Raw genomic sequence first — 72,089 nt, 5'->3', positions numbered from 1 at the left:
AAAGTAAATTTGGTAAAAGCAGTTTATGCAATCGATTTTAAAATTAAATTCTACACAGATGTTGATATAGTGTTGGTACACCTTTAAAACACTTATAGACATAAAAATATTACATGTTAATATTTGATGGTGTTCAACCTTGTATTACGTATACAGGATAAAGATTGTTCAATCAATTAAGTTTAGGTAAGATGTCGATCAAATGACGTACGCTGCAAATTTTGCATAATTTTATTGTCAATAATTGTTCTTCTATTTCGTGATAACCAACCAACTGTTTAATTAAATTAAAATATATTTTAATATTTTTAATAATGTATTTCCAATGATGTTTACGACCAATCAATGTTATAATTGATCGAACGAGCTCGAGGTGAATTCCCAACCGTAAATCTCACAATTAGTGAATCATGCTTACACCGATAAGCCAATTTATTTTAGTATGACTAATTAAAATAATGAAATTTAATTTGATATGGAATTAAAAAATATAAAATGATATTATTTAATACAAACTAAAAAAAGCACTTACTCGACTATAAAATATGTTAGTTTTTTTTTGTTGGGTAGAAAGTTAATTGTAGGTATCTACAATAAGCTAGTGCGTAACTATATCTTCCAATAAAACTAATCGAATCTTATCATACTATAAGCCACTGTAAGGTACATAAAATCTCAATGCACATTTATTTGTTGCAAGTTTTATTTTAACTAAATTAATTTACTTTCAATATATTGTTGAATCGTAGAAAAAAACCAGTAAATAATGTTTATATTGAAATATATACAAAATTGAAAACATGATGTACCTAATATTACGGTAATTCTATATTTATGTATTCGATTTTATTGAACGTGTGAATCATATTTATGTGTAAACATATACTAACTAAATTTTTTTATGTATTTTACTTTTATCTAACACAATAACGTACAAAATTGGCATTCTTAATTTTTTTTAATAAATATTGTATTAATGTTCAGTTTAAATTTCAAGCATTTAAAGTGTAATCTTAATTATTATTTTAATGTATATGAAGCTGACACTACGGAAGACTTTACAAAATATAAAAGCTACCTAATTATTATTGTGTTGTTGTTGAACCTCTTTAAAAATTTGTTATAAATGCAAGCATTGTTTTCTATTCATTTAAAATAATTCTTTACTATTAAACTGTATTGTTGAAAAAAAGCGTACCTAAGTTTTGGACGCTTATATATAAATATTATAAATATCTTAATAACGATATGTTGTTTAACGGTCTGTTGATTGTAATTAGTAAGTGATGAATTTCGTGATGTGTGCATTCCAGCCTGTATGGATAATACCGCGTAAATCACGTGGGAAGATTTATCGTTTAACGATACCAAGTTCCTATCTGGTCAACATTCAAACTATATTATTGTGCGTATATTATATTAAAGATTATATTCGTCACGTTTATAATTTCATATTTTTGTACTGTTTTAAACTCAGTGGTATGGCAAAAAAAGAATTTTTTTTTTTGAAGGATCTTAAACTTCCTTAAGTTTGGTATAAGTAATTTTTATATTATATTAGTAAAAAAAAAAAAAGTTGTCTCTCTTTTATATTTATCGTATAGTTTATTTATTAATAGTTGTTACAACAAGAAGTGTATAGGAACATTTTAAATATTGTGAAAATCAGGTGTTAGCAAATTTATGTATACATAATTTATAATATTTATATACATGAATATATTGCTATTAATATATATTTAAATATTTTGAAAATATCGAAAAATAATCTCTGTAAAAGTTTCAAATCTTCATGGCAAATTTTTTTGAATAACAAAAAAATAACTAAAATTGATATATTTTATTCTAATTTTCTATCAGAAATTTTAAAATAAACATGCACAAAAAACTCATACATCGTCGTAAAATCATTACAATCATTGATCCACTTAGGATCAAAAATTAATCACAAGCTAATGGGCGATTTCTTACTTAATTTCATTTTATTGTTATCACATATAACAAAATTATGCACTATATGTGTGTAGATTCAATTAGCTTTAAAATTTAAATAAAATTTAAAAATCAACTAACTTTTTATCATTATTTTTTTTTAGGAGGGGGAAAGATATTCCAGGATATTTACTATCATGTTTAGTAGAAATTATAAATGGAAAAGATTGAGTATAGCAATGAATTCGTAAATTATAATTATAATTTTCAATATTTTTTATACTTAACCAAACTACTAAACTTAAGTACCTCAAATACTAAGCACTTAAAAATAATATATAGGTTTATATGAGTTATTTATAATTAGGTCAATAAAATTAAATGTGCAATAATACTTAGAACACAGAACACAATTTTAAGTATTTCAATTGAGATCTATTAAAAATGTGTAGACACATTATTACATTCAATAATGTTAGAATCACGCATGTCGGTGTTCAAAAACTATTCTAAAAGATCGACCATACCTACTTTATAATTATACACAACCCTAGGTATTTGAGTTTATATTATTACTGGTAAGTGGTAACACCTACAGCAAGATAAAATTATACTTAAAATTGTATACCAAATTACATAATTGAAACAACATTAATTGTTTTTACAGATAATGCGTTTTGATTTCAAAATATTAACTTGTGTATATTATGTATTTACAGTGCAAATTGCTTCAAATATTAATATTTTGCAATACAATTCACGTAATAACAAGTTATTTTTCCTAGAATTTTAATCTGTTCGATTTATGGTTATATTTCAAGATTTATGATATAGTTACTGTAAGACATAAATATAAAATATAATATTTCATTCAATATTCTCCATCATAATTCATTAAATTTATATTATAATAGTCCATGAAAATTCATTATTGTATAATATTATGATATTTTCGTATTGATATCATTTTATAATATTTTATACTTTTATAGTATCAAACGATTTTTTATTTATTTATTTATTTTTTTTTTTTGATTGATTATTGAAGTTAATACTTTAAACAGATCATAAGTTTTGCTTTTCAAGTGTACTTATAAAATATACTTACTTTGGAAAATATTTAAAATATTTAAATATGTATCGGAATAATACTCGGTAAAAAACGTAAGTACTCGAGTACAAGTATATATGTTCAAAAATTATTTGAAAATAATTTTAAATATATTATATTTTTTTTTAAATCAAATTTTTTCCTATAATTTCAAACAAAGTTATATGGTATTTTTCTTATTATACATTCGTTTTGTCGAGAATTGTTTAGCTAAATATTTTCACAATAAGCTACCAATCATTCTTACCTTCTTATTACAAAGTTATTGTCCTTTTCCATTTCAAGAAATTCTCTAAGACACGTTTTAAATCGGAATCGATATCGTGAATTTTGAACGATTAAAATCATATAATAATTCATTGATTTTAAAATCAATGAATAAATATTGAAGTATCTAATAAATTTTAAATATATTTAAAATAAATATAACACCAGTCACTTGTTTTGTTAAAATTTTATTTTAAATACGCGTGAACATTTTAAAATGACAAAATGACAACCAATAAAGAAATAAGTAGGCCGTATCTCAGTATTTGTTGCAGTTTTTGGTTAACAGTAAAATATTATGTAAATAATAAGGTATACATATTATATTATATTATATAGATGCGAAGTAGCGAAGTGTTTACCAACCGCAGAGTACATAAATAACTAAAATGTCCATAATTGTTTTCTTTTTAACATTCTAATCGGAGTGAAGCGACGAACAAGATATCATTAAATTATAAAAAGACATTTTTTTTAACGTTCCACAACATAATGATGGTGTGCTTATAATGTTATTAACTGTGTACCTGCCGCCCGAATACTTAAACCATAAAATGGTGTGCCGGAAAATTTTTATAAAGTTAAAGTTGTTCACACATAATAATATGTGTTTTATTAGGAAAAACGCAATCGTGAAATTTTAAACACGTTAACCACAAGTCATAAAACTATTAAACAACATACATAAATATAAATTGAATAAAATATTTGAAATATTAAGTGTAGTTATAGCTCTATAATTATTATATTATAATATTTAATCGTCATATTATATATCGTTATATATTTGGACAATATTCGAGGATTATCACTGCAGGAGCTGTGATCTTAGAAAAAATAAAACTGGTTTTTAAGCTAGCCCTTTATATTGACGAATTATAATATTATCATATTTATTAAGAAATTATGTTGCAAAACATATTTTGAATGAAATTTATCGGTCGACTGGATCCGAATGTCGTGTTTCAATACGTAGAACAAGTTAAATATTAAATTACATGTTAATTATTTAAAACGTATTTATTTATATTTTATTTAATTTTAATCAAAACGAAACTAGATGCTTTATCTTCCGACACCATACAATAATATAGTATAAGCATGTTGCCTATTTCTTTTTTTCTTTTTTTTTTTTGTTCCCTATTCATAGTCGTTAATTGCAATCACGTTGAGAACTTCCTCTGATTACATTAGTATTTCTATCATCTAAAACCATAACGACTTTACGCCGTGGCCGAAACAAAAATTATTGTATTCTATTTGTGTATATCTATAGGTACTTAAAATCTCCCGTACATTAATTTTCCAACAAAAATATTGTATCAATATCTAAAGACCTTCAAGCAGTTGAACACATTAATATAATAATTGATTTTACGAATAATACTACGTACCGCATACAATACTATGCTAGTATATGCGAATACAATTAAATAATTGTATAACTTAGTTAATAGTTACGCAATTATATTATAAAATGTTTACATTCTACCTAGTAATTTGTTGTATCTACATTTATACAGTGGCTTGAGCATTATTTTTTTACGTAAGAATAAGACGTTAATCAATCATGATTTGATTATTTTTTGCTTAAAATTTTAAAATTATGAAAATTAGTATTACGTCTGGGTTATATGTTGCCTTTCTTATAGTAAAAAATAGCCACTGTAAGTATAGTAAATAAATAAAATATTATTTTAATTGTTTTGAAAGTTTTGTTTCGAGAACTCGGATTATTACCATCAGTATCTAATGTTTATTATATAATATGTATAGATATAATTTAAAAAATTAGAGTTTTTGAATTCCACCAAATTTAATAATTTTCCACGTGAACAATAAACATTAATTTGAATATTTAAATTTACAGAACATAATATGTCGTTTTAACGTTATTTTTCGCTGTGATTACTGATTTTACACCACAAATTAGTTTATTGTGTAAATTTTCAAAAAAATATTTTAAGCACATTTTAGTCAATTGTTTTTTTACAGTGTCTACTTGTCCTATCTGTGTAAAATTATGACCATCGAACAATAATTTTAGTTAATTATAAAATTGTTATTGGCATAGATGAATGATGGTCATTATCTTACATATTATTATAATATAAAAGTTAGTCATGTGACACTGTGACCTATACATACCACAAATAGATTCACAGAATATGCCCATCTGAACGTGATATAAATTTATATTTCAGGCCTGCTTAATCAAATCTAGAGTAATACGGCATCAAAATACACCCCCAATCCCATACGGAACAGCCATAAACAATGCATTATTATTAAGTATATCTGTATTTACCTAAACGTACACATATCAAGTTAAAAATATTTAAAAAAAAAAAAAAAACTGTAACTAATGACCTTTGCAGCCGATGAGATCAACAAAAAAATAATAAATATATTTTATTTACGTAACTTTCTTTTTTAATAATTCGTAAATGCATATAAAATAATATTTTAAGTTAACTGTATGTATAATAAAACATAGGATAATATTTTTAACAATTAATTTGTCTAGTAGATGATATTTTCAGTTTAATAAGATATATATATTTTTATTAAATTGTATCGAAATCAATAAATACTGTTAGGTTAATGTCTATAATCGCTAGATAATGGGCTAGTTAAATAATAGTAGCGCGCTGCACCTAATCAAGGAAAATATGCGCCTTGAAGGTAACTGAGGGCAGGTGTACCTAAACTTCTCGTTTCTTGCAAGCGTGTCAGTGGGCCAAATTATGCAGGTAGGTTAAACTGCTAGGAATTCGTATAATATCTGTGTATAAATCTTAATTTTTTCACACTTGTATAATGCATTTTAAAAATGTGTTATAATTATAACAACAATAATTATAATTATTGTTATAGTTACTATAACAATTAAAATCAAATAATGTTTATCATCTACAGTAAATACGTAGGCTTAGGGCGCATAGGTGAACATTTGGTTGAATTTCCAGGGTAACTAGAATAATCAAAATACAAAATATGACAGAAATAATACAATTTCTAAAATAAAGTATCAATTTTGAGGGTAATTAAAATGTCTGAGAAGTTGCACCTCTTAATTTCTGCTATTTTATTTTAAACATTCCCTTAAATTATATCAGTTAAATCTTTTCAGATATATTATGCACGTAATTATAAAAATAACTAATAAAACACAAATTATAATACATTGTCTTGAAAATTAACAAAAGTTCTTGGATCGATTTTTAAATTGTTAAAAATATATTTTATTATAACATAAATTATTCTAATGTTTTTAGTTGCTTATTCAAAAACTTTAACATTTTATACAGACAGTTTTCATAATTAAAAACTAAAAAAAAATGATTGTTATCATCAATTTAGATTACTTGACGGTATCTAATAATTAAAGCTGAAGGACAAAATTGTAATTCTTCAATGTTAGCTCAAATTACACAGTAGTTTTAAAGTAATGGTTATAATTATTTTATTATTGTTTTAAATATTTTTTTTTCTTAATTTCATTATTTTATAATTGTTATAAGAAAATAAATTATTAGATAGGTTTTATAAAATTAATCATGAATTAGTGTATAACCTACGCATTTGGATAAATTATAAGAGTACACCTATATAATAATTCAGAATATAAAACTACTTTTATAAATAACATAATACGTGTACTTATTTTATTTGGTTAACAAATTATTATACGAATACCTTGAGTAGAAACAAAACAAATAACAAGTTTAATTTATAGGACGTAGTTCATTCGCCACAATAACAAAGATGCAATATCAGAAGTCAGAACACATGCTTCCTTTTAATAATATTATACATTATAGTTTGAGCATCTTCAAACAATCGCACCCACATTTTCGTTAATATTGTCGTAGGCATATGTAGTTTTTTGGTCTCGTTGGTATTCATCAGGTATCTTCTAAAAACACAATTCGTCGACCAACGTGTTCAACTGTTTAAGCGTACTTTTACAACAAATTACTAACCTAACTGCGTGTTCTAAGTGCAGAAAGTGTAGTAACTTGTGAAAATAACCAAAAGAACCAACAACATCCTCGTAAAAAATAGGTTATAGTTTTTAATATGTTCATAATAACTTTAAATTAAATTGTAATTATTCAAAATTTGTTTAGGTGCTCAAAAAGTATTAAAAAATAGTTGGGGGGTTATAAAATAATTATACATCGCTCTTTATATTTCAACTGTAGTTTGGAATCAGTTTATCGTATATGACCAGAAAGACTAGTACAGCGATGGATTGAATATATAAGTGTCATGAACAAAGTGCGTAGATCACAGATTAATAATTATTTGTGTAGTGTACCATGAATCATATTTTTAGTTAAAAATATACTCTATACTATATTTTATTGTTTACGTCAAGAAAGTTTTTGTTTAAAGGATCTAGAACACTTTAATTATTTTTAATTCTGTTAACATGGTTTGATTAATATTTGATCGTTCGAGGTTTTTAATCAAACGTCGTACGTTTAATTGTTTTTTTTATATATTTTACACGTCTCTACTAGATTCCAATAACGCGTATTCGCTAATGTAATAAGGATCAATAATCTGCAATGTGCTCCTACATATATTATGATATTATAAATACGAATTACTAATAAATATTCGTTGGACGCGATGCCGTGTAAGAGATGGTACGGTAACATGGCCGTTATATTTCCCGCGAGGTTAATGCAGATTTTATGGACATCTTGACACACACTACATACAAAACGCTGTTGTCACTATGAACATTTTTTTTTCGATTTATGTTTTAGGTTAGCATACACATACATACACTAATGTATAGTAATATGTGTATAAATCTAATTAGAATACATCTGCATTCTTCATGTAAGTAACAAAAAAAAAACGCGTGAAACTATTGTTGTCTCGTTAAAAAATGCCATCATGCATATGACACGTTGAATACTATATTATACAAACACACGTCCGGGATATTACAATAGGTAGGTAAATGTGGAAGTGCCGTAGTAGTATAATTTGAGAACGGGTGTCTTCTCGTCATAAACATTAGACTGCAGATGGTGTAATAATAGCTTCTGCATTTATTGTTCTGCTAAGTTTTTTATTCGATATGCGTGATAGGAGGCATACAGTATTGAGTATAGTAGCATAATATAACTTTTCATTTGGAAATATTTTGCAAAAATAAAAAAAATTGTTGATTTTTTCATGCATTACTTAAAATGTATTATATGAAAGCGAAAATTTTAATTTTTAACCGTTTACTAAAAGTAATTTTTAGTAAAAAGTAAACTGAGAATTTATATTACAAATTATATTATATTATAGTTATTGTTTTATACATACACATTACACATATTATATAATTTATTATATTTGTTTATTTAAAAGTATTGAAATTTATAAAACAAGCTTAAGATTTATTAAGATTTCACTACACCGTCTACCATTAGGGATAAACTCCTTGTTTTGATTGACAAGAATATCTTAAAAATAACAATAATATAATATTAAATAATAATAATGTGATTACCTAATAATAAATAAACATTGTATAGCTTATTGTGTTCAAAGTAATTACACTTTATAGTATTGATGAAATTATCTTACACATTTAATTTATTGAGAAATAACCATATCTTCAATAACAACTTAAAAATTTAAAGGTTGGTTATTTTTTTAAGTTTTGATTTTTAGATAGCAATACATTTTCTATTCAAATCAAACAATATTATAATTACGGTTAATATTTATACTGTAGATGTGTATTTCGCAATAATTATTATCCTAGATAAATATTCAAATCAATTTTTTTTTCTTTGTCCTTTATAGATACAAAGACTACTGGACTGTTTTCATTTTTCAATAAAAGTAAAGTTATATAGTTGAGACTTATAGAATCAAAAAATACTGGATAGATTTTGACTATTCGAGATTTAAGATGATATATTTTATCTATTTATAATAATTATTATTATTATTTTTTTTTTTTGTAGCAGGTATGGCTTAACCAATATTAATAAAATACTGAAATCATTACCAAATATTATTAATTAATTATTCTTACAATCAGCTGTTTGTAATAAAAAAAAAAAGAAAGATACTTATTCATATCCGCTGCAAGTGAATTTATTATTTCGATCTTATTTATGTCCGGAAAACTCCAGATAACACAGTAGCTATAGCCTATAGTATAGATACTAAGTATTTACGTATCTATTACTCTACGTTTAAATCTGTTGTGGTGCTATGTCAATGTCATAGCTATTTCCATTTACAAATTTGTTTTAATTAGAACGATACCAAAAAATTATTACAGAATTTTAATGTTTTCCACTATCTTCTCGCGATAAAAATCCAACGCAAATATCATACTACAGCGTCGCCTACAGCTATTATTGATTCCGATATCAACACGTTTAGATACGTAATTTAGGTACCACGATTAGAAAACGGCACATTAGCTATTTATTATACCGCGCCGGTGTGTCGAACCCTACCATAGGTTCACCCAAAACACGTCAAGATCTGCGTGCACATCCGGCTTACAGTTTTATCCTCTAAAATTTTGATGTGAAATAAAAAAAAAATTCTCGAAAAAATAACGTCGTGGGTCATTGACGATTTCTCCGGCTATCACCGGACGCTGCAGCAGTTTCGCCGGCACGACTTCACGGCGGTTGCCGCGGAAATAAAGACATTTTATATTTTATTAACAAAATCGTTGTTGTCTATACGATTATAGTATTATATGTATTGTCAAATCGAAGTGTGTTCTCCGAACGAACGATTTGGGCGGCTGTGCTGCGTCGACCGTTGGACGCGATTGTGTCGATGCGCAGGGGGGGGAGGATGTCGTAATTTTGAACCCACGGTGTACCCACCTATGCAACTTAAGAGAAATATACGGCCGTAGTCATATAATTATAATTGCACACACTCGTTTGACGGACCGTGCACAGATTATAGGGTACTTTTAATCGGCGCGTGTATAACATGTGTGTCCGTCGAACGCCTTTGACGGACTCGCCGGATTCGCGCCGACCGCAGACAGACCTGCGCCGACCGACGACGCGTGCTGTTTGTAGCGTGGTAATCGTTGTAGGTATAATAATAATAAAATTATATTCGCGGGTTTTCATCTTTCGTAATAACTAATAAGCGGCGTCTGACGACGACGAAGACCACCTATCCTACCGCATTATAATAACGACGATAATAATTACAATAATATTATAATAACATAGGTACACGCGCCGTTATCGCGGTACACGTACAAAACCGAATTGCCGGCCAGAGCGTAATGACATATCACGTGTGCGGCGCTCCGCTCGGCGATTATCACGATTTTTTACTGTAGAAATCGTCTGCGCGAGATCATAATATATAAACACGCCGGCCCGGCGACGACTTGAGTTCTTAAAAATATCTGTTATTTACCTATTTTTTTTTTTTTTTTGCCGTTTGTCCGTGTAGAGAAGTCGTTACGTAAGCATGCGTCGGCACACGCGTATTTCATTCAAAGCTGATCTTTCACGCATACATCATTATAATATAATATTATATACTAGATTATAATACGCTCGGTTACCGCACTTTGACGATACGCGCATAGAAACAAAAAAAATATAAATAATTAAATAGTGTCTCTCGGCCGTTGCTCGATGAAGCTTTGTAATGTATTATTATTTCGCTGTTCCGTGGCACCGTAGAGATGGTAATATCGTTGTGTCGTACTCGGCCGATGAGAACGGAAAACACACCACTGTAGCGTGATCGAATCGGGTTTATTATTCCCTGTTGATGTGGTCAAATTAAATATTACCTAATACGACGCGTTATTGAAAAAAAAGAAGAGATTTTTCGTTTCTCGTCTGTTGCCGTGCACGTTAACCCTTGTTCTTACGTCGTCATTTTCACCGTTCGCCTCACCTCTGTTTTACATATCTAAAGTGATTTTAAGAACACTTAATTTTAATTCTTTTCTGTAGTCTATTGTGTAATGGGTTTTGTATACAACGAATGTACACATACAAGCATGCGTAGTACTTCTGCCTCAATATGGAAATGGTATACTAATAAACGCATGGTACAAACCTATGTAATATTAATTATTGTTGATTAATAATAATATGAAAGTTACAGTCATATATTATATTGCTTTGGGTTATAAACTGTGTGCAATATTTATTACATTCTACAGCGTGTGTGAATATTGTGTACCTATAACAAATTATAACTTATACGATGTTAAAAGAAAAAAAGCCGATATCATGAATATATATGTTTTTATAACATAGAATTCGTGTCTATAAAATGAAATACCAATAAAAAAAAAAAAAAAAATGTAATTAATCATAACCAAGTAAAATAGTACTTATTTACTATTTTTTCTGTGAAGTTAAAAATTTAAAAATTTTCTGGCATTTTCATTTTTTAACTATAAGTATTTTGAAGTTATTTACTGCCTAGACCAACAGTTTTCAAACTTTCTATGTAGGTAACTAGGCAACACCTATTTTGAAAATGTTCACGTACTACTTGACCTAAAAATCTTTTTTTATTTACTGCTTTTCAAAAATCAAAAAATATTTAATGACAATAATAATTATTATAGTTTTCTTTTATAAGCAAAACTTTTTTCACGTGTTATAGGTCAAGAACCGTTGCCTTTGAGACACGTTATTGTTTTAATTGAATCGCGTGAACAACTCAATAAAATAAAAATAAACACTACTCCATGGCAATAACACGTGACATAATAATAATATATTACATCACAATATGTTGTTTTTAGAACTTCGATAAGTAAAAGAATAGCTGTACCGGTCTTAAAAAAAAAAACCCGTTTATCTTGGAGATCCGACAATAAAAAAAAGATGCTCGAAAGACGTTGTTCCTCTACATTAACTGATCGACGATATTATCGTGCTATATCAACGCATTACATTTTAAACGGCACTACACATTATATCATAATATTATGTGATACATAACATTAGGTATATCATATTATTAACATAATGTTATTATCGCATTGATAGTACCTAAGTAGGGTACGTATAATATAGATAAGTGCAGCGTCTGACGTTACTGCGGAATAGCTTTTACGTCGTTGACGAGATCCAGGAAATATTGCGTTTACACTTACCCGAAGCTATGTCGTTCGTATAATAATAATATTATATTACACGCTCGTCTTGTGTTATGGTTGCGTGACATTCTTATTTGTACACGATTACCCGAACGGTGCGAAATTATGCGCTGGAAAATTATTTCACACGCGTTTGATAATGTTGCATGTTAACATAATATAATATTTTAGAGAAATAATAAAGATTCATTTTTTCCTCACCTCGATGATTCAGTAATGCACTGGTTGTAAACGTACACGAGTGCACTATTTTAAATATATTCTTAAAATCATGAAGTCATGCATACTCTAGGACCTAGAGTCTAGGTCCTAATTAGGAAATGGTTGTCCCGTTTGGTTTCAAGAACGGTGTGATAGTACATAATATTAACACTACACATGTCATATTATTGTTATAATTGTCTGCCCGAATATAGAATATTAGAATTATGATGGTCGTTTAGGCGGATCCTAACTTTTTTTTTAACTGAAAATGGATGTAATATTATACCCTTTGGGCGAGTTTTGTAATACCATTGAATAAATAAAATAGATCATTTGAGCAAGTATAATCAACTATAAGTTGTCGATTGGCTCAATATACATTATTGTATTGGCTTTCACGCGTTTTTAATACCTATAGCTACAACGGCTGTGTAATAGTAATTATTTGTGGCTGTCATGTTACAGGTATACCATGTTATAATTAATTTATTATAATATTTGAAAGCGTTGTACCATTATCAACAACTTTAAACAGTGATTGGCAATTGTTTTGAATTATGGGATCGCATTCAAAAATTAAACATGATTCGTGGACCATATCAGACAAAAATTAAAAATATTTAGTCTCATTTTAGACATTCATATTTATTTTGTAAAAATATTACAATTTAGTAATTATAAATAAGATTTGTTTATTTGATTTAGTGTATTTCAAATCGTATAGTTTTACAAATCAAACAAACTAACTTAAAAAAAAAAAAAAATATTCTTAAGCTAATAGTTTTAAGTCAGTTCAAAATAGAAGAAAAATATTGACAATTCAACATTATAATTTTCCGGTTCAAAGAGTACACTACTCTTCATAAAAGTTCGCCAAAATGTGAAGTGTTGACATTTTCGGACGAAGACAATATTCAACTGTTGTTATTTGTGTATCTAATAAAATTTAAAGTGCACACTTTTACTATTGTATAAACCGTATTTTTACTATAAATTTGGTATTTTAGTCGAGGATTAATGAACTTGCATTTTATCGTTAAAATGTGTAAACATTGCACACATATCGTATAATTGATGTATTTATGTGTATTTCTCAACTATGTCTTTTTAATGACATTTCGTAGATAACTCATACTACAACTGATATATGTGAGGCATACATTTATAATATAATATAGTCGATAATACGTTATTACGTAGATATATCTATATATAGTGTATAAACTGTGTTATGTTTTGAATGTGTTTTGCTCGATTATTAAAACGGACCGTATAATTTTCGTACTTAGATAAAAGCTATAATATATTATAATACGTATAACTGCTGTTAGTTCTTACCATATTGAAATAGAACAGTCACCGCAAAGTAAATTATACTCGAAACGTACTGTAATTTATCTGATTTCGAACGGTGTATATCATTTTACTATTTACCTTGAAAAAGATATATTTTAACACCGAAACTACAACGCGTGGATCAAAACTAATAGTTATTTCCTTGGGATACGTATTATGTTATATACTATCAAATTAAATATCACCTTTTAATGAGAAATAGATACGTACACAATTATATTTTGCTGTGAATATATTTTACAAATTGTAAAATGTACGTGTAAGATAGTATGATAATATATAGCTGCACAATATCGTGACGAATATTGTTATTTTTTACTTCTTTAAATCGTCAGTTTGAAGTAAACGTGAATTAATTGTATTTTTATTCGTTTTAAATAGATACGCGCGTTATTTTCAATGCGGACACTTGTTATTTCTACGAATCCCTAACCTAACCTAACCTAACCTAGTAACACGCACGTAAATGTGTTCTATGTATCTATATTATTATTTATGCTTTAACTGTGTTTTTTTTTAAGACCCCGTTCAAAAAAAAAAAAAATTAAAAATTACCATTAGATTTGATTGCGTTGATATTTAAATAAATTGTGTTTACAATTACACAATACTATTTTTATTGTGTTGTATCTCAGATTATCCAGACTTTAATTTTATTATATCCCCTCACCACTAATAAATTCTCACTATTTGCGTTGTTTCTTTGATAAAGTTTAGAAAATTATGGATTGTATAATCTATACTTCACTAGTTATGTATAAGTTCGAAATTTAACTAATTTAAATTTGTATAGTAATTATGATATAAGTATCATTGTGATTTAAATTTGGGTTGACTTCGTGTCCCAAAAAGTTTGGTGTAGATGCTAAACGAATGTATAGATTTTAACAGAATGTAGTTAATATTAATGCTCATATTATTACTATGAATGTTTAAATAATTTATTGTTGAGTTTCATTTATTTAATAAATTAGTACTATTGATACCATCAATATTGATTATCAATTACTAATTAACATTATATATTTATATGTATATTGTAATTACTATTGTTGATTACCTATAGTTTTAATTTCTATTTTTGAACAAGCGATAAATAACTACTTTAAATCTGAAACATTAAATGTTCTCTATAAAGCGTTTAAATTGGCTGAGTTTTAAATTTGAATATTTAAACCATTAGTTTATTTTTTTGTTTCATTATAAAATGGATTTTTGCCGTACTCCCGCGAGCTCAATAGGTTGTCGGTTAAAATCTTGATTCTGTTTTTGTACCCCATCAATTATTTAGTATTTATTTAATATTTTGGTTTTATGTTTGTTTTTACGAATATATACTTACGATGGATAATATACACAGTTGTAAATTATAAGCTATAATGAACACATGTTTGTTATTATACAAGTAATAATACTTCTCGATTTTGTAAAACGATGAATAAATGTATAATTAATATAAAATGTAAACAATAAAATTACCTATAGTAAGTATATACCTTCAAATGTTTTTTATATAAAAGACATAATATATTTAAAAATGTTATTTACTATTTGAGTAGATAGTCTGCTAAGTGCTGAGTGCATTTAACACAATTATTTTTTAACAAAAAAGAATTAACATATCTAGTTAATATTATGTACCTATAGGTTTTAACATACGACGTGCATAACAACAATCTTTTTATATTTTGGTTATCAAAATATTTTGTTCAACAAGTTAAATATTTTTCTTTTAACTTTAAAATTAATAATTATTGATATATTTTACTGTATTATTTTTTTTGGCAGTGGTTAAGCCTCCTCCCCGAAAACAAAGAAAACATACAAACGCATAACGAAAACAGTGTACATAACTTCAAGCTATATGTTTTAAAGCTACCTATGTTTGACGTTTATATTTCGGATGATAATCGTATTACAATAACAACGTGTCGTATTACCGGAAAAATTATTTTATTAATCGTATTGCCGTTGTACACAAGTTACCTGAGGCGCATATTATAAATTATACACACTGTGTGTAGTACACATACCGATACTTGGGGTCAAATGTCGTCAGTATCAGCAGCAGTAGAAATGTAATATAACTGCGCCTCTGCCCTTTTCCTCCTTCTCTCCAGAGGGAAAAGCCGCCATAGTCGTTTATAGTTTATACCCTCCGTATACACTAAGTAATTTCGATGAAATTTTTTTTTAGTTTTGGACCGTTTTGTGGTTGTCGCTAAAGTGTTTCCTCAGACCATACATAATTATACACGTTATACATACAATATTTCTCATATATTATATCTATATTATTGGTCACCGCTGTCACTCGCTCTCATACCTTATATTAGTACTGACAAAAAGTATAAACAACACGACGGTAATTCCCGTAAAAGTGATGATTTCGTTTTGGACGCCTCGGGGAGGTGGCACTAGCGGTTAAGCTGACCTTGTTTGAAAGAGATAGTGAACGTATTATATATATATTCTTTCATACACACACACGCGCGCGCGCGCTCACAATCATCATTGAATTCGAATTCTCTCTCTCGAGCATTTATTACTTATATAGCTACACACACACACACACATATGTGTATTTATATATAAACGTCAGATGATTTTAAAACGTGTGTGCCTACCTACCTAAATGCATACGACAGTGTTGCAGTAGAAGCGGTGACGACGAGGGGCAATTATTATCAATGGTAGGTAGGTAGGTAAGTAAAACCGGCTAGCATAATATCATTATGCGTACTGTATCGGTGAACAAGTAGGAGAAATTTTGAGCGACGAGTGACCTACAAACGAGTCATAGAACCGATGAACCGCCGCGACGACGATAATAATTTATTATTATTATATTATTACTATATTTTATACGTATACGCTGCATGTCGGAAAAACGTCTGCCCACGCACGTCTAAAATCCCAATAATTTTTTCGTTTGACATATTGTACATTTGTGCCTATATTTATTTCAGCGTACCGATTAATAATACAATTATTGTCATTCATTTCTATGTGCCATCACGGTTGTTCTTGTAGTCTTGTACACTGTCGCCTTGTTTTTAGCAATTGTTCTTAAAAGATCACCTTCAGCGAGGCGCTTTTGATCATTCGTACATTGAGTTATTAAAAAAAAAAATACCCTAAAATTGCACCAGCTACTTACACAAAAATGATTTTACAACATGACCAAACGGTGAACATAGATTTTCGATTCGTAAAAAAATAAAACAAGACACAGCGCGAATGTATGAGTGTGTTTAACAGTAAAGAGTTATGACATGTCAATATCAGTTGACGTTTTGAAACTATGATATAAAAACAATAATTTTTAAATATTGTAAACATACTATTATTTTGACTGTTGTGCTCACTAGTGTGCATAGCTATTATACCAATGTTCTGATAATAAATCGTCATACAATATTTTTGGCAATTGTGTGAGGGAATTAGTACCTACAAACAATAATTATTATAACATTTTTTAAACTACATATTATTTAAAAAACTATGGTAACACAACGTCTGACTTTAGTAGTCATACTACGACGTTATTATTATTGCTGAATAAAAAAAAAAATCATTAGTATAGTAACTATGATGTCTCTGTCTTTTGATGTTACTGTTAGAGTTAGGCTATCCAATTTTGTTTAATGTTTTCTTTCATTATACAATTTGAAATTTTAATGAATTACATTTGAACAACTGACCCATTTTTATCGAATAAATAACTAAATTTTGTTTTCCAATCACTGGTTATTGATTACCGCTTTATTGGTCATTATGTAACTATTACAGTATCTAAATATAATTATAATATATTTCTATGAAAAACTGCATAGATGAATATTTTAAAATGTAGACATTGAAAGGGAAAATATAAATTTAAAGTATATGTCATTTTATCAGTCAATCTAGATAAAATATTTTAAGTTATAATATTATCTGGAAAGCATTCAGAATTGATAAAGTTCAAATATTGACATTTTAGTCGTAAACCTGTTTGGTTTCTCTCGATTTCCATTAGCTATATTAAAGTAAATTAAAACAAAAATAATATTATATACCATTTAATTAATATATTTTATAATAATAATTATTGATAACCAATACTCTCCACACAGTAAGCAATTTTTTTGAAATATTTTATTATTCAAAAAGATAAAATATTTTAAATGTTTATCGTTGAAGGACTTTTTTTATGCTAGTGTACCACTTTAGTATTTGACTTAAAATATAATTTCATGTATTATTATTGTGTAAAACGTATTTAATTGAAAAAAATAAATAGGAAGTTTCTCGATGTACGGTAAGTTTCAAGTGTATCTCGTTATTGAGTAGGTCACTGTAATGAAAGTCTTAAATGTGTATTCAATTATAATTAATTAATAAATCGTATTGCATACGTAAAACGATTCTAAGCAATGACTGTTTGTCAACCTATATTTCTAAGAATTTTAATTACTATATATTTTAATGCTTATGAATTAATAACTTATTTTTCTATTTGCAGTACAGTAAGTTGAACTAATTTTTTTCAAAAACAAATAACAATCTTTACATTAAAAATAGTTAATGCATTATGATTTTACATGATATAATAACTATAACGTATTATATGTTATATGCCATTATATTGACATACCATAAAAAGTATGAGAATAGGTTCGTAGTATTTTTAGCACATATTTTAAAAATGTTAAAAAACTAAAAAAAAAATTACCTATTACCTAAATAATAATATACATGTTAACAAAAAGCTTAAATCAAAACTTTTATCCTTAAAAAATATTGTTTTTTTTTTAATTTAAAGAATTTTTTATTCAAAAACAATAATTGCATCACATATAAAACAAAAATACTTTAAAAAGACAAAAAATTGAATTAAAAATTAAAAACCTATCCTCTTTCTTAAAGGACCATCTAGATTTAATTACATCAGAAACCATCATTTAATTTAAAAATCTAAGCATATTTTGAGTTTTTTTAATAGAAGTAATGACAGATACGTAAAAAAAACCCCCAATATAAAATAAATATAAATTTATCGTTCGGATCAGTATCTAAATTACGCCATTTTTTTTTTTTTTTTATCGATATATATAAATATTTTAAACTTTTTATCTAAACTGTATCATCACGTATTATGGGTATGGTTTTTTAGCCATAAATTTAACTATTTTATAACGTAGTTAAATTTTATGTTTAACATTACGTTGCAGCGTCCGGTTGACTTTCCAACTCGCGTCACGCGTACATAGTTGTTGCAATATTATAAATACTCATATCTTACACTGAATATTAAACTATTTTAAGGTTCTTTCAATGTAGACCGTTGTACTGATTGTAGATCATAATAAAATAAACGGTTATACCGTAAATTATTTTAAAAAAATAAATAAATACACAGAAAAAATATGAAACATTTATTTGATTATTTTATGTTGGAGACCTGCAACCTGTCTTATTGTGTAATAATACGATAGCCGATAGGTAGGTATTACTTACAATCTTTTGGGATACAAATACAATAGTTTCAATAACTCGAAAATCTTGGTAACTCGATTTTTTTATTTTTGTCCTTTGTAGTTATATAAGTGTTGTATAACTCAAAAACACATTGGTCGAATGAAATTCGAGTTATCGAGATCGTTGTATTACACATTTAAAAATATATAATATGCATTATACGCGTACACACGCGATGTAACACAGGTATCAACTATACGTCTATACATCCGATGTACCTCCTTCTGTATCTTTAAATATATCTATTATATACCTTCAGTGTGAAGTATATACATATATCTACTCTACAAATATACAGAATAATAATAAAATGTATAACAATAGTTTGTAGGTGCGTATATTATGAGGAGGAGATTCGCGTAGACATCATCGTAAATCGTAACGTTATTGTAATAATAATATCGTAGACAATCGGATTATTTCGGAAAAAAAAATTAAAACACAATTTTTCCAAACGAGCGTGAAATCAACACGTGCAGTCGTGTAAAACAATAATAACGATTTAAACGCATTTATGTGGCGCATGCATTTCGTGACAGCCAACGGTGTGCGTTATTCATTTATAATAATATTATTATAACACAAGTAGTGATATAAGTAAGTATCTATTATAAATATATCATTATGCGCGATACGACAAACGCTACGTCCGGTCAGTCGAATCGTTTACTTACACTCCTATATCTAGAGTCCATTAAACTTCACGATTTGCGAATTAATTTCGAATGAAATCGAAATTTTTTTTTTTTCTAAACATGTTTCCGCCTTGGCACGTTTAGTGTTGCAAAATAAAAATATTCACTCATACGTATAATATTATTACATTTTCATGATAGATAGGTATACTCGTTGTAATACTACTCCTATAAGGCGTGAATTCAAATTTAGGCTACAGGAGGTCTGTAATTATTTTAGACGAAAACATTTGGCGAAATTATTGTAAGCTCGATTGATATCACGAGTTTTACACATCTAATAATTTCAAGACACTTCTGAAATATTTTGTTTTGGTATATTCATCGTGACAATAGTATTGTCTCAACCTTACTTCGTGAAATGTTTGTTTACTGTATTTGTATGTGATATACACTATGTTATTGTTGAGTAAAAGAACAAAATTAAAATCATTTGTAGATAAGAATTAAAATTTAATTTACCTTTAAAGCAGTACAAATATACAGTATTTTACAAAAGTATTGGGCTCTATACGTAATTTATACTTAAAGATACTTGGTTTTCAATATTTTTAAAATTACGTTGAACAACTTTTTTCTCGAATCCGTCAGTGGGTTAATATAAAATTACGACACGGTTATGCGGTCGCTAGTTTAAGTGCTACGAAACGACTCTATTAGATATAGTCGTATAATATAATATTCAGAGAAATATATTTTATTAGGCTATGAAAATAACTGCTCCATAAACGGTTTTGTGGTTTGACGAAATCAATGTTTTTCCGATCAATATTCACACGTACACTCAGCACACGAATAATAATTTAGAGTTGATAAAATTGACATAAATACGTATTTTATTGTTATAATTATGGTGTTGTATCGAAATTAATATTTTCCCTCTTATATATTTTATGCTATTATACCAAATATAGTGAATACTATTTGTGTTTTACTTGAAAGAGTATGAGATGCATATAATATTTTTATTTATTTTTGGGGAGAGGTTATATTAAATATATTATATACCTATGATATAAAAAAAAACATTTTCACGTTTTTTATTAGTGAAAAATAAGGAAAGTTGGCCACCACTTACCCCCGCTACAGCCATTACTTATGTTTATCCTTTGAGTGCAATAATAATGATAATTGATAATGGCTTATGATTATAATATTTCAATTTATTACCATAATATATCACATAGCTACAAGTTGTAGATATACTACATTAAAACTACAGTAGTGCTACACCGATTTTCAGATGCCATTGTCTTGTTTTTTTTTTTTTTTTAATATTATTAACAGCGGGTGTCGCAATAACAACGATAATAATAATATTATTATTATTATTATACGTAAATACGGGAACCGAATTAAAACGAACCAATTATAAAACAATAGAACAGCTTTGGCCTCGCAATAATAATATATTCCACATATACCAATTGCGTACAGTATTATTATATGCCTTTATCGTATATTTGTACATAACATAAATATAATTTTATAGTGGTCGTTTAGAGTGGTGTACATAGAAAACCTACAATCGAATTCATTAAAGTATCAAAATATATAGAGCCGTCGACGGATATTATTGTATTAAGCGTTTCACACTGTATATAGTATACACCACGGCAGACCAAAAGCTATTATAAACAAATTATAATAGTCCGATGATTATTATTATTACTATTTGTTACGTGAAATATGTCGTTTGAAACGCCCATTGATTTTTTTCTCGTACTCGCTTGCAACAAGTAATGACCAAAAACATACTTACGCTCACCTCTTTGCTAAAAACTGAATTTCGCAAATATTTTTGCACAAATGAATGCTTAATTTCTGTCTGATCAGCTGTTAGTTATTTATAATCTACCTATTTGCCGAGAAAATCAAATTTTCTTTGTGGGGCTTGGTTTTTTTTTATTTCTACCCAATAATTGCAATAACTCCCCCCTTTTTTAAAAATGTTTGTCTCCTTTAGCATTTGTTTATTTGTTCGTTTCATTGACGAAACACTGATAATTATTTTTGATAGTATTTATCGAAATGGTTATTAAAACTGTTCGTTGTATATAATTATTTAAATATAATATTATGTTATCATATTTATTATAATAACTAATATTAATAAGTAATATTGCATAGGTAAATTGAAGTTCATATAAAAGTAAAGCTTATAAAAATTAATTTTTTTACAACAATAATTTTTGTAAAACTATTAACCTTACGAATAAAATTTAAAATATTTTTTTTTTGAATAAATATGCTTAACATTTTACTTTAGTTTATGTATCACATTGTGATAGTAAAAAAATATTTAAAAAAATATTTATGTATCATATTGTATTAATATTTCTAAAAGTCATATCTAATAAAATTAATTTTTTTTAAATTTTGAACTGTAGAATAATATCTGCGTCGTATCCTTGCAGAGCTGATTTAATTGTAAATGTTTTATCTAACAAAACATTAAAAACTAAAAAAATGGAGTATAATATACTACTAGATTAATTACACGAGCTTCTACTATAAGCAAAACAATTGATACCGAAAAAGTATCTACCACAGAAAATAAAGTTCTGATCATCCAGTGAGCAAAATTCGAAAAATTATACATTTTCACATTCCAAATTAATAAAGATAATCATATTTCCAAATTACCAAATTTTATAGATATACGTTAGTGAATAATTTTTTACTTTTTAGCCATGATGATTGTTAAAGCCTTAAGATCGTCACTATTACTAGTATTTTGGAAATCCATAATATATGTACAACATCTGAACATCTTAGTTAATGTACAATTAATTTTACTTTAGAAAAAATATAAAACGCTATTAAATATTAATTATAAAACTATAAATGTTTACGAAATTGAAAAATATGAGTAGGTACATAACATAGTATGCATTATTCTGCCCAGTATCACTACTTGTTCACTAACATTATTATAAAGAGTAATATATTTCCTCGATGGCCACGGTTTCACACGTCATTTAGCCCAATAAAAAAATATTCGAAAAATACGCATTGTTTAATTATACATATAAACTTTATAAAATAGGTTTTAGCATATAATAATATGTAGCCATACCATTACGATACGTATTCACTATAAAAATGGTTTTACTTATATTCAACACGAATACGATCGAGTGAACACGCCATGACGTATAATATTATATTTATATTCTTATGTAGGTACGCGATACGTGCAACAAAATCATCCTTATAAAATAACAACATAATAGGACTAGAACAATTTATTTTTTATTAAACAAAATAACGCTTCAATAACAGAGATTATTAGCGTTTAGATTACATTTTACATTTTTTACATTTTATTTATTTTTTTTTTTTTTTTACTAAATATTATTATGTTAAATTAAATTAAATTAAATTATATAATTTAGACATTTTTTGAAAATTTATTAATTTTATGTTTGATTGCTTGTCAGGTTCTATAAATTCTGATAGTTATTGTTCGGGTAGATTGTTTTTTTTTTATTTTGAGCTTTTTCTATTTTAAACACTCAGTTAATATGTGTTTCACTGTTGTTCGTGTTCCGCATATAGTTCAAATTGGTGGTTCTTCTTGGTCATTAAGAAGCCGTGCGTAATTTTGTGTGACCTATTCTTAATCTGTTAAGGACTATTTCTTTTTTCTATTACTATTTGAGGGTTATTTTTTAATTTTACTGAGTTTTTGATTTTGTTATTTTCATAATTTTTCACATTCTTATTGCACACAATATGTTTTTTATTTATTTTTTGATGTCGGTATAGGTTTGTATTTGTATTTTTGTTTGGTTTGATTGTAAAATTTGCTTGGCTTAGAACAAATCTATGTATCAAAAATATCGACGATATTGATTCATTCCAAAGGAATATTCCTGTCAGTAGATTTGATTATGAAAATATTATTGTTGAATTAAACACTCGCGTAGTGTGCGTGTTTCAAACGTTTGATTGACGGCTCGTATTGCATTTATATAAACGTTCGATTTAGACTACACGATTAAATCATATGTGAGTAAAAAAACAAAAAGTATTTAATACTTTCGAGAATTGAAAAAATAACTCGCGAACAATCCTCATAGATATTTATCTACTCTCTCCAAATATTATCATCCTTCAAACGATCTACATTCTAATTTATTCTCATTTATTTTCATTTTTTCACTATACCTAACATTATAACCTATACATCATCATAATACATAGGTACTTTATAACAATATAATATAGTATATACTTTAGGCAATACAATACACAAAGCGAATTCTAACCATACGGGGAACGTTATGAATTTACTTTAGTTCACGAAATCGTCTAGCAAAACGAGGGTTGTGGGCATCCTTATTAAACTAATCTATAGTATGAGTGGATACTACCAGACGTGCTACCGCATAAAACATGAGTATTTTCGATACACGCTGCAGCAGTTTAATACTGAAAACCAGGAAATTACACTGCAGCATTAAAATCACTGAAGAAAATAATTCACCGAGTATAATTGAAATGAAAGAAGAATTAAAAAAAAAATAATTCATGAAATTATTTAATTTTTTTCACCCTATATACGGGGACTTGTTACTTACCTTGAGTTTTTATTGTTATTTGAACCGGAGGTCTCAGAAGATTTTTTTTAACATTTTCATTACAGTAGCTCTCACGTATAGGCCACAATGCCGTTTCAAAAATATATAAAATATTTATTTTTTTTACGTCTTTAGCTACAAACATAGGTACTCTGATTGATAGTAATCATTGTTCATAAAATCGATAAAAAATGCATTCATATATAAGCAAGATAAAAGGGTCCATTTTTATTATAATATACAGGGCAGTTCATCAAGTATGCTCATCTTCTTTTTATTTACCTCAATAATTAAGTTCTTTAAAATATGATTTTTAAATTTTTTATGCATACTTAAAAATCATATTTTAAAATTCTTAAAACTTTTTTGTTTCTTCAGTAGAAAAATCTCAAAAATTTGAAAATATGGTGTTTAAGTTTTATTAAATGTTTTTCGGGCATCAAAATTTGAATAAATCTATGTACAATAGAGAAAATAGGATGGATCACGCTTGGTGATTCACTCTGTAGCAGATACAGCCAACGATTATGAATTTATTACAATTTATAAGACATATATATAATATATACATATTTTAAAACCTATGAAAATGAATATTAATATCATCGTCGTGAGGTAAGACTCGTTCGTCAACCGTAATAGTTTTCCATATACTCGATCTGTTTGCACTATTATTCACATTTTTTGTTTTACGATTGTTTATCAGCGTTTTGAAGATGCCCGAATTGTTACTAAACTCCACGCGGGTTTCCGTACACTCCTTTCTCCCGGTGAAATTACGACTTTCATTGTTTTATGTTCGGCGTACTGCAATCACGGCTCACTAATATTCGGACGCCTGGTGGATACGACCATGACGAATCGTCGTCCGAATAACACATTATGTACAACGCTAATCCGCACCCGACAAACCGCGATATTGTACCTATAATAAGTAATAAGTAATTTAAGCGTTCGCTGGACTAAGGTATAGCAACCGCGGCGTCGTTGTAAGTTTCTCATTAGGTGTTTTCGTAGTGTTGTGCTCGTATATCATACTTTCAACGAGTATTATAGTTTTGATTTTTAATTAAAATATTTTCCGTCCGTCATATTTGAAAATTCTTGTGTGCGACAAGCGTCACAATAATACTACTTGAATATACCTACTATACATTATGCTCGCCGTATGATTTTTAAACCGCCGGAAAGAACTTAAAAGGAAGTAGTGCCGCAATGAACACATTTAGAATGATTAATGATGGACGTATTATATTATATAATTTATATAAGTTATGTATATATATATACATTTTGGTTGGTGTTTATAGTAATATAATAATATTAATATTACTATTGCAGGAGGAGTCAACACGTCTAGTTTATTGCGTAGTGTATTGCAATGTATTTTTGTCAAAAAAACCATTCTCTATTTATCTTTTACTCGTATAAGTGTTATTTTGACTAAGTATAGGCTTAAATTATTAATCTGCTCAAAGCATAAAAAATCTATAACTTAAAATATATGATTCAAAAAAAAAAAAATCATAAGTTGGTAATAAGTATAATATACGATGACGGATTTTTTTTTGTTTTTCACTAGTAAATAATGACTAAAACGTTGATTATATCATACAAATTTAATTCTTACTATGTTAAATTTCATCATAAACCACTAAATTATAAACACTATAAAAACTAAACCGGATTAACGTGTGTTATAACTTATAAAAATAAAAAATATGAGTTTTGTTCATTAATTGTTTGTTATTACTATGTATACGTATATATAGCTTTTGATCTGTTAAACTGGCAAATGCTTTATAGATCATAACTTATAATATTAATTGCATTTTTACTTACGTATAACAATATTATACAAGGCAATTCAATGTCTTGTGGTAACTGGTAATCTAATGCTGTAGTTACCTATTTAATTATTTGATTGATTGAAATAATTTTATCAACAATAAATTTATTATTGCTGGTAATTAGTATATTTAACTTAAATTTTGAAATCAAAATATATAACGCAGTGTAACATATGTTATAAGAACAGAAAGTGGAAGTATGTCGTCGTTTTTACTGAAGACGACTTCCTGGATGAATTTATCAAGCAGTAAGTACGTAATACGTGTTATTTATAGTAAGTTTTCAGACTATTTAGTTACGAAATCTGCATTTATTTTTTACAATCTTGGTTTACGAATATATCGTATATGAACCAGTTAATAGCAGAAAGATACAAGTCGGTAAGTTGGTTGATGTAATAATCCGGTTGTTGACAGATCGGCATTGTTTATCACAGTACGTGGTTCACATGACTTCTCATAAGGAAAAAAAAACTTGAAAAAGAAGGGAATAATACTTGGTGTTGGATTGTCGGTCGTACCTGTACCAAAAATTTAATAAAAAAAGACAAAAATGTATGTAATATATATAATATATATATTTTAATGACTGGTATAATGTTTATGTATATATTATTTTGTAATTACACGGCATAACTATACACGCACATTAAATTTTATAAATAAAAATACAAACAATATGGGTCCCAAAAAAACACATGCAAATACCTTTCTACGGTTGCAGCGGTGTCGTCTTCTCTATGTTATACAGAAAAAAAATACGTTATTGATAGATATAATAAGAAAATTAAGTTATAATTGTCTACAATTAAAACGTTGCGTATATAAGTTAACTTAAAATACAATTCAATAATACACGCTCCAGCAATGACATATTAAATAGGTAATATATATATATAATATATAAAGTACATTAATATTTCGTTTAATGAGCAATAATCTGAATAGTGAATAGCTTTACTAGAACATAAACGCGAACGCGTAACGGGTAAGAGGGCGTAATACTCGTGAATGGCTTGTCGATAAAAATATATAATAGAATAATAATAATAATTGATCGATCACATTATCAAAACTAGAACAACAATGACGTAATATTCAACAGTGTAGGTATGTTATATAAGAATATTACGGTCCACACTCCACTGTATTAAAATAAACATGCGTCGTATTTTAATGTCGTTTCCGTCCGTTTTCTATCTTCCGGCCGAAGATAAAACGATGAAACAATCAAAAAATTCCCACGTAAAAGGAAGTAGAGTAATTTAACGATGAATACAGTGTCGTGTCGGGGGCCCAGTTTACAGATGCCTTCGACGACGAAGACACGAACTTGACCTCTTAATACAATGACCAATGTGACGTGCGACCATAACAATTTATTAGATTTTGATTTGATGATTGAATTTTTGACGGAGAATAATAACGAGACTTGGAACTAGTTGCAGTTCTAAGATTGTTTTCGTTATTAAAAAGAAAATAAGGTAAAATAAACTGTCAATTAGACGATGTTTAGTTTGAAACCATTAGAATGTTAAATATAGGAATTTATTATTTACCATTTTTATAAATCGAATTGCCCCAAAGCCAATGTTGATCACATAATATTGTGATCTTTGTGGTGCAGAAAAAAAACATAGGGTAAGTAAATTTGAGCAATTTTTTTTTTTTTTTTTGGTAATATAATATATACTACGCCCTATTGCCCGACAGGCGGTCAACGTGACCGGTTAAATCTATTGGTAACACGACGACGACTGACGTTCAATAACACAAGTAAACTTTGTATATGGTACAACGAATATGTGGGGAGGAGAATGCCAACGGTTAATCCACAACTTGAACGGTGGCGTAGGCGCTGAACGTGACCTTTTTGGGTTCGTCGTAGGTATGCTGATAGATTTGGCTCTTGTTGTTGTTCTTTTTGATCACCGACTTGAGATGTCCGCCGTTCTTGGCCTGTTGCCTTTGCTGCTGCTGGTAGAGCTGGTGTTGTTGCTGCTGTTGCTGGTATTGGCTGTGTTGGTGGTGGTGTTGATGGCTGAAGTATTGATAGAAGTTAGCGGTGACAGATTCACCGACGCTGTTGCGTCGCCGGAAAGTCACGGGTTGCAGGTCCTGAAGCGGCGGTGACTGATTGCCAGAAGTTATCTCACGGAGTTTGCCGAAAAACCGGTTGCCGAACGACGACGACGATGGCGGTGGCTGCTGTTCGACGTTCGGGTACCGACTAAACGCCACCGGTGGAGGATGCGACGACTGGAGAGCGGCCAGCTGCAGCGGTTGCTGTTGCCGGCGACCAGGTCCTGTACTCCTGCTCCGAGTGCGACTGTTGTTGGACCGTCTGTGTTGTTCGTACCGACCGTCCAACCTGTCGTAATCTGCGGTCGACCACAGCCGGTCGGATACGACGGACGTTGGGGACGAGCTGGCGATCGACTTGGCCGGCGACTCCTGACCGGACTTCCTTTCCGGTTCCGGGCTGGCCGGTGGCAACACGGCACGATGGTTGACATTGACCCTAATAAACTGACCCCTGACCACCTTTTGTTGCCGCCTGTAGTCTTCGTTACTTCCGTCGCCGCCGTCCGCTTTCACCTTGTATTTCCTCCTTTCAGGCCTCTGCGGGGGCGGATCAATGCCACCGTCCCCGTCGTCTCGATCTCGGTCGTCCTCGTCTCCATACGATCGGTCTTTGGTCGTCGGCCTCGGTGATTCTGGCGTGCTTATGCTTATTATGCTCGACTGAGACGAGTCCCTGGAGGTGGAATTGGCCGCCACCACAGGCCCCGCAGTGACTTCGATGTGCGTCACCCCGTCGGTGTCGGTCCGCTGCACCAGGTTGAACCTGTTCACTTCAGGCATCGCCGTCAGCGCTATGTTGCCGCTTACGCTACCGCCGACGCCGATTTTTCGCCTTTGCGACGACAGCGACCCACCCGTGCTGTTAGCGTGGCCCACCCAAGGCTTTGGCTCCAACTTCAAGCGCCTGCTGTGTTCCTGGTACGCCCGACACACATCCTGCAGCCGGTTGTCCCGGCTTCGGACCACGATGGCCTCCAGACCTGCGGACGGCGTTCTCCTGGTCTTGATCACCCACACTGCGATACCGGGTAATGCGGCCGCATCCGTGTGGCAGAACGCCACGTCGGTCAGCCCGTATGCCTCACGACCAGATCCATCAACAGCCTCCGCGATGGCAACGACTGGTGCCTGTCCGCCTCTCAGCGAAGCGGCGTCCGCGTCGTCGCTGTCTTCCGAAACGCCGCTGCTGTTGGCGCTGTCCGACGACGCGCCCGCCGCCGCCGATACGGTTGCCAACGTTCCAGTTTTCCTCTTGGCGGGATCATCGTACGATCCTAGCGACGCCAAGTCTTCGTCTGACTCGAAACCTTCGTCGTCCGGTCGCTTTCTCTGGTACGGCACTATCTCCAGTCCAGCGTCCCGGCTGCACGACACCATGCAACGGCGTCCCGGTAACCGGCCACGCTGTTGCTGCTTCTTGCACAGCTGTCTGACTAGCGTAGCCAGGCTGTCCGAGTCTGCGGATCCTTGAACGGGTCCCCGACCCAGCAGCTCGCAGTCTGCCGTCGTTGTCGTTGTCGTCACGCTCATCGTCACCTGAAACGATAAAATACGGTTATCAGTATATTCGTAATAATACTATATAATATCAGCTACAGTAACATACTATAATTTTAAATTTTTAAACAATGATAGACATAGAAAATATCATCTATTATGCAAACAAAATAGTTTATAATTATCTTTATTATGATAATAATATCTTAGAAATTTAAAACAAATATTTTTTATTTTTTTTTTATAAGATATTTCATTAATTTGTCATCTATTACTTTTATGTATCGTTAAACAATATTGTCCACGTTTGACCGAAATGATCATTGATTATTATTTAACCACTGCACCATTATAGAATACTAGGTGATTTGAAATTTATTTCCGGTGACTAGTTTTATCTACCTACCAACATTATTTTTAAGAATTAAAGTATTGCATTATAATTTAAAAAATTAAAACTGATAATATTAGAAATAATGTGGTTTAGTTATTATTTGTTCGCAATGATAATAAGTTACTTTTGTAGTCGACACATGTGTACCTAATGTTAATTTAATGAAGATTTATTTTTGGTATAATTAGTTATAAGCGGTTTAGGTGTATTCTATAGTCGGTTATAATAAAAGAGAATGTGTCATTGAGCGGAGAATATATGTAAATAACCTTCGAGTGGTGAATGATCAGTAAGAAAGTGCCCTACCAGCGAATAGAACCGTGAAACATACAACGACCCACAGATAACCGTTGGTTTTGTCGGGAGGGGTTTTCCTTGTATTTACGAAGGGTATGGAAACTGGAAACTGGCACTGTTTTCTAGTGACCCAGAACATCGTAGAGTAATTTATAAGAAATGTATACTGACAGTGGTTTCTATCAATTTAAACATTTTTCAAATTCCCTCTGTTGTACTTTAAATCATTATGACCAATATATGAATTGTACGTTTAATTTATAAGTACACGAGTTTGAAAGTACGAGAAATGAGTATAAAGTATTATGATTTAAAATTTAGATAAAAACCAACTCCTACTAATATAAAAACTCATTAAATGTATTAAATGATTTTTTAAGTAAAATAAATAATTAAATAAACGATAAATGTATAGTATTGTGATTGAAATATTATATGAATTTGAATTCAACCTTAATTGTAACATTATTACTTTTATGAAATATCATAGTATTGATTTTTAATTGAAATGTTTGTAAGTTGATCGATTCCTATAATTTATTTATTTATATTGTAATTTAATATACTTATATCTTGAGTAGTTTTTAAATAATTTTGTAACATTAAATGCAGTCATATCGATTATAACAAAAATTATTTAAGTCAAAAACATGACAAATAATTACTCAAATTTTACAATAAAAAAATAACTATATTAATAATATAATGTTTGTCTGATTTTCATGTAATTATTTATGTATGCCTCCAGTTAATTCTATAATAATGGAATTAATACGTATATCATATGATGAATATTTTGTTACATTCAAATTTAAACGAACTTATAGCCTATAGGTTCCTATATTGAATTATCATAATATTATATAAAGGTTCGCAATAAATTTAATAAATATTTAAAAATTTTAATATATTTGTATTTGATATATTATAACAAAGATATATGAATGATATATAGGTACACTGCAAATCATCAAACAAGTATGACACTTATCAGAACACATATGAAAATAGATCATATTATCTGGCAGACCAACTGTCTGCTGGATCAAGACCTAGATCAAAGCAACGGTATTGATTCGGACGTAGTAAATTCATTAAGCCTCCATACACAGCAATAACAGCATTTCGATGATAGGTCACAAACACGAGTAAACATCGTGATAGAAATCCATTTCAGTATTCACGTACATCTTCCTTTCCGGTTGACATTTTTATTTGTATTAGTCGGACAATTCTTTTCTGTCTGTTTAATAGATTAAAAAAAAAAAAAAAACGTGTTTCGAAATACTTGTTGACCAGACAGACTAGACGACAATTTAATTACAGTTTAAACTGGAAAACTAGAACGTTATGTAACGCTGTAAAAAAAATAAAATAATAATGGATATGGATCTACCTACTATCATTGTCTCTCTGTCTCACTATGTCATTCTTTCTCTCCCTATTTGTAGGTGTGACAAAAATTAAGTTGTTGTTTTTTTTTTTTTTTCTATCGAGAAACATATTATATTACACACGTTAACTTGACTGACGATGTCCACTATTATATATTCGTATATTATATTCAATTGTTTCACGTTTAATTCGTTCGTTCAAGTCTCTGATCTGTATGTATACGCACGTTATACCAACCGAATACATAAAAATCTGACGTCATTTGAAATACTATATAGGAGGAAAAACGTGACATTTTATACTTGTATTGCGATACTTGCTTTCTAGATATTTTAATAATGCATGTTTATGTTCTCATTTTGTTTTCTAAGGAAACCCTTTTACAATACCACAGTGAGAAGTCCTGATATTTTGAAAATTACTTGAAGGCGGTTAAAACACAATTATAACCTAGGTCAAAATACTTTGTTTTCGATAACACTTAGGAATGCGAAAGGGAATCATCTATTTGCACGCGAAAAACTGGAGAAAGTCTTACGAACGTTCTGTTTGCCCGCTGCAGTATGCAGACAAAAATGCATTAGCCGCAGGCTTTTAGTAACGAACAATATACCTACGCTTTCGGGGCCTCGATAAGCAGTTTTTATATAGTGTTCGTGGTCTAGTGTGTATCTAAAAATATGACAAATGTTGAAATATTTAATTATTAAATTGTGAATTTGAAGTATATCATATTTTCCGATTAAAAATCGTTTATCGGGATAATTTCATAAAGGTATTATACGAATTTTAAAACGATTTCTCCGTTTACGCTTTGAGTAATCGGACTGTAGTTAGCTGACGTATGTATGCACTAATGGTGGAGGTCAAAAGGTTTATCATCAAACAAAACGATCCAGAAGGAATCACGTACCTATATGGATTGTTCAAAATCCATCATCATTTGTCAATAACGCTTCTTAACGATTCATTTCGGTCCACCGATGGAGGTCGTACGCTACTTTTAAAGATGATGCTCGTGATCACATTTTAATCGGTTATCACTGTTTATTTAACAATAAAATATGTTGGCATGGAATCCGTTCTATAGCAGGTCTCTTCGGAATATTAAGAACGATCGAAATCAGTCGAACAAGATTAAGAACATTCTTCGTTTCAAAGATGTGTATATACTCTTATGATATACACTTATATAGGTAAATTTAATAAATAAATAAAAAAAAAACTGACGGCGGAAAATTGTAATTTATCGACCGATAACATTTTAACTACATCATAAACCGATCACTTGCCGTTGAATACAATTATTTATATAAAATTAAACGCATATTACCTATACATAGCATGCGCACTACACAGCGTTCGCTACAATTTCAAGTGTATATGTATTATTATATATATATATAAGTATAATAAAATAATGTTTTTCAAATACATCGATATAAAGTGAGATTATTGATATTATACCACGCATATCATTATAATATGATTTGTCCGTACTTTGCGAACACAGTAAGTACATAGGAATGATGTAGTACAAAGAATAAAATTATGGTGAATGTAAACAAATTCGAAAACATCGACTGAATACGTTCCGTGGCGATCGGATTTTACCGTCTACAATATATGCTTATGCATAGTATTTACTATGCTAAACGATTCCCAAACATAATAATATTGTTCGTTTTTCACGAAATCACTTTCGTCGTCACTTGTTATATCGACCACCTATTATAAACTGTATTAAGTCGACGAGATTGCAACACGACTATACATCTTCTTCTCGCGCATACTTTTTGCGTCGTGATCCATCCGCTTTCGTCGTGTCATCAACGAAATATATGTCTTCAGAGTGACGTTATACAACACGTAACGGCTGTATTCTCGTTTTATTTTATTTTATTTTTTTTTTCACTTTTATTATTTTAAGTAATAAATGACCCGTGAATACAGTGCTCACGAAATCGTCACACACATATAGTCCGAAGGTTCTTAAATTGCTCTTATTTAATTTTTAATTTTTTTTTCGAGCGATATGCTCACAAACGCCGCTCTATAAATGGCTTATGAGTGTTGTAATTTCGACACCATGTACAAACATGCGTAATTAGCCGTAATTGTTCATCGCCCACTATGTTACGCCATCTGAATAATAATTATACACTGTAAACCAGTACAGATTCATAATAGGTAATCCGTAATATTATCACCAGAATCGGGTCGATATGACAGATCGATTGTGTAGAACCCGTATTAATTATAAGGCGTACTACAACTATCGCATGTTATGCTCGATGTTTTACCAAAGATTTAAAAACAATAATTTGTTTATGTCGTGACAACATAGACGTCTCGTAACGATGACACAATTTCTGTACGATGGATGTACACATAGATAGGTACAAAAATCATACGTTTCTAATATTTCTGGTATTTCCTTCGATTTTTTTATTTTTTAAGGTGGCAATTGTAAAATAAAATATTTCACACTAAAGAAGATATAAATAAATTCGTATACGAAATAATGAACGATTTTAGGATCTTAGGTTTAATGATCATTCGTGTAAATAATATTTAACAATAGATTTTATTAGGCAGCTGAAGATATTATAAAAAGTATTTAAAATACGAAGTGTGAATAGTATGAAAAGCAATAGAAAGTGTTAAAAAAAAAATAAAAATATATATAAATAATCATCCGTACCTACACATTGGTTAACCTGTCGACAGGAATTCGTCAGGATTGTGAAATTTGCGTAATCGTGAATATATATTATATATTGTCCGCCTCCAGCTTTTTGTAAATAGCTTTTTACCTACGAATGTAAACAGAAATCTGAGTTTTATATATTCAATATTCATAATGTATATATTATTATTTTACGGTTTCGCTCATAAATGTTTTATGAAATATAATATCGTATTATATTATTAAGAATATAAACTATGAAATGCTTAGTTAGTCTCATTTTTATTATATTAAATAGAATTGAATTACTACGAAGTTTTGTCGATTCGAAGACATCACTTTAATCATATTTGTCACAACGAATTAATTATTTAATGTATATTTAGAAGCTATTTATTCAATTTAAAAAATATTTACATATATTTTATTGGATTGGTCTTTGGATACTTGCCATTAGGCAACATCTAATATTAAACCACATAATGTTAATAATATATAAACTATTTAGACGTGTTCAATGAACAATATATGTTATACACTAAGTTTTTCTTTTTTAATTTTATAACATTTTCATCATGAGTATTTTTTTATTTTTTTTTTCAGCCATTATAAAAAATAAAGTTACATAATATTATTATACTATTGGTGATATTGTAGTCATTTAATTTTCCTTATGAAATGCTTTAAATTTTAATGTTATTTATAGGAATACATTTGATCTAAAAGCTTGTACAAGGGTATTCCTAATTTCAATTACTTATAATTTTGGCATTCCTACTTGTTTCGATTACTTGTTTGTGTACTTGAACAATACACGGAACATTTGTCGAGTACGACTTAAATGTGGAATTAGATAAATATTGAATTTGCTTCAAATGTTTGTTTATAGAATGTTTAACTTGTAAAGGTAAAGAGAAAACAATATGTATTTTTTGCAGTATTAATAAAAATTAGAAATATGTTCATAAATATTGTGAAAGTTCGGCATACTTATAACTACTGCGCGGCAACGGCGTGACTGTAAATACATATTTTACGATCGAAACGATACTAAGCTTTTTTTCACCTTTGCAGACTACCTGCATGGCCGACAATATTAAATGTATCGGTTTTTTTAGACGGCTGTTATCATTAGCTGCATCTAAGGCGTTGTGAGCGTATAGGTATTAGTAGTATGAAATATATACTATAACTATTAACAATTATACTTAACTCGCTACATACGATCGTATTGGATTTACTATAGTAACAGTAGTGTTATTGTGAATACAATACTCGTTGTACAAGACATGCTGTACGTCGAGAACGTATCTACGCATATTAAATTGTTATGTACGCGCAATAGGAAACGATTCTAATTTTTGTTGGACCGGAAACAATAATACCATCATTATTACAAGTGAATCGTCGTCTTTGTCGTCATCTACATCGTTCGGAAATCCTAACCTACAGCAAACGTTTCCGGAGCGATTCGTGCAGTGTACGTCATATCAATCATTGGTAGCCGAATAATTCGTCAAACACGACCTTGAACTAGTTTCACGGTCTGTGATCATTGTTTCCTTTCCCCCAAATACATACGTTAGTTAGGGGATAAGATGTATACCTAGGTATCAAATTTATTGTTCGCTTCTGATGGCGTTTAACGCTTGTAAACATAAATTATAATCAAATACATATATATTTATATATAATTGATACGTCTGACATTGGCGAAATAGAAAATGTGTGATTGAGATACGACGAATAACACCGGAAAAATTTCCAACTTCCTGCAGCAGAATCGGATTTATCCTTAAGCCGACTCACGCACAATATGTCGAGTATTATCGGCCCTCCTCAGATTCCATTATCGTTTTTATACCATACTATATTATGTATTCTATTAGAGCACGATGATATCGGTCGGTACATGCACTTTCTAAACGACGTGTGTTTATATATATATATATATATATATCTACCCGCGTTAACGAAATAACGTCATTAAAATCACATTTGTGCCGACGATGTAGTATTATTATATAGCTGTAGAGTGCAGGTATATATCTGTCGCAGTGAAGACAGTCACGGTTGTCGAATTTCCACCGCAAACAACGTTGTCGTCAAGTCACTATGTCTGGCTTACAGTCAGACCCCGACCATATTGTATAACAGGTTGACTACAATGTATAGACAATTAGAGTGTGGCCATATGAAAATCTGAAGTCAGGAATCTCGATTTATTATTAAAATTCCGATATTTGGTGATCAAATGCAAAGATCATCGTTATATCAATGTTTATTTTTATAGTTTTACAAGTGACCTATCAAAAAGCTGAATTTTTTTCGGAAATTATAACAGTTGACGGGTGTATAAGTGCGTTTATCCATAATGTTAATTCGTACATTAAAAGAGGTTATTTTATATTTTTTTTTTTTTTTGAGAGAGAGAAAGGTAGCTATAGTAAAGCTACAATCATATATATTTACAATATACGAGTGTGGAAGAATATAATAATAATTTCAATTAAACTTGTAAATACTGTTTTTGTTTATATACACATTAATTAATTTTTTTTCATCTTACGTGTGATGGTTTTTAAATATTATCGATTCCAAATATTCCAATATTTGTGTTGTATGTATCTTTTCAAATTATTTTACTTTTTTGTCACGGACAACCGTTAAACTGGTATACATAATATAATATATTATTTATAAATTTAATATCTATACAGTTTAAATGCGCTGTACATTTATGTAGGGTGCTTAACCACTAACCCTCTTTCCATCACCATTGGCACCCATAATTGTTGCTCAAGTCGATCAGCTGCAGATCGCTGTATGTGTATAAGGCGTTTCGAAGCTGTGCGAACAAATAGTTGTCATACATAGTCTTGAATCCATTAACATTTGTTGTAAAAACAAACAAAGTGCTTTGCAGCACAATATATAATATACACATACATGTATATAATATAATATATACCTATCATGTGCGTTTTTTAAATTCATCTGAAATTATCCGTGTATTGTGTTCACGTGAAACAAAATACCACTTGTTCAAATACACATGCATTATTCTAGATAATGTTTAAACAGCGAAGACATCGGGTGTAAAATAAATTTAAATGCGTAGTAGTTAAATGCACGGTGTTACGTATGTTAAAACCGTATCATCTTTATGTTTTCTGAAGACAATATTAATTGTAACGACATAATATATTAAGTAATATCATGTTAATCGTTAGACACCCAATGTTCGTCGTTCTAACGCATCATATATTATAATATTATTTCTGTGAAAGAACACACAAAACATAATTCAATATCACACAGATATTAGATACAATAGCATTCATAAATTTGTATCGTAATAAAATCGCTAGCGAATGCAGCGCGTATAGTGCATAGTATATGAAACGACCTACTTACAAGCAATGCATATTGTATGTTTGACAAGAGTTTTTGCGGTAAAGCGAATATCCAGTAGCTTCTGCGACTACACTGTAATAACATACTATGATATACTATAATATTACCTACATTCTGTTTTGTGTAAATTGTTAGAACAATGCTTGACATTGAAAATTTTTTATTTATCAGATTATAGTTAACACTACAATTTGCAAGCAGTTAACGCAGTTTTACTTACTGTTTTATTTTGCAATATTAATATTATAATTATTAAATTCACATGATGTTATCTGGTATTAAAGAACTTGTGTTCAAGTGATACGCCCATAATACGCTAAACAATAGAATATTTTTAGTTGGTAAAAAAATAGTTATAATTTAAAAATAGTATATAGAATTACAGACAATACGTTTTTAATTGTATTATTAGTAATTTGTGCCGAGAATAATAGTTTTGCTTGTTAAGACAATAAACAATAAAATAATAATACAACTATCTAAACTATGTTTTCTGTCAGATTTTATTCGATAGTACTGCACAATAAACACACTTAAAAATGAACCTTAGAAGAATCCGTATTGACAAGATACTTGTTTTTCGACGTCTAATTCGATGGCAGAAAGTTAAAGCAGGAATGTACATGATGTGTTCAACATGTATGAAAGATTATAAAATTTTATAATGAATTTAGCGTTTTCGGACGTTTCACTATAATCCACTATGAAAACGTTGATCTAGAAACGTTTTCGATTTATTTGTAACGCAGACAATAAATGCATTGTACGTGTAATGAACATACAAATCATACAATATAATATGTGATGAGTATAGGACTCGTCTGGTCTGGGTTTCGTAAATCGTATGTGGTGTTTGTCAAATTCTTTGCCGTATTAAATTACCTACGAATGACTCTCCAGGATGAAATAAAAACAGCAAACACATTTTGAATCTATTTAGTCAAAAGTATATCGTATAATATTCTCTATTTAATATAAGTTAAATAAATTCGGTGTTTTGAAAATAACTTCGCTGTATTAAACTTTGAAACTTATGGGTTACGATAGTTTTGTTTAAATAACTGTCTGTGTACTATACAAATATAATAAACGTGATATTCCGATTATTATGGTATAACATGAAAATGTTATTTGAAATTAATGGTTTTCTTTTAAAAGTCAAAAATTAATAAATATGTAGTTTCGTATTTATAAACTAATTTCTAGTAGTATTATATAATGCTATTAAATTATGAATATTGAAGATTTATTGTAGGGACACATATTCATAAAATAACCACAAATAAAGTACAAGTTAATAGTCTAGTGTTTGAACTATTGACCCCATGATTAGAAATAATAGTAAATTACACTTAGGATTGGTAAAATTATGTTGATCTTCCAAATAATTTTGAAATTAAGCCTATGTACAAACAATACATAACATATATATGTGTATTACATATACATATATGAATTTCAGACCGTTAGAGAATGGAATGATCATGCTTTTAACACCGTATACGGAATTATTATAGAGGTATATTAAACGGTATTACTAGTATTTCCAGTAATGCACAACGGTTCGTAGATGCATACAAAAATCCATGGAGAGTTATTAAATATCACTCGGGAAATAAAGTATTGTTTCATTTTAAAATAAATGGTCATTCGATTTTTTTATATATACAATTTTATAGAACAACCATAGTAATATACATTGTTCTCCAAAAACACACTAAATGTCCATTAATTATGTGCAAAAGCTAAATCGTAAAAGATGTTTTGTCACATTTTTGAATATTAGACAGAAAAAAAATGTGCGACTTCTTGCAAAATAATATTTGAAAAAATCAATGGCATAAAACAAAAATATAAACATGAATTTCCGAAATAAAAATATTCAATAGAATAAAAAAATCAGTTAACCAAAATGTTTTTATTGCGTAATATTGTATTTTGATTGACTCATTTGACTATAACAAAATATTTAAAGAACAAACAAATGATTAAAAATAAAAAAATCCATAACAGTATTTTGTTCGCCTAATATTTAGAACAACAGTTTATCAATGAACGAGTATTGTAAAATTGTACGATATAATATTTAATTTAGTTTGATTACTATTTGTGAGCTGAATAAATTTACATCAAAAATTAAATAATAATGAATTAAAAAAAAAAAAAAAAAAAACTAGAAACGCATTATATTTTTTTAGTTTACATCACTTTTAGTATTCCAAAATAAAAAATAAAAAAATAAAAAACTGGTTTAGTAACGATGTGTTCATAAAAATTTAATCAGTTTTAACTAATTAACTAATTTTCTCCTATTTACACTCAAGATAAAATAAAATCTATAAAATTAAAGCATCATAAATGTATGAATAAACATATCATAATTATTGGGCCTCATTCCAAATTTTTTAAATATTTCAAATATTTGGTGTGATTTTTAATGATATATTTTCAAACGAAAGCAATTTACTACACTAAATACTGGCATTTATTATAAATTATAATAATATATAGGTACCTACCTACGAAATATTCTAAATATTTTAATTCAATATTTTCACCCCATATAACCTAGCCGTTTATGGTAGTAATATAATACGCACAGTATTTATCGCCAATAATATTGTCACGATCTGTTTAAGCACGAGAATTAAATTTCAAATTTATTCACGACGATATAGGATTATATAGTGTATTATAACCTATGATATTATTATATAGTAGATCAGAATATTATCAGATACAAAACCGTACAATTTGCTTTTAAAAGAAAAATGTAAAGCGAGCACGCGTGCACCTCACTGCAACAGACATGCAATATATTCGAATATTATAATAAATGAGGGCGACGGAAAAAAATGAAAGTGATATAATTTCTCTCTTGATTACAGGATATCCGTCGACGATCACGAATAAAGTTTACGCGTAGGTTCATAAATACAGAGGCAAAGAGTCGCGAACCTTCAGTAATTCCGCGAAACTAGCAGATTTGTGCATGTAGGGTGGTTCATCGTGAAATCACTCCTTGCAAAGGATTTTCAAACGACTTGTTCGATTTGAATATTTTGGCGAGTACGTGTCATGAGTACAACGTTTTTTTTTTGTAAAACAAATAAACGATTTCTTTGGAAAATATCAACGTATTGTAAGCGTAACGGAGTGAACTTTACTAAATTCAGGTGCTCACATGCGTCGTGTCGGTGGGAAATAGTCATATCAAGGACGTCATAGTCGCGTACCTATAAATAATAATACGCATAATTTATAGGTACCTAGGTCAGGTATAGGCTACACGTTAAGTCGCTGACGAATGGCGATTATGATAAATTACGCATATATATAATCGTTTGTCCGATATGTTCATAATAATATTATACTTTCGTGATTGTGACAATGATGGGTGATCGAGTACGAAGACTTCCGGCGAGTTTCAGTCGGATTTCCGTGGCGACATAATCGGACGGCGCGGTCCTAAATCCCGACCGCAGTAATTGTATAACGACGATCAATGCTCGTTATAACTCAGCATAGATCCTTATACTTCCATGGTCGGGCCGACAATGAATAATTTAACTAATTATTTAAAAAAATTTTATTATTTAATCAGTGTTCAACAAGTGTTTTGTATAAAAGGCCGCGTTTACATACAAAATACTTTTTATGTCTTGTACTATGATTCTATTGGATAGCCACACACGTGTCTCGTCTGAAAGCATTCTCATTGTGTACGACAAATGTGCAAGCGTATAATATTATTATATACCATACGATATTACGCGTTTAAAAGCGAATACGTACAGGTGCGGGAAGGAGGCCAGTGTGTCCGAAGCCTACATACCGACGCGGACGGTGGCGGTCGTCGGTCTTTCACCGGAGCCAGTGCGCGAGTTTTATTATTTATTACATTATTTTTATCATTTTAATAAAAATACGTTTTGACCGATCGATTACTAAGAGAAAGGGACATGCGCTGCCACTTTTAACCCGAAGAGGCTTTTAATCGGCAAACAACGTCTATGCGATAACCACGATAATAGTTCCTCCGCACTAAAGTATAAGACGTATTAAGGCAGTATTTGTGACGAATATAAAATTGTATAAAATCGTTTCTTGCATATAAATATGTAATAAGATTACGAGTAGGTATACAAAATATCACGCACGAGTTAGCGTCTTGTAATCATTTCTATATCCCAGACATCCACCGACGAAGATAACTCACTGTTATATATACATATTAAAATTTTGTTTAAACGTTCGTTTAATGTCAGTGCAGTCAACATTGCTAATTTCTTTCAATTATTTTATTGTTTAATATATTGTTGGTTTTAAAAAATTACACCTATATTCGATCAAAAAAATATTGGTATCGACAGAATCAAGTGTCTTAAGTCCTAGGAATAATATGTCTAATTAATAATTAGTGATAATTGATAAGTAATAACCAAACTCAGAGTTTCAGTTTTGTTTCCATTAGTTATCTTTAATATTGTATTGCTATATGTACACTGTACAATTTATAAATACCGTTTTAATTTGTACCTATATATATATATATTATCATTTTTCACATTACCTTAAACTTATTATAAACATTCGTCCTTCGTTTGTATAAAATATCATCAAAATACAATTTATGTGACACCAGGTATACAAACAATCAATCAAGTTAATTATAATTAAGCCATCTATGCCAAATTATCTTAATCTAAATAATAATAATAGTTTAACAATGCACTATAATATTGTCAATGTTATTAAAAATAAAAAGTTATTATCTGCTTACAATGACGTATTAGACTGCTTAGAACCTATAGTGACGGGTAAATATTTGCATTGTTATAAACTCATCAGTAAACGTTTATTTGGAAATTCATGAGCGATGGATATGTTGTATTCGTATTAGATATAAAAATGGTCTATACCTATATTGATAAAAAAATCTAGTTTCAACGTCATTTACAAAAAAAAAAAAAAACATTGAAGTACAGTGAAGTTTTGATATTCTAATGTTTATCAATCCATAATAGAAACGCGCACAAAACGCTTAGTGTAACACTATAATAGTAAATGTATAATATTATTATGTTAAATATAAACAGTATACACTAATATACATATTTTAATTTACCTAATAATATTATCATACGTCTATAGACTATGCGCACATTGTGTACAAATCGCGTGACCATCTACGGGTTGTCCGTTCACGTTGATTGGGAACCAGCGACATTGGTCTTTTCACTTTTTTTTTATATATTTCTACAGATAACAATAATTTTTCTTTAAGCAATTTTACTTAACTTTTACTGGATTTCTAATCTTATTTAAACAAAAAAAAAAAAAAAAAAAAAAACTACATTGACGGCAGATAATACCAATACATAACCGTCGTCGTAATAAGACGTATATATAACAGTCCACAACACTCAAGTACAAAGTATAGTAAGTATAAAATGTAAATAATTTATTTTGTTCGATACTCGATCCTATTATTAAGATAGTTAGAAAGAACTATTTTTAAATGCATAGGTGATAGTTAAAAAAACGCAACGAGTAACAGTATTACGATTTACGAGTATAAAATGATGAATAAATATACTTTTTTTTTTGTTTCCAAAATGAAACAAAAAATGAACAAATATTTTACTGAAAAAAAGCAAAATAAAATGTATTCAGTGTAATGTTTAGACAAAAAACTCTGCAATGATTCACATCGTGGTAAGTTTATTTAAAAAATATTCTATTGTAATAAGCGTATAATAATAATAATAATAATATTACGAATAATTCATACGCGCGTTCTTGTAGGTATTTGTATATTGTGACAAAAATATTCCCGTTTACACGCATAAGTATACCTATTATACCAATGACCGAATGCATTTTTCTATAGTCCCGTCGATGTGAACGTTTTTAGTTGTTTTTGTAACTATAATGTATTATGTAGGTACAATGTATTATAATAGCTATTTATATCACATTTAACTACAAAACAAAAAAACTTTGAGCTTCAGAATCGATTGTCATCTTGGAACCAGACACCAGTATACCTAACCTAACCGCGGTCTTAGCCAACTTATTGGTAGTTACTCATTTCGATTAACGTAACTATCGCTATCTTCATGTTTTTAAAACGCACGTTCAGTATAATCAAATAATGATGATACAGAGGAAGACAACTAAAAAATTTAAAATTTGAAAAGTCGAACAACCAAAACAAATATGGGTTACGTTTTTTTTTTCGTTTCTTAATTGTTCGGTGTAATTATTCACACATTCGTGTGTTTTATCAAGGCTCTCTACGAAAGACCTTAAATACATTTTCGACAATCGTTTATTGTGACACGAATACATATTATACTATAAAACGACAATGACAAACGAATCTGTGTTGTTTTTATTTATTATTTTAATTATTATTATTATTATTATTATTATTTACGATATAGTATCTCGACTAGTTGTTCTTGTATAAAAGTAGCTGACCGTGGGTCAAGTCTGCTGCGGGTGGCTTTCACCCACCATTTAATATTTTTTTATTTTTTTTTTTATCAGGAAACTGAACGTGTATAATACGGCGCGACATCGATAATTATTTACATCCCTATCTTGAAAGGCAGAGGCTAATGATATATATCATTAGATATCGACTATAGAAAATGTTCTCGAGAACGAAAAAAACACAGAAGCAGACATTATAGCCACCGACAAGGTCTACTGCGTACGACGACCAATAGGCAATAAAGTACGAAAAACTGTATATGCTATATTATACCTATATACCAACACAAATGTTAGCCAATAATGGATTTTTAAATCTTAATGCTTTAAAAAATAATAATAAAAATTAACCAAGCTTCATTACTCCAATTGGTCAGTCTGCATACAAAAACGTCAGAACCTGTTTACAAAATGCATATCTAATATGAAAACGAAAATTACGGAGAACTCTTAAAAAATTCAAAATATTGTGAAGTTTCAATTGTTGTTTGTAATAATACATAAAAAAACTATATTATCATTCAAGGACGTCCTTAATTATCATCAAATTACTTAGAGGTCGATCTTATGTACTTTATTTTCCATTATTTAACCTTCAAATCGTGTAATACGGTATACAAATTAAATTAATTTATATTATTTAGTCGGAAAAATGTTCTTTGATTAATTTAAATATCTACTTACCTTTCGTTAGATTTTTATATTATGCTTATGTTTATGTTTCTATAAATTATCAAAATATTGAAAAGAAAACCAACATTATCGTGTGTTTAAATAATAGTAGATAAATAATATTGCACTATAGAAACTATACACTGTGTCTTTAACTATTACTGGTTTAAAGTTAAGTATTTGAATTTTCAACTTTCAGTTCAATAATATAGCATAATAAATATTGCATTTTAAGTAATTACTAATAAGTGAAAATAAATTATCAGCAAGAATAGAGGATGTGTAATTAACCTTCTCAAGAAATATTTTAGCTACTGAAAAAAAAATACATTAAACGTTATCGAGTATTTTACAAAAATTATATTTTTAAAATATAAATTTAAAACGTGTAATGATTGTAAAAGGTAATAAAATGGTTTATTAAAATCATAATTGATATTTATATTTTATCTTAGGTGTCGTTATTTTATTATTACTGACCGACCATTTTTCTTGAAAATAAATATTTTTTATAATATCAACTTAAAACAATAATTAAACTAGTATATGATATTTTAATAATAATTAATATATTTATGACTGTTTAATATAAAGCATCTGAGCCATGAGATTGAATAAAGTATTAACTTTTGTACAGTTTATATAATATAAATTGTTGAAATGTCATATTGTGAATAATTATAATTGATATGAAAAAATAATATTTATTTTATTTTTTTAATTTCGCAAATTCTATATTTTTTTGTTAGGTACTTAAAAATTATTTAATAATTTTAAATGTAATTAAACAATAGAAAGATCAAGGAACATCGTCAAGTGATAAATATTTTGCATTTGATTAAATATAAGCGTTTTAAATTTGCAATATTCGCATGTTTTAAAACTTATGAGTTATGAAGCACTGTACGTATACCTATAACATTGAATAGTATACACTATATTATAATGCTTAAAAAAGTGATTCGCGCTCGTGCATTTCATCATATTTTATAAATTATGTATTCGCATAAACGAAATATAATGAACGTGTACGAGAATAAAATATATTAAAAATTTCGTACAGTCGGAAATATTACGGAATGCTCAAAAACTAAATCAGCACGTCGCCATTGTTGACGAATACATAAATAATAATATAACAATTTGTATGATATTAAAAACCGACTACACACCCATTTCACTGGTCAGTGACTTCGAGTATTAAACTGAAAAACGATAAACTCGATATGTGCATGGCGAGGAAATAATACAGAAACCCGCGTTTACCAGCGCGCCATAATAATAATATCATAACACGTCGTGTGTATAATGTAATATAACCACATTGGATCGGAATCGAAGGTTGGACGGTCGGTTTAAGACGTTTTTTCCCCTGTGGTTAAGAGCTAAACAAGAATTTAATACGTTAATGTATTTTGATCGTTCGCTAAGCGTTGCAGTGTCGAGTTTATGGTTGTTATTATTATTTTTTTTTTATTTTTGCTTTTAAAATATGCATGAGAAAAAAAAATGTTTTGTCTTGACTGCGTACGATATCAGCTGTGTGTCGTGTACGTATGCGATCAGCATGCACGCTGCGTTTCTTTAAAAGGCCGAATACGGAATACCCACTGTAGAAAAACGGAGCCCGCGTAACTGGGGTTACCTATATGTTATTTTTTTTCTACTTTATTATTTATTTGGCCTAGAAATAGTTTGGGAAATTTTTCACGCACGTAAATGCATTGCAAACATGCGCGCATTTTACGGAGACAATATAACAATAATAATATAATAATCATAATAGTAGAGTGCTCTATACCTAATACCTATATATTATAGCGGTCCTCGTGGATTTCGTACACAGTTTTTTATCATTTAATCGACGTCGCCGCTTTGGTGTTATGCCGGGCTATCGGTATTATATTATATCTTTGTCTCGGTCATCCACATATAATATAATAAGTAATATCCCACCAAAATCTTGGTCTTTCGGCCTCGTTAGGCGACATTGTACAATTGTCATCGCTATACACTTGATATAACAATTTATTATAATATTATGATATCATAATAATTTCACACTTGGATTTTCACGTCATGAAATCGTTACAGCCGTAAGCCGTATTATATTGTCATGTAATTACAACGTTATTGATTCAGAAAATGTATCGGAATGGGCCTTTACATACATTTAATGCCTGTACCTTTTATTCATCTTTTGCGTTTTGTAATTTTTTTTTTTTAACAGAAATGGCGTGCTCGTTAATAATTGCATTCACAATTCGTTTTATAGATTCAAAATGTTTACAGTAATTAACTCTCAATGAGTAATAATAATTATGGTTGTAGTGGCACTAACTCTCTAAACTTATCTTTTAGACATGTTTTGTTTATTTTTGAAAATAATTTATCAACACTTTAAAAAAATATCTTCCGATTTCTTCAAAAACATCTAAACAGTGCATGAGTAATACAGGCCACGAGTATCAATTTCATATCTATATTCAAATTTCGTATGACAATTATTTACGTTCACTGTACCTACAAATAATAGGTGAACAACTTTAAAAATGCATTTAAATGTCAAATCTGTCAAAAAATGCAAACTAAAAATTACACTAAAATAATCAGTATCGTCCGAAACTCGAATTGTCTATTTACAGATCTACAGACTAGAAAAAAATTCAACTTGCGCTTAAACCCTCGTCATAATATTCTCTATGAAAATAAAACGTTCGAACGCGTGAATGGTTAGGTTATTGACTGGATATTGGTTCTGTCAAGTTTTGTGTTGTTGATAAACGTTTCGGGAAATGTCTTTCTGAAAGGGAAAACGAGTGGTACGAAAACGGCGATCCGCAGACTGTTTTCGATACGCGGACCGGTCTATAGGCAAGAGCCGGGCGAAAGCATTAACGCTTGGGCATTCGTTGCAAGCAGCGTATATTATATATTTATGCGTTCACTTATACCCACATGTACGTAAAATAAATATCATATATATTTATAATGCGCGCACGACTACCGTCCGGTTTTTGGTGATGTGTTCGAAAGTCAAGGCCATGTTAATAAGATCGCAAAAATATGATTTCCCTTTTCTGCTGCAGCAACGAGCGCACGCGTGGGAAACGCCGTCGTTCTCCACAAGTAGTGTTTAATATAATAATAATTATGTTGAATACAATTATTCAGCAGACAGTAAAATCGAAATGAATCATCGTTCTTCCGATCGTGGTGAGTGGCGAACTTTTACTCTTCGGGGAAACAAAATTTTTATAATATACGCATCTCTCGTCTATATATTTATACCTATTTAACCATAAAATAAAACATTGTTGTTTTAATAAATCGTTTACCCGTATTTTAATAGGCGTTTAATTTGTTTCCATCTGATCGCCCCCAAAATCCACGGGGTCACCTCTGATCTTCATATGGTATTTATAATATATAAGTGTATAAGTTCTTCCTTAAATAATTTATGTTTTTGGTCGCGTCGTCGGATATTGTATAACACAATATTTTTTTTATGAGGAACATTTCATATTTTATGCAGGTACGATACGGAATCGACCTATTTAACTTCCCTCCATCAGGTATCTCAATGCATTATTATTATTATATGAAACGTACCAACATTGTTTGTATAAGAACTTCTATTGCTTAATTTGTATGCGTGTAGTATGGGTACTTTCATTAGGTGCATAATAACAATTGGGCACATGGCGATGATACGTTGTATTAGGCCGTGTATATACTATCATTTCACAATATCAAATATATATATATATATAAGTGTGATCATCACGACGATTCGGTCATTATTTATTAGTGGTGTAGTCGTCCACTCGCGGAGATATTATTTTCATGACACTAGAGGTGCGCCATAGACTCGGCGAGAATTGACCGTGGCGAACCGTAACCATGATAATAAATAATAATATCACATTATATTACTTACATCAATATTCTGAGATGAGGTAATTATTTTAAGTCAGTAGCTGAGCACTATGAATTAAATTCTCGTGCACTGTAACTAGTAGCCTGTGGTGTTATAAATATTATGCGAAATTTCGATAATTCATCGTTTTCACCACGCAGAAGCGCATAAATAGAGCACACGCGGTTTAACGCATTTTCTAGACGATACAGTTCTACACGCTTGCCTAGATATATTATTATTAAACAGGTAGCATACCAGCAAACGGTTTTTACAAATTAATAAGAATGGTAAATAGTTAAAATTATTTTAATCGTCCAAGGCTTCAAAGTACCACTGCAGAATATTGATAAATAATGCAGTGCAAATCCCACATCTGTACATCGGTATTTTTGTCTAAAAACTGTGACGTAACGGGCGTCCTGTTTTCCGGCTGAAAAATCTCGTGCATTATTAAATAATTATTAAACCTGCGTGTTGTCTCGGTTAAAATGTCCGTTCAGTTCCGAAGTGCCCGTGTCATATTTTTATGCGCACCAAGCGGCGGTGTTTAAATCCCGTAATTTTTTTCACCTCAAGTCAGTGTTTTTTTATACAATTTATATCTTTAACTCGAGTAGTCGCATTCCTATTGTCTGGACCTCCATATTTGGAATCACGGGGGAGGCAAAAACGTCGTCTCTCAGAACGTTTAATTCTGTCAATATTTTTACGACATATAGCTATAACAGATATATAATACCAATCCATACAAAAACGACCGACACAATAATACTCGTTTATTTGTTCTTCCATCATTTATATATATTTCTTTTAGATACGACGACAACTGCGTGAAAACTCTTTTCTATATAATATACTACTACTACCATTTTCTTATTTGCCATCGACACACGTCATTACGAACGTGTCCAACCGTCCGTTTAAGTGCATTATGATTACACTGTTATAGACTAAAATATTATTTTATGTATTATGAGGATCATCATCCCCCACTCACTGGCCATGTTGGATGCTTTCGACCAATTTACCTTTGATCCGTTTTGTTTGATTGTAATACATATTTTTTATTTTGAACACTCGTTGAAAATAGGTCCTTGGTTATACCATACAGGTACATATTTTTAAACATCGTATTTTATCTCGCTCGAAAGAATATAATTTGCTTGTAACGTCATCGTCGTTATAATCACCGCCGACCGTTCCACAATAATGTACTAGTGTTATTTTATACGATGCTAAATGTTACATTCGAAATGAAGTAGTTAGGTAATATACGACACGTTGACATCTTTAATCGTAATCGGAAAGTATCATTATAAATCTGATCGAAGCCACAATCCCCAAAGGATGAAAATATATTATGATTATGGCATATATTGTATTTAGCATGTCTAAAAATTCAATAATAGCATATCAATCATATCGCGTATTGTGTAGGTAAAAAGTATAAATTATGCATTGCAGTTGGTCATATTATCTATTAAATTTTCGAAAATCTAAAAAAACAAAAAAGCGAAGTTTCCTACCTATTATTTAGAACACTACTAGCTATTATCAAGGACAACACTGTACAGTTAATGATCAATTTCAATTCATAACGTTGCATCGCACACGCAATCGTTTGGCACTAACATTCATTATTTCATTGCAATTATAATAATAGTTAATATTGTATCAAACTTTTTGCACTCAATCTCTTTAAGTTGCAATTATTTAATAAATCAACTGTCATTCAACATATTTTTTTTCAAATAAGCTATGATTTATTTGCTTTCAATTCACGCTCTGGGCGCTGTAAATTAATTAAACATTATATGTTTTAACGTCACCGAGTATAGTCGAGTATAAGAATATTATATGCTTATTATAATACACTTGTGTGTAGTATAATAATGTACCTATATAATATATTATATTTATATGGGGTTATTCAATTTTTTAATCGGTTCGTAATTTTACCCTTTGAAAATATTTTATAATATACATAATACACATTGCTTATATTATAAGATTATCACTATCGTATCTCTTAAATCATAATAAGGTGATAATCGTATGTTAGAAGTAAACCGTCAATACAGACGACTGGAAATATTGTTTTTTTTCTTGTTTTTTTGACCATCTGTCGTCAACCATAAAACATCTTTTCAATAAAAAAAAACGCATACACGATACCTGCATTATAGGTCTTGACGAATCCATTTAAACGTACATGGGTACTAGAAAACCATAAAACATACGCGTATGTGAAGGTTACAGTTGGTTGCGTGTTTTCATTCTTTCTTTTAAAACCATCTAGTCGTGCACACCAAACAATTAGTAAAGTAAAAATTACAAAACAACGCGCGACGGACATCCCCGAACGCGCGCTGCTACTTCTGCTGCTGTATTATACTCGTAGCTATATAATATAGTAGCGAACGGTTAGAGGCTTTATATTATACTATATAGGTACATAAAACACGGCTCATTCTGTGGAAATGAAAACAAAAGCGGAACACACCTGTGTATTGAGAACGGCTCGTCGGCGGTTAGGTAAACACGGCCTATTTTCGATACATTTAATATTATTTCGTATTGCTCTAGAAGCGCATTAAATCTGGCAATTCGTATTGAATGTCAAACCGTGTACAGATGTATACGTGCGCGCATGTAGTATTACACTGTATTAGCTATATATTATTATTATTTTTATTATTATTCTCTCGTCCACCGACGTTCACGGTCTGACATCGTACCTTCCAATACGTTTATTGTGTGTATAATATTCCACTAACAGGACGAAAACGTTTCAAATCATGCGCGCAAACGGCCACAATAATATATTTATATAGTTTTATCGTTACGTACATATATAATATATATAGTGTAGGTATTAGGTACATATTATACTGTTGTTGAATCGACAAAACGCTGACCCACATATCATCGCATACAAACACATACGCATACGCTCGTTCAATTCCGATTTCCGTGGGAACTATTATACGTTATCGAGATGGACTCATCGACGTCACTTGACTTGTCGCGACGTAATAACGAATTTGATGTATTTGATGTGCAACACAGCATAGGGATGAGAAAAACAGACGTCCGCAAAGACTTACCGTGAAATCTCTATACGGTACAGTACGTTTTTCCATCAGTTTTAATTTTTAACTGACAAAACTGTAGATTAATAAAAATTGATCGAGATTTGACCGCAATACATAACATTATAATCATTAGAGTTGTTGTAATGTCACACAATATCGTATTGTACTCCGCGGTTAATCAGCCTGCGTAATTGTTTAACTGGTTGCGAAATGCGTCATTGACAATTTGTTCCTACAATATTATTTATTATACATTTATATATCCCACAAAAAGCGCATATTATACAATGCCTAGCAATTAGTATACAAATTAACCACTTGTTTACGAGATATATGTTTTTATTGTTATCACACCGAATGTTATGCCGTCGGATGTTTTTGGCTCGATAACTACAAGTGAAATGCTGTCGACCAGGGCAACACCGAAAATCTATATTATTATTGTTATTATGAAAATGGGTTTAAAAAATAATCCAAAGATTTCCGTCGCGTTGATGATAAAAACAAATCACCGTTACCGTAGGATATCTTCAAAATCAATGTTAGATATTAAAATAATACTTTTTTATTTCATGTTATACGTATTTCCTCAGAAATATGGATTCCTCCGTCAACATAAAGTATGACATGACTGCGATGGGATATCGTATGTATATTTTTTGAAGTGAATATTCGATGACGTAGAATCTGGTTTGAAAGTATTGTGCCTCTTGTGGTGAAAAATTCTTTGACACCCAATCACCCCATTTGTAGATAAGCATACAGTTAGTAGTTTATGTTTTAAACGTTTAACTGTAACAATAATACTTTATTGAAAATTAAAATTTACCGTTAGAAAAATTATCAACAAAGTATCCACCTTTCTACTACATTTTGTGGCGCCCAAAATTGTGTATAGGTACTCGAACCGCCATTAGGTGGAACGGTAATGAGAAAGTCACGCCGGACGAACGGGTTGTCATAAAAATAAGGGCAGAAAAAAGATCAGCAATATCTAAAATGAATCTCTTGATTTTTTTCTCTTACGCTTCTCCGAGACCATTGCCATGATGTACACAAAACACAAACACGCGCGTTTATAAAACGATCCGCCTCGTCTCGGTCCGGAGACTTCTTACGCTATGCCTATACGGTTGCGCAACGTCTGCAGCTATGCACTTACCTTAGAGTCGGCAACGACGGAGATCGTGTTTCCACAGTCTCCAGCAAAATATGCCAGCTATACAGTATAATATATACATAAATCGCGTGTCCCACGAATCTGTTTCCCTCGCTTCGAAACTGTAACACGCGGGGCGCATCGAGCCGTTTAAAAAATCAAATAACAACAACAACAAATGCCGTTGAACACAATATGCACATAATATATTATTATTTATTGTACACGTCATCGCACCTATATAGTGCGTATATACTGTATAATATATGTAACTGTCATTAAAACGACATTAACTGACCGACGGAGGTGGTATGTGCGTGAGTGTGCGCGTGTGTATGTGTGACTACCGACTATCGAATGGAAAGTAAAGTAAAATACAAAAAATCGTACCGAACACGGCTACTCGTAATATACACTGTATAATAATAAATAATTTATACAATGGATAGCAGTGTACGAGTTGTGTGGTGCATGCGTCGTCGTCGTCATTATAATATGTGATGGAGATTTTTGCATAGCCATCGACGTAATTGCCGTTTATTCGGAGCAATTTGCATGTTTATTCTGTTTTGCGGACGTATGTGTGCTACACATTTACGTATATGTACATTTATATAGACGTTTAATGTTCCCATAGTTCACGATTGGTTTCGGTCTGTCACGGCGTTAAATTCTCTACGCATATGTGTGTGACCCACATCGGCGATCGCGCATTGGCATACGGGCGCGAGCATCACTGGACACAACGAACCAAAGCCGCGACCCCGCCCTCCCTCTCCTTCGCCTTCGCCCGACGGCCTGACCGGGGTGTATAATAATATGAATATGAATATGAATATTTTGAAAATCCGTGGGAAATTGCGATGACGAATAATAATCACTTAGTTGGGTGCATCTGTGTTCTATATTGATTATACTCGCTTTGCGATAATAATATTATTATTATACCTTCAAGTATTATAATACCATGGTCGGGAAATCGTGTCCAATTGGCGGGCGCACGTATCACGCGGTCTTCGAACGTTTGTTAAGCCACCGCCGCGCCACCAATATGATAATGTTATTATTTGACATTATATTAATAATAATAAATAATAGCCGTATATCAGGCTGCATACGCGTTCGATAAGCTTGAGAGAAGAAGCGCTCGAATCGGATAATATAATAATAGTATGTTACCCACAGTAATAATATACGAAAATAGTACCGTCGAAGTGATGTTCCGTGTATAAAAAAAAGTTTTTAATTCGCACATCGCCCGTCACGCGTGTATATGTACGTATACGAATCTCGACGAGTGCGAGAAAGTTTTATATTTATTATTATTATTATTATTTTCAATAATTCAGTCAGTAGGTTAGCGTAAATGAAAACTGGTAATTTCACATTATGTAAGCCCGATAAAACTCATCGACACATGTATTGAATGCTAAAACAAATTTGAACGTATATGCATTTATATGCATTTTCATTCAATCGCCGCGACAAAATACACGCCCATTAAACCGGCCACTCGAATGTTGCAAACAGTTCGACCAAAAAACCTTTTCGTTACCGCATACGAGTATACCATGAAAATATATCATGTATGTTCTCGTATTTACCACAAACCTAATAAGAGGTATTCGGTTAAGTAAAAATGTGTGCCTTTAAGTACATGTAACCGTCCTAAGGTTACATTTATTTATCCACGATATCGAAATGTAATTTTATAATTCGCTTTCGACAACAAAACAAAATATATAAATATATAGTACACCTACACACCGAAGCAAGGGAGGACCCATCTAAAAATAAATCGGAGATGGATATTCTAATTTTTTTGTACGAAAACAGGGAAAGATTTAAAAAAATACTAATGTATGCTTATATGTTAATCAAATAGTGGACAGAAACAGCTCTCATTGCACCCTTCGAAATCTATCACTATATCAGAATATGATGTACATTAAAAAATTCGCAAAATAAAATTCCTGCAATCAATGAATTATTATTTTGTGATTTAATAACTTATCTAGTGTAGTGTAAGAGGGAGGTATATGATTTGTAGTATTACAAGCTATAATTGCACTTAAAAACAAAACTTTTGAGTACAAATTGCAAAAGATTTTCAAAATTAACAATTGAGATATTATTATAAGATTTCAGCTAATCGAATCATAAACCACTTTGTTCTTCCAGATTGAAAAATCGATTATTTCCTGGATAAATGTTTATGTATATTATTAATCTATATGTAAATACGTTTTATAATATAATATGCTCATACTCAGGTATAGCGTGATGTTACGTTGTTATGCACCTACGTATAATATACGGTACAGCACAAAATGTTTTTTTTTTTTTGTATATAATCCATTCCTGTAAACGACATAAATATGCGAACTGCACTAACAAACCAGTGACGTCTGATCTTAATCGTAATAATTAGGTATATTATGAACAACATGATTTATTTCGTTTATCTTGGCAATTATACTACACTATGCAACGTATAGACTAATAGGAAGATATTTACTCCAAAATTTCAAACCGGAAGGACATCGCTCGCTACATAGATGACGTCGTTTCCATGTTGTTTACACATATAAAACCGTATACGTAATACAAGAATAATTAAACGTAGGCTCGGTGCGTACAGAGCCACCTGCGTGTGCCGTGCAACGAGAACGAAACAAATTATTACAACGGTTAGGAATTTGTGTGTTTATCATTTTGAGAGCGCGATTCATTTTTTAGAATTTAAACTACGATCGAAAAACGCGTGTATAATATTTTAACTAAATACCGCGGATTAATATCGCTCTATTATTGTTTCTAGGTTAATATTACAACAGTGTCTTTGCGGCCTCTCCGTGTTTACATTACACACAGACACCTTCGATACTATATATAGTATTGTATACATTTATTAATTATATTATAATGAATACATTTATAATATTTTTCTAACATACAGAGTGGAATTTTTCCGCGACAAACGTGCCCATGGTGAATATCAACATAAACTATAATATAAATACCAGCTACCTATATAATATAGACCTTGTGTGTACACCCGTCTCTGTCGTCTCCCCTGGACTGAAAGGAGAGGATATTATAAACACGCTCGACATTGAGTGTGGCGGCGGCGATTTTATTGGAATCTGAGGACGTTGACGGGTGAGCGTCGTATATATAAATATAATATAATACATAGCTCTGCGGTGCACACGACTTACGTGATCGAAAGTGTCTGGTCGAATGAAAAAAATAAATACGACATCGAAACTGTAGAGTTATTGAAATCTACATTATAATATATGAATACCTCTATATTATCCTGTATTTTTCATACCATAATATAGTTTACTGTACGCGAACAAAATATGTACGATGTGGTTTTGCGGGTATTGACTGTCGAGTGGCACATCAGCAGTGTATAATTTTGTAAATACTAGATAAGTTCGAAAAAATAAAGAAACTACCAGATGTCAAAATCACGGCGTTTGAGATTAGTGTTAGATAAAAAGTAATAATTATTAAATCCAAACACTTCCAATGACCCAATCTTTTCATTTTTTTTTTTGCCATCGAAATAGAAATAACATTTATAGGTTGCAACCTGCAGATCATTTCATATTTTTAGTTTGAGTTACATAGCACATTTCCTAGTTTAGGTAAATCGTTTCTAATTTGTATGCACACTATACCGCTTCTAATAGTTACATAGTAATTGTTTTAGCTGTCACCGGATACCGTTGTTATAATTTATATTTATGTCTTCTACGTTTATTGTCACCCGATACGTTTTATAATTTTCAACCGTCAAGTGGTTACGACATAATTCTACACATAGAGAGTGATAATTCATCATAATTTAAATTTAATTTAATATTTGTATACAACGTTTGTAAAAAAAAAAAAAAAAATATTCAAAACGTTTATACTACAAATGTAAATTTTAATAAATATTTAAAAATAATAGAAATAATCATAGTAATCAAAAATATAAGCAAAATGACGCAAAAATACAAACAATGACATAAAACAAGTACTAATATTCATCGTTGGAGGTCTACCTAATGAATACACCTAATCATTTTTTTTTATTGAAGTCTTCTGATTTACACCATTAAATGTTTAATTTTTAATTGAAATCAATTTTGAATCTATGTACACTTTTTCGGTATATAAAGTTGCACTTAGATAACGAATTTTATTAACTATATTTTAATTACAGTAGAGTATCGATAGCCTGAACGAATAAAATTCAGATCAAGCATCGTCCAGATTACCGGTTCGTCCGAATTACCGAAGGGTTTATGTATGATTACCTACTCAAATGACTAATATTTTTATTCTTAATTCTATCACTTTTATATTTATTTCATTTTAAATTATAAAAATAATAAATAACTTTAACATAATAAATTTAAAAAAAAAAAAATGTTTAAGGTAATTTAACTTAAGTATAGTAGTTAATATTTTTTTCTGAAGAATCCCGAACAAACTATAAATGTGTTTACGAACAAATGGAGTTATACCATCGGATAACCGTGTTCACCGGATATCGAGGGTCCAGACTATCGAGGCTCTAGTGTATTTAAAACTTAATAAATTAAAATAATATTAAAAAAAAAATTATTCTTCTATCACCAAACTCACTTTCATTTAGCTATTTTTAAATTACTAAAAATTACTGATACATAATGTATAGGTATAAATTAATTATAGAAAAATTATTATTTACCTGTTACTATTATGAGGGTTTATGACATTAGCCCTCGAGGTGTCCTCGTTAGCAGTAGTAGTCACTGTACGTCATACTATTTCGAAAACTTTATTCCATCCGAGGCGGCGATTACCGAGCACTGTTCATCTGTGTGTACTTTAGACGCGAAAAATTAAAACTATGAAAAAAATAAAATGTAAAAATTTTGAATACCAAAAAAAAAAAAAAAAATTACGCACAATTGGTAATAATTAGTTGATTAGAACACCGCACACTCTAATATAAATATCGTAAGGATTGTTGTAAACAATAAAATACGCGAACAGAACGATTACGACAATATTTCAATATTATAATATTATTTTATGTACGGTAATACCTATATGATTACGTTACGCGCCGCACTGGGTGATTGCACGCGGGTCGACACCTGTACGAAAACTGAGCTCGTCTCTGGCGGTTCTTTCACTCACCGCCGCCGTCGCGTCGCAGTGCCGGCACTCTCTCCCGGCGCAACCTGTTCCGCGAGCGCGCGCGCCACACAGCGACGATTATTTATTTGTATTCGATCCGAAGCGGACGGATGGACAGCCGGCGGGCGCTAAAGAAAGGATTACACGCTTATATATTGTAGTGTTGAATTTTCCACCGTTCTAACGTAAATCGGTTAAAAACGCGTTATCGCGGGGATTAAACAAAATATTATGAGACCTTTTTTTACGTGCACACATTAGTCTTAACACTCTCAACACAGCAAAAGATATTACGGATTGATGATGTGTAAACGAGGAGAGAGAGGGAGAGAAGTGGTGTAATAGTATAAATATACAGATGAAAAGAAAGGTTAGGTTAAGTGAATTAATGTGTCAACTCGTCACATATGACACGGTTGTGATGAATGATATATGTACAGAAGGGGGGGGGGAAGGGCTATTGCAAGAACGAAAATAATGTAGTGCTGAGCGAGAAGATTATGATCAAGGTGCAGACGGAAAAGGAAGTGATAGATAAGGAATCTGACACATGCAGGAAAATTTAAGAGAATATTGAACTGCACCAACACCATTATTCATCAATAACAATCGACATTTTTAATTCGCTATTTAAGAACAAAATATTGCTTATGAAAATATGTTGTTGCAACTAATATCGTTGTTGCTAGTACTATATAAATATCATCACTTAATTTACGATTATTACTCTATGCTATAATATACTTTAACATAGAGTTTAACATTGAAAATAAAAAAAAAATTAATTGAATTTATTATAACTCTCAATTTACATTATATGTTACAAAAATATTTTTTCTCATAAGCTCGAACATTGACAAATTTGGTAGATGTGTTGGAAAAATCACTATTCAGTTAATATACTTCTAATTAGTACACCCTTTTGATATTTTTCTTGTAAAATTATTTGGTAAGCCAATAGATCTAATTTAATAAAAAATAAATAAATGTTTTTGATTATTTTGAATAAACGCTTATTGGCGGTTTATTGGCGCTTATTAATATGTATTTCGTAATTAAAATTAATTTTGCCTAATGATTTTTATACATCTCAATAATATTGTACTTGTATAGACAGTATATATAATATTATAGATTTTAAATCCATATACCTACACAAGTGCCAAGGTATATTAACCCGATTACATTTCGCATTGCAATTATCATGGCTCGCAGATTCTTCTAACTGAATTATATTTGTTCAGTCAAATTTTCCAGTCGAATTAACTTCCGCTTTACATTAATAAACATAAATATTATTTATAGTTATCTTCGTTTCACTGTATATTGCATACAAAACATTTTTGATGACCGATACTAACTGTATCTAATTTTAATGTTTTGTTTTTCGCCGTAGATTCATTAATTTATATTCTTTTCTTACTTACTTCATGCTTGATTACATATATATATATATATATGAAAGTATACTTATTAATACTGTTTGATTTAAAATGTTGAATAAGATTTTTTCAATACGGATCATCAAATTATATAAAGTAGTACCTATGCGCTGTTATATTGACTAATACCTATGTTTGGTATTCGGAATCTGGTACATGCGCAATCGCATAAAAACAATTATTATATTATAGTAATAAATCGGCTAAATAACAATGAAATAATTTTAATACATATTTTGCTATCAATAAAAATAATTTATTTAAACATTCACCATTATACTATAATCAATATTAACTGCCGGTGTATTCTTTTCTGGCATACTGTTATTATAGTCTTATAATAATAACTGGTTAACCGGATCTAAATAGTAAAGATGTTTATTAATTACAGTGCGTTGTAGAACAAAAATCCGTGCAAATAATATCGTAAACAATTTCAATGCGAATACGTGAACAGAATAAAATCGACATCATCAACGGCTTCTATAACAAACGATGTAGTAAGTACACAATTTTAATAAGTCTATAGGTGTGTACAATATTATTCAGTCTTATTTATTTTAAATTTATTAACTTAATTAGATATCTACGTCTTAAGGAAATTTACAATATAGTCGTACACCAGTCTTGTAAAAAATACTTTTCAATAGTATTTTACTACAGATACTGCAGATGCCTTTTTTCGAAGCATTTAAAATACACAGATATTTTAATACTTGGTGATAAAATACTTGGGTATGAATTAAAAATACTTACAAATATAAATTACATTTTTAAATTAAATATTTTTAAGCTCTGAATAAAGCAATGAATATATTGATTTGGCAATGTGTTTTTCCCATAGACTTTTGGATAAATAAAGTTGCTTCAAATTTCTATTTGATGTGTAGTTTTGGTAGCGAATTGGATATCTTTGGTATTTTTGGGAGTTTGAGATGTCAACTGCAGTATTACCATTTACTCATCGACTTATTCATAGAGTGCACATGATTAATTGTGATTTTTAAAAATTTTATTGTTATTAGTTATTACTTATTGGTGCTATTTTCTAAATTATAACTCATTAATAACTTATCATACAACTTAACTTAAAATTTAAATGTAAATTAAAGTTATCTCTTAATAATAGTGCGCTGTACAAAATATAATTTATAATATTTATATTTTGATCATTTTTCCGCCAGAAATATAATAAATAATATTTTATGTTTTCATATTAATCTGTAGCTAATTGCATTTGACTGTATCCATAAAATAGCGAATTACGAAATAAAATCTATTTTAATATGAATGAAATAAAATAAAATATTTTAGAAGATATAAAAATAAAAACAAGGTTAATTATTATATCTTCAACAGTTATTATAAAATACGATATAATAAAATAAAAAATATTTTTAACTTTACTTTTTATATTTTTAGTCACACGACGATAGTCAAAATAGTTACAACCGATATTAAACGACGTTTCGAGTGTCCCTCATTTCTTGCGATGTGGACTTTTCTTCAGCTGAGTACGCGGAAATATTTGTCTGACTGTTTGGATTGCTGCCCACAATACAGTTCGAATGTTTTTGTATATGCGCAGCCAAGGCACGGACAGTATCAATGTCATCGAATAACACGTGAGTACTGACCGACATTGTCACGGACGGTAGTAATAATATAGTGAGTACATTGGCTTTTAGCGATTCAATAATAACGCGGACGAAATCGTTCATCTTTCTACACTACATACCTACCTTTAATCATTTTCATCGCGTTTTTTCGTGGGAAGTAAATTTGCTGTTTGGCAAAAGATCAAGTAGATATCCAAATGTAATGCTTTACAATATAGGTTTGCTCTGCAGTCTCGATGAGATGGGTTAAAAAAAATTTAAAGTAAAAATCCAAAAATTTATCAACGGTTTTCTATTTTTTCATTTCCTCGTTTGATTCAACAGTGAGATTATAAAATTATTTAGTGAAAACTCAACGGAAGTTTGTTTTTTGAAGCTCTTCGGACCGTTAAATTATTGTTTCATTTACTATGTAATATTATATACCATTATTATACGGCATTCGTCATTGATATAACAAACTACAAAAAATAATCAACACTTTTGAAAATTTTCTTTTAATATTTTATATCTTATTGTATGATAATATGAAAGTGCGTCCAAACCATTTAATTCCCTACGACTTTTACTTTAATACTTTTACTAATTTAAAATCTATTATATATTAATATTGTATTTTATTGATTAACTGTGATTACAATTAAATCCAAACATCTAAAATATCAGCTAGAATAATGAATTTATTTTATCACTTAAGATCAATATAAATAATAAATAATCAATATAGTACGATTATTATTGTCAGTTAATTTTTGTTTTTATTATTGAATAACAGATTTTAATATAATATTTATTCTCAACCTTTTTTGTATTGAGCTTTTTCCTTCTTTTTTTTTTTGGAATCTTAAAAATATTTTTCACATTTCGATGCATAGGTAAGATATAATTATTATTAAAATACTTATATGAGTGTATGCCTTTGAAAAAAAACAGTTGAAACCTTCCAAGAAATGTTTATCTAATGGCTTAGAACCATCAGGTTATACTCGTAATACGATAGTAACTCATAAGTTATTTTTTTGAAACAATCAAAAAAAAATAATTGATTTTTAATTTGTAAAAAGTTGAATCCAGATTTAAAAAATTAGAATAATATTGGGATTGAAATTATTTGAATATACTTTCGTCTATAACAAGTATTAATGATAGAAAACGGACCACTACGATACGTTTTTAGCAAATAAACAATTATTAGTTATTATTATTGATTATCATCAGAGTGTTACATTAGGTATAGACAACAATATCACTCGTGTCTGTCTTACTTTGTTAGTAAAACAACTAATATTTTTCAAATTGGTGCTGTTAGGTTAGGTTAGGTTAGGTTCAACCATTTAAATTTTTATACATAAAGTATAGAAATGGTTAATCAATATATCTGTAAATAAATAATCAATTAAATACGACCTGCCTAGAACACGTACATATTATGGTTATGTTCATCGAAAATTTGGTATGTTAATATAGATAATATATGTGCTTACTAATAAACAGCACCATAAATGAGTCTATACCCATATTTATGCATAGGTACACTTTGTGTAAGTTATAATATATATATATATATATATATCATTATTATTATTATTAAACGATTCGCTTTTTCAGACAGTCGTCCAATGATGAAGGCGATGATAACGCATTATCGGTGCATATATCATATTTATACATTATGAAGTACCAGAGATACAGGGTAATATTTTATTTATCGTGCACCGAACAATCAATTATTATTGTATCAAGATAGATACAAGGAAATTTAAAATTAAATTTTTTTGAGCATCTAAAAACCTATACTAATATCATTCCAAATAAATTTGTTTATGTCATCTTAGTATTAGTTCTTAAAATTATAACGTCTCGATTCTTTTGAGATTTGTCGGACTAACGATAAAACAATCACTCTGTACATACTTGCGGTATGTGCGGTATGTTATAATAATATACAGTAATATGTACATTATACATACACAGGTATACTCGTAATATTATGTGATATTGCGCGTGTTATGACCGAAAGGAGTTTGAACGCGACTGGTAATGGAATCATCAACGTCCACATTCCTGCGAAACTGCAGCAACAGCAGCAGCAGCCGACTTTGTGTCGGTGAGATGTATGGTATATAGATACAATATATTATATAGAAGCCAGTGCAACTCTGTATTATCGTACTATATACATGTTCGTACGATATTATTCTTAATGAGATGTACTCTCGTCCGATATAACGCCTCCTTCATCAAACCGACGCGCGACGTCCGCATTATAAAAGTGCAGTATATTAAAACCGATTTCTAGCAAAATTTCATATTTTAAATATTTCCAAATTCATTTGTCATCATAAAATATTTTTACTGCTACTTTTAGAGTCTATATATATTATACATTAAGTAATATACCTACGAGTCATTAATCATCCGCGCAAATCATATTATCTTCATTATATTATGTAATTACAAGTATACTATGTATTATATTGTGTAAAATCGATCAAATTGATTAAACCCAACTTTGGAATTAAGTTTTACACATAAGTAATTACATTATTTTTCACTTATTCACTTATTTTGAACACAATTTTTAGTCGTCGCTATTCATCATGACGTGTCGTGTAATCTTCCCAAGATTCAAGAACATTATTGCTATATATATATATATATATTTATGATTATATTATACCTATAATAATATCATATATATATATATACCACATTTAGATGCATACAATTATGTCTAAAATCTGCGCGCGATCGACTGTTGCAGATTATCGTTATTATATTTTTGACGAATCCTGAGGGCTTATATACCTACCTATTATATCCAACAAATGCCCGGGACGTATACGTTCCGCCAATAGTTGCGGAACAGTATCGTTGATCAAATTATTCATAAAATCACCGTCCCGACTAGTCTCAACATATGCATGCGTACAAATGATGACCGTAAAAAATCGTTTCGATTTAAATCGACATTATACAAATGGATACAACTTATATGTATATACATATTATAACATACAGATAAACTGCATGTCTGATAATATAATATAAAGACGACTATATACCTCGCTATTATGTCTCATTAATACGTCATTACGATACGCGCGTCTATCAGAAATTTTTATCTAAAAAAATTAATATTCCAACGCCGAGAGGGTAGTAATAATAAGCTGAAACATGGAAGTTTATGATTGTGTAACTCATCTAGTGAGGCCTATTAATAAGTGACGTTTTGATTTAAGACATATTATGCTTAATATAAAATAGTTTTATTTTGATCGATTTATTGTGTTAGATACAACATTAATATATTTTTTTTAAATCTCTTAGAACTTAATTTATCTTGATGATATTACGCTGGAAAATGCATTATTTACAACCTTATAATTATTATTATATTTTATAATTATGTGATTTTAATTAAATAAATCAATATTATTTGAATATTTTTTTTTAATTTTTATTTTTTTAAAACATATTTATAAGCTTCACTTAAATAATAGTTCAAACTACAAATCGTTGAGATATTTTTGAAATATATTCACAGGAATGAATGTTTGAGAAAACTACTTATTATAATATATAGGTAACACCTCTGAATTTTTATTTGAATATTTAACTGTATATTATTATTATGTGCAAATTATGACTCGTAACAATTTATAATTTTACTATTACTCTTATTATTTCATAATCAAAATAAAATAAAATAACATAAGACATTACATATTTCATTTTATTGTAGAATAATATTTTGTTTCGAATAAAAAATTATGTTTATAGAGCACTTTTAGAACTAATGTAATATTTTCCCTTCAAATTGTTCCCTTAATCATAAGTATAAGCATAATTATAATATCGTAATATAGTTAACAACTTGCCATAATGCTATTGTAAAGGTATTTTTTTTACTGGTAGAACTAAATTAATTGATTTAATTCAATTATTTTATAAATAAATACTGAGATTAAACTAAATTTAAAATGTATTTAAGTCTAATTATTTTAATAAAACCGTTAGGTTATTTCCCTAAATGTTTAGATTATAAGCTACAAGCTAATTTGTTCGTAATAAATATTATTATATTTTATTGACTTTGTAAACTAGATTAATACTATTGACTTCAATTCGGAGAAAAATATCTAAGGCACTAACTCCTGTTTCAATAAACACAAAATAATTGCAAGTAGTTAATAAATAATAACATTACTATAAATAAAATTAGGTAAACGTAATTGGTGGCACTTTCCCTCAAATAAGGGGTCACAAATAACATAATAAAATAATCGTACTATTATTTTTCTATTACTTGCTAAAAAATCAACAATAAAGTATACAATGCATATAGATAATTGCTTAATGTTATGTAATTTATTTTGTATTTCAATTCATTATAAAATTTAATGTTTAAGTAATACGTGCTAATAACTCTGTAACTACAATTCTATCTTAAATTTTAAATATTATGTAACAACAATTTATTAAATATAATTAGTAATTACTTATATTATATGTATCGCTTTTATTATTATTAATTATTTGTGATTACATAAAATATTAAATTATCATTAAATTATAACTTTGTTACAACAATAGTACGAGTATGTTAACTCCAGGTATTATTCAATTTTTTCTGAAGTTTTTGTGAAAAATATATTTTACACGGCTTATAAGATTAGTTAATCGTACAAAACCATAATTTTCAAAAAAATATCTTTGTTAAAAAAATGAGTCTATTTCGTTAAAATAATCACTTTGTACAATGTGCACTGTACACATACCTATAGATACTAATGTACTATGCACTTTATTATACATAAAATTACTACAAAATAAAATACATGTATTATAATTTATTAGTTAAATGAATTTACTTATTTGTCAGATTGAAAGTCTTTTCCTTGGTTTACGGTTATTTATTATTTATGAAAGTTTTAGTGCATATCGTAAGCTATAACTTTACATAGTTTCGCAAATTAATTCAACCGACGATAAAATTAAGTTATTTATAAAATATAATACTTAAGTTATGATGGTATACCTTCCTTTATTATGAGGTAGAATAAATATTAAATATATTATACAGGGTGATTCATTAAATACGCTCAATTCCTATTATTTTTTGTTTAATAATGGATTTACTCTAATTTTTTATTTATTTTTTTTTTTAACTTAAAATCTATATTTTAAAGCTCATGATAATTTTTGTTTCACCTATTAAAGAATGTAATATGGTAATACCAATTTATTTTTTTCAAATGAATCGCCTTTCCTTTTTTTACTGTAAATTATTTAGTGGATAATATTTTTGAAGATTGTGTTGCACTTAATTCAAAATCTGAGTGAATAGTTTTTCAGTTATTAAAATGTTTATGTTAAAGAATTAGGATAAAAGTCCTTAATAATAGTTTTACAAAATATTATATATGTGTGTGTGTGTGTGTGTGTGTGTGTGTGTGTGTGTGTGTGTAATATTAGATCAAATGTTCATTATACTTGATTTTTTTTACAAATTATATAGTATATAGGTATATTAATATATAATTTACCAAAATATTAAAATCAACATAGGCCTCTTATTAAATAAATTAATTATATTATAATAGACTTATTAATTATCGTTAATACAAAAAGTTAAATAACTTAAAAATTAATTTGAGTTTCAAAATATAATCTTTAGGTGTATTTAAAAATTCCTAAAATCTGATTTTAAATAGCTACATAATAGATAAAGAAGAAAAAGGAAGTGAGCATGTTTGACAAATCACCTGTATATTATGTTAATTTTTTTTTTTTTTATTATTATTTACTTTTCAAAAAACTATTACAATTATGTTAAATAAAGTAATTCTAACGTCGAAATAAAAATAAATAATGATTCAATTGTTAAGAGGGGAAAAATGTAAGCTATTATTGATTCTTTGAGTATTATTATATTTAAGTAGTTTAACTTCATGTATACTCCTGTCCCTTTTAATTAATACATTATATTTTATACTACCTATTTTATTGTTAGAACATATAAATAATTTATCATGTATATTTTAAAATTTTCAGTGCCTTTTAGTACCGTGTTAGATGCAAGGTAATACGAGTGATTGGTATCTACTATTTATTATAGCTTGTATAGGTGCATGTTATAAATAATTATTATTAAACATTTAATTAAACGCCCAGGTACGGGTGGTATATATTATTGAAAACTATCAATCGTATTATATCTATAGGTAGATACTGTATATTATGTAATAGCGAATATAGAATAAGGTTTGTTTCACATAAGATCTGAAAGTGTAATGTATACACGAAGATATTTACTGATAAGTTTTTACTTAGTGTGTTAAATACCAAATATTTAAATATTGACTTAACCACAATATTGGTATCGACAAGAGTTGAAAACAAATACTAATTCATTGTTCGATATCCGCACAAACAGAAAATGCATAGGAGCGCTGTAAATACTTTTTTGTACGACGGTATACGATCTCACCTTGACCGTACGTCCCATTTTCCGCAATATTCCTAGGTATGCATAACTGACCGGAACCGTACACTCGTTTAAACCCTGGATCACGTGGTGCCTAATTTCCGCTTTTCTTTCTTAATCCACTTTTCACGGCAAACGATACCGAATTCAATATAATATACTTTTAAAAAACTGAAATTTAACAGAGCCAGACGCATGTGCCTATGTATAATTTATCTCGTTTTATACTAACCCATTAAACAACACCAACATATTTTTTACCATACTCTAATAGTTTTTAATCGTTCAAAAAAAAAAAAAAAAATGCATCATTTATTAGAATGTGTGTTAAAAGATGATCTTAAAATCGTTGAGAGGCTTTCGAACGAGTGAACTAAACTTGAGACGGCGGCACGGCGTTTAGCTTTGATATACTTACTATTATTTTGCGGGATTTCGTTCTGAGTTCTAAGAATAATGGAAAATCTATGGAAGACAGATGTCCATCGGGTCTATACATAATACAGTAATAATACACACTCGTACTTGCACATAATATTATTTCTACAAAGGGAAATAGAACCATACGAATGCATGGTTATGATTTATAATTTTATTTACGAATGATCAGCCGTAGTAGTAGTACGGTAAATACTCGCTCTGTATAGTGTTTTGTTTTAGTTATCGGAACCGCGCGGCTGAATATTGTCGATGATGCGCGAACGCAGGACCGCGAATCGCGGACGTAGAGAAACTAAAAATATTATTCCACTCGTCGCGTATACCTGCGAGTGATGATTATCGGAGCGTTGTTAATTAAAAACAAAAAAATAAAAATAAAATAAAACGTTTTAACAATATAATAAATAATGCCCGACGAACTACGCGCGATCATAATACGCTGACCGCCCTACCTATATAATGTATACCGCGTGCGCGTATGATTATAATAATAATAATAATAATTATTATTATTATTATTATTATTTTTCGGTATATAAGACGGCCGCTATTCCCCGAGATTGAGATCATACGCACAACACAATATTATTATAATATTATTATTATTAAACACTGCAAATATACCTATATTTATTATACCGTATAGTCATAATGGGTATACAGCGATAATCAGCGGTGTGCATCGTTCAATATAGATACTTAACTATATGTACGTCAGCAACAGTGCGCAACGGTACCTGTATGTACCTCAGCTCAAGGAGTGGGTGGAAAAAAGAGTGACTGAGTCCTGTGTTATAGGTGCGTAATATTCCAGTGTATAGATAGATTGTTATTATGAAGATACGTGTGGGAATCGTTAGCTGGTACTTATCTCGTCGGTATACAAAATATATATATTACGTTTAAACGGCGTGATCCACAGCACTAATTTCCTTAGTCAATTTATGCGCTATGAAATGAAAAAATCTTTTAAACAGCTTTGAGTATAGATAATATATCCTTAATTAAAGCAGATATTTTATAATATTAATTAAAAACGATCATTATTGCCTGTCTACATAATGTTATTAATTTCATGATTGGATATCGAATAATTAGTTGTTGATTTATGAGTGATAACTATGTGAGCAGAGTAGTGAATCAAAACTTACTGTTTTGAGTTTTGAGGTACCCATTTGACATTTTACGATAATATTACCTACCTTGTTTGTTAACTATATTCCTATAGCCATTACCAGGGGTCTTCAAACTTTTTTTTTATCCGAGGACCACAAAAATAAAAAAAGCTTTTAGCAAGCCAGAATGTTTGAACACATATTATAATTTATAAATTACAACTCGTAAATTATGGTACAGCCGATACAACTGATAATTGCACGCGCGCGCGATAACGACTTTGGAAACTAAACATATTTTTTGATTATTTGCTGTTATTTGGTGGGCCGTAGTTTGGAGATCCCTGGCCAATACCATTTAGAGGAGTTGTTTTATATCTTCTATCTTATTACATTTATTAACTGTATCTATAGTATCTTGAATCTAGATACTTTTTTTGTTAGTGGATTTTTATTATTTTGCATTAAGATATGCGATGTTTTTTTTTTTTTTTTTGACAAATAAAATGTAAGTATAGTAGTTTATGAAGTCATTTTATTTGCCCAATTTAAAATTTTATTTTTATACGTAATTAGCTAAGTTAAAATAATAAGTTTAAGAGGTCTGCACACTACACTTGCAGTAGATTATAGTACAAATTATTTTTAAATTTTGTATTAGCTATTAAGAAATAAAAACATATCATTATTAAGTACAATATAATATGATGTAGAGTAGGGGCATTATTTATGAATAAGAGTGGCTTTATAAGAATTGACATGTTCTTCAATAACCATTCAAAACAAAGCTAAGTAATATAGAAATTTGTTTCATAGTACTGAAAATTTAAAGTAATCAATTTTATTTTACATATTTTGCATATTTAGTTCTTTTTTCCTTTTTAAGTGAACATTTTGTTATATTTGTATTTTAAGTACATATTTCACATATTTTAGTAAAAATAAAATTAAAATTTTATAGAATAATATTTTATACAAACTATAAATATATATGTATATTTATTATTAATTTTCTTAAAAGTTAAAATTGAAAAATAAATTTAAATTATTAAATTATCTAAAATTTATCATGTGTTTTTGTCAGACGTTAATATAATTAATATAATATTCTAGACTAGGTACAGATTTTTTGCTGTAAAAATTAAATTAAAAATGCTTTATTAATAATAAATGCATTTTTAATTATTGGTTTTTTAATGAAAAATAAATTATTTTCGAGAGTATATTTTCACATTTTTGCATATTTTTAGAGTATATGTATATGATGATTTTTAAGGTTATAAATGCGTGTATATTTTAAGGTTTTTTAGAGTATGAAATCCCTAGCCCTATTTATGAATAACCAACTAAAAAAAATTGTAATCGAACACTTTTTTCAAACATGATTATAAATATTTATATTGAATATATAATCAAACATGATTATTTAAATGAAAAACCATTAAAAAATTAAAAGAATATATTTTAAGAACTATTATCAATTTTAAAATAATTTTTAAGTGATTGAGTTTAAAAATAATTTAAATGTAATGTAAAAAAAAAACATTCGAATAATTATTTAGATGAGAATTTATCAACTCTAGGTGTATGTACTATGTTTAAAATGGTTTAGACAGGATTTTTTATTTTTTATCTGAATTTTTGTATGCTTTAAAATAGATTTTATAATGTACATCCCTATTTTTCCTATATTGTAATGTTATAAGTTATAACATAAATAAGTACATCTATACAACTTATCGTAAACGAAGTTAAACTATTAACATTAGTGTATTTTATATTTTAGCGATTTTACTTACTTAAAATTACTTTAAACAATCTATCTTGTACTATTATCTAAACGTAAAAAAAGGAAATACCTAGTGCATTTTTTAAAATTTTTAATGTATCCAATACATAGGTCCTAAAGAGTATAAATGTACATATCTATGCTCATCCCTGATTGCATTAATAAAACATTAAAACAATTACATTTTTCAATATCTTCTGGTATATTTTATACA

The 72,089-nt window shown here is 29.4% G+C and overlaps 2 protein-coding genes across 4 annotated transcripts in view; one reads left to right on the top strand and one right to left on the bottom strand.

Annotated features, from left to right (window-relative positions):
• The window catches only part of LOC112593688 (zinc finger MYM-type protein 1-like), a 5,141-nt gene extending 2,978 nt beyond the window's left edge, over positions 1–2,163 (top strand). Inside the window, exon 3 of the mRNA XM_025338194.1 lies at positions 2,097–2,163. Coding sequence (XP_025193979.1) covers positions 2,097–2,163 — 67 coding nt within the window. The remainder of the gene's footprint in view (positions 1–2,096) is intronic.
• A 25,124-nt stretch (positions 2,164–27,287) lies between these two features.
• On the bottom strand, positions 27,288–58,930 carry LOC112593645. 3 transcript variants are annotated; one of them, XM_025338146.1, is made up of 3 exons: positions 58,746–58,930; positions 58,525–58,684; positions 27,288–30,290 (listed from the first exon to the last, which is right to left on the bottom strand). In XM_025338146.1, the coding sequence occupies exon 3, from the start codon at positions 30,282–30,284 to the stop codon at positions 28,497–28,499; it is 1,788 nt and encodes a 595-aa protein (XP_025193931.1). In that variant the 5' UTR covers positions 30,285–30,290; positions 58,525–58,684; positions 58,746–58,930; the 3' UTR covers positions 27,288–28,496. The 3 variants fall into 3 exon arrangements, with proteins under 3 accessions (XP_025193931.1, XP_025193934.1, XP_025193932.1); XM_025338149.1 differs by lacking the exons at positions 58,525–58,684; positions 58,746–58,930 and adding an exon at positions 35,046–35,128; XM_025338147.1 differs by lacking the exons at positions 58,525–58,684; positions 58,746–58,930 and adding an exon at positions 35,042–35,124.
• Between the last annotated feature and the right edge of the window lie 13,159 nt (positions 58,931–72,089).

The sequence above is a fragment of the Melanaphis sacchari genome, unplaced genomic scaffold (assembly GCF_002803265.2).
Source record: "Melanaphis sacchari strain LSU unplaced genomic scaffold, SCAv2.0 Contig20_pilon_pilon, whole genome shotgun sequence".
Classification (NCBI taxonomy): domain Eukaryota; kingdom Metazoa; phylum Arthropoda; class Insecta; order Hemiptera; family Aphididae; genus Melanaphis; species Melanaphis sacchari.
Note: the sequence above shows the minus strand (reverse complement) of the source record. Positions and strands in the feature narration are given on the sequence as shown.

Excerpts from the sequence above, each read along its gene's own strand:
- LOC112593645 (XM_025338146.1), bottom strand. The coding sequence starts at position 30,284 with ATGAGCGTGACGACAACGACAACGACGGCAGACTGCGAGCTGCTGGGT.